The following is a 72,089-nucleotide window of genomic DNA, read 5'->3' on the forward strand; positions in this document are numbered from 1 at the left end:
ATTTAAAAAAGTATCCTGGCCAGGTTGGCATTGCACAGTGGTTGAGCATTGACCAGGAGGTCATGGTTCAATTACCACTCAGGGCAGATGCAGGTTGTGGGCTCAATCCCCAGTGTGGGGGGTACAGGAGGCAGCTGACAATGATTCTTTCTCATCATTGATGTTTCTCTCTCTCTCCATTCATCTCTGAAATCAATAAAAATATATTTTATAAAAGTAAATTAGTATGCTGAAAGGCTTCATAATGCACATCAATTTTATAGAATGGAAGATAAATCCTAAAAAAAATATTCAGAAATGTGCAACTTGAGTAAAATACTTACAAATCCAGTGGTCAAGGGCATGCAGAGAGAATACCCCCTCTATAGAAAGGAAAAATTGCATTGCTGCAGCTTGCATTCACTATTACATAGAAAGAAGCACAGTTTCTGGTAGCCTTACTTGGATTTTGAAGCAACGCATTTCACACCTCAGAATATTGCTCCATTTCATTGGGTAACACTAGGCTGTCATATTTCAGTGAGACCTGGAAACAGAAAAGAGCTTGGCAACAAGTCCAGGTTGTGGCATCAGTACTTCTGCTGCTTGTTCCACATAATCAAGAAGACACTGTGGTTTTGGGGGTGCCAGTGGTGGTAAAAGAAGCAAGGTGGGGCTTAGGACAGGCTCCAGTGCAAGGATGTCAAAGTTGATCCCTGGGATTCTAGAGCAAGGCCAGGGCATCTATAGCAAATAGTTATTTGTCCTTTGAGAGACAGATCCTGGCATGGTACTGGTTCATAATAGTGACAAAATGCTATACCATAGGGAACCAAATGACCAAGCATCCAGAATCGCCAATTATAAGCCAGGGCTGTTGGATTTAACAAGTCAAAAATTCAGACAGATGCAGCAGCTGCCCATCATAAGATGGAAATTATCATTCTGGAGTCAAGTCTGAGCAGAACCAGAGGGTATACATAAGCTGCATAAACAGGTAGCACAGACCTCTGTGTTATGCAACATACTTGCAACAGTACCTTTCCTCAACTTGTACCTATCTATCTATATATATAAAAGCCTAAGTGATTGTTATGACTGGCAGGTAGCTATGATAGACACTGACCACCAGGGGGCAGATGCTTAACACAGGAGCTGCCCCCTGGTGGTCAGTGCACTCCCACAGACAACCTCCCATGGCCAGCCAACCTCCCATGGTCCTTCCTCCCAGTTGGGACCAAGCAAGATGGCCCTAATCAGCCCTGATCACCAGCCAGGCTGAGGAAACCCACCCGTGTGCTAATTTTTGTACTAAGCCTCTAGTGAATATATGAAGAAGGAAAGAAAACCTGGCCTTGTTTATAAATAGGTTGGCTTGGTGGGTTCAAGCCAAAAGTGGATGGCACTTACATTACAGTAGCACATGGGTGACCTTGATGAGTATAGTATCTGACCAGTGTATTCACTTCACAGTAAAGGATGTGTGGGAGTGGGCACCTAACCCTACCATTGACTGGATATATTGCATATTGCACTCTCCAGAAGCAGTGGCCTCAAAGAAAGCTTAAATGAACACTGAATGCATGATGAATTGCTTGGATGCAATACTCAGCAAGATTGGTGCTATCCTTTCAGATGCAATATGTGCATTAAATCAAGAGTCTTCTACATGAAAAAACTCTTGTACCCAGAAACCTAGGGATATGCTCAGGAGTGGTTTCACTTACCATCACTTCGAATGATTAACAGGTGGCTTGTGTTCTTGTAGAATCAGTTCTGGTCACTGCAGAGATTAAATCTTGATCCCCCCAAATGGACATATTCTTGCCAGGAGATTAAGCAATAGTCCCAATGGAGTATAAGTTATGGCTACTGTCAGGACACTTTGAATTACTAAGCCTAAAGGCTAGCTGTTATGAAGAAGAGTCACCATCTTAAAAGGGTAATTTAACCTGATGAACAGGAGGTAGAGTTGCTTTTCACAATATGAGAAGGAAGGAATATCTGTGGAAGTAACATGATCCATGTGGGCATCTCTTCGTCTTCCCTTGCTAAATTTAACTGTGAATAGAGTTTGAGGAAGGTATGCTTACTAGAAGATCTGACCCTTCAGAAATGAAGTTTGGAATCATACTTTCAGGTAAGGCAGCAACACTTGTAAATGTTAGAATGGACCGTGCAGAAGGCTGATCAATTGTGGCCCTAAAGTTAACTTCAGTAATGGAAGATACATGTATTTTTTCACTATCCTTTCTCTTTTAATTTTCTTCTAAGAAGGAGAAGCCCTTGGGAAATTTGGAGGAGTGAATATGGATAGAGAAGTGGATCTGTGTAGTGACAATCATGGGACCTTGCTGCTCAAATCTCACTTAAAAAGAGATCCTAATGTGAGGAATGTAATCACCTGACAGCCTCTATATTCTTCAAAGTTGAGATCCACCAGCATGCAAGCTGGGGACACACTCGCACTAGATTGCTCCAGGCCAATGATTGAGCATTATGTGGTACTAAGGCCAGGTTATTCCTATACAATACAGACTCCTCAAAAGAGCAATGTTTGTTCATGTCTCCTCATTGGCCTGCTTGAGACCTGCTGTGAGCTGTAACATGTCTGAGTCTCTTCTTACCCAGCTTTCCATTCTTCTCTTTTCTTCATTCACAGGGGTCAGAATTGCTTGGGAGTCTCAAGGTTCTCTCCACGACTCCTGCTTCCTTCCTGCTTTACCCTTCACCCATGTTTTCCTTAAAAAATCTTTTATATTTCTCATTATATTTTAGCTTTTGATACCTAGAGGATACCTGGCATTCCAGGGAGAAAACCAGAGTGATATTTAAGGTGGAGGGTAAATTGTATAGCTGCCATTTACCAACTCTTTTGGAAGTACAGTTAACCATTGAACAACACAGGGGTTAGGAGCCCCAAAATCCCATGCAGTTGGAAATCCACATATAACTTTTGACTCTTCCAAATCTTATCTACTAATTGTTGACTGGAAGCCTTACTGATAATGTAAACTGTCAGTTAACACATTTTGTTATATGTATTATATATTGTATTCTTAAAAAAGTAAGCTAGAGAAAAGAAAAAGTTATTAAGAAAATTGTAAGGAAGAGAAAGTACATTTAAAAGTACTATACATATTTATTGAAAAAAACCATGTATAAGTGGACCCATGCAGTTCAAACTCATGCTGTTCAAGTATCAAATGTATTTATCAACCAGTACAACTCTATCCATGCATACTGGATTAATATCAATATCCTTCCAGAGCTTCTTTAAACAAAGACAGGATATACACTGAGTGGCCAGATTATTATTATCTCTGAACACATAATAATCTGGCCATTCAGTGTATATCCTATGTAATAAAAGGCTAATATGCAAATTGTCCCCTCGACCAGGAGTTTGACCAGCAGGCAGGTTGGCCAACCACCCATGTCCCCTCCCCCTGGCCAGGCTGGCCGGACCCCATCCATGCATGAGTGGTCAGATTTTTATGTGTTCAGAGATCATAATAATCTGGCCACTCAGTGTATGTGTGTGTGTGTGTGTGTGTGTGTGTGTATATATATATATATATATATATATATATATATATATATATATATATCTTATATAATAAAAGTATAATATGCAAATTGACCAAACGGTGGAATGACCAGTTGCTATGACATGCACTGACCACCAGGGGGCATATGCTCAATGCAGGAGCTGCACCCTGGTAGTCAGTGCACTCCCACAGGGGGAGCACCACTCAGCCAGAAGCCAGGCTCATGGCTGGCAAGCCCAGCAGTGGTGGAGGGAGACTCTCCCCTCTCCACTGCAGGCAGGCGGTAAGGAGTGAGGGGTCCTGGACTGCGAGAGCCCCAGACTGCGAGAGGGATCGGGCTTAAGCTGGCAGGCGGACATCCCCTGAGGGGTCCCGGACTGCAAGAGGGCACAGGCCGGGCTGAGGGACCCCCCACCCCAGTGCACAAATCTCGTGCACCAGGCCTCTACTGTGTGTGTGTGTGTGTGTGTGTGTGTGTGTGTGTGTGTATATATATATATATATATATATATATATATATATATATAATTGTATATAATAAATTATATATATATATATAATTGTATATAATAAATTATATATATATATATACACACTAATAAAAAGGTAATATGCTAATTAGTCCGGGTCAACTGGCCATCTTCTGGACGTCCAACTTCCTTCTGGGCAAAGCCATGGTGTTGGGGGCCGAGGCAGAGGTTGTTAGGGGTGAGATCAGGCTGGCAGGGGAGAGCAGTTAGGGGTGAGATCAGGCTGGCGGTAGGTTAGGGGTAATCAGGCCAGCAGGGTAGGGCAGTTGGGGATGAGATCAGGATGGCAGGGGAGGGCAGTTGGAAGCGAGATCAGGCTGGCAGATGAGGGCAGTTACGGGCAATAAGGCAGGCAGGCAGAGGCAGTTAGGGGCGATCAGGCAGGCAGGCAGGCAGAGAGGTTAGGGGCAATCAGGCAGGCAGGCAGAGGCAGTTAGGGGCAATCAGGCAGACAGGCAGGTGAGCAGTTAGGAGCCAGTGGTCCCAGATTGCAAGAGGGATGTCCGACTGCCGGTTTAGGCCCAATATGTGATCAAGGGGTCCCAAATTGGAGAGGGTGCAGGCTGGGCTGAGGGAACCACTCCCTGTGTACGAATTTTGTGTACCAGGCCACTAGTATATATATAAAAGTCTAAGTGGTTGTTAAACCAAATGACCGGCATGACAGGAACTACTGGTTGCTATGATGCTCACTGACCACCAGGGGGAAGACACTCAACGCAGGAGCTGCTTCCTGGTGGTCAGTGTGCTCCCACAGCCAACCTCCCCCAGCCGGTCAATCTCCCATGGTCCCTCCCCCAGCCCGCAGGCCCCAATTGGTGCTCACTCACTGCAGTGTTGGCACGGCAGTGAGAGAAGGAGTAGGGCGGGAGGCGGGGAACCGTGATGACGGCATCAGCATCCGGAGTCCATTTCTTCCGTGCCCAGACTGTTGCCTCCTCTCCCGGCCCTGCTGGGGCCTTCAGGCCCCAGGTTGGAATGGGGAACTGGGGATAGGTTGTGGCAGACACACCACCTTTCCCAGGGGTCTGAGGGCCAGCTCCCTCCTGGGGCCAGTGGCCAACCTCCTGCTGTCCCTCTCCCTGTCCATCCAGAATATATATGTTCTTCACCACCTGGATTTTTTTAGTTAAATTTATAAAGGAGATCTTTTCATCTCACCACATAGAGAGCTTCCTTATTATTTTTCACATTCTCATGGCATTCCATTGTGGAGAATTACTATTTTGTTTTCAATCAGTCACTTATTGACAGACAATTGGATTATTTTTAAACCTTTCCTACTTATAATGTTGCAATGAAAAACATTTTATTTGTAAATTAGGACATGTGTAATTGATCAAATGAGCTAGAAAAATCACACCACTTTAAAATTGTTTCAGAAATGTAGGCATTTCTGAGAGTAATTAGAAGTGAAAATTATACCAAAAAGGCAGAAAACAGACTTGGTGAGCTGAAAGGTTTTCATATTTATATCTAACAGTCTGTGTATGTATTATTGCTATAGATTAAATATTTATGGCCCCCAAAATTCATATGTTAAAATCCTAATGCCCAATATGTTGGTATTAAATAGGGCCTTTGGCAGATGCTTTGAGAGGGTGCAGCCTTCATGAATTAGATTAGCGTTACTATAAAAGAATCTCCACTGAGCTCACTAGTACCCTTCTACCATGTGAGGAAACAGTGAGAAGGGCTGTGTATGAACCACGAAGTGGGCTCTCACCAGGCATTAAATCTCCTGGCCCCTTGATCTTAGAATCTCCGGACTCCAGAATTGTGTGAAATAAATTTTTATTTTTACAAGCTATCCAGTTTATAGTACTTAGACAATAATCTATCATTTTTCTATCTATCTATCTATCTATCTATCTATCTATCTATCTATCTATCATCTATCTATCTATCTATCTATCTATCATCTATCTATCTATCTATCTATCTATCTATCTATCTATCTATCATCTATCTATCATCTATTATTTATCTCTTCTTCCAAAGCCCTTTCCTGATCTCAGAAAAGAATATGGCAAGCATAATCATGGAAATATGTAAAATAATTGACAAATGTCTGTTATTATTCTAGGGACACTTTCAGGTTATTATTAAAGAAAGTGATAAACTAAAGGGAAATTGTCTAAAGGTAAATTATTACATTGAAAACTCTGTATGTGTATGTGGGAAGTGAGAATTGTTATATACATAAAACTCTATTTCTTTTAAGGGTATGAAAAATATGCTTACTTCCCTTCATTCTATTTACTCTTTTTTAATTGTTGTTAAAAGGGAGGGGGAAGGATAGGGAGAGTGGAGAGAGAGAGAGAGAGAGAGAGAGAGAGAGATATCAATATGAGACACATTTATTGGTTGTTTCCCATAAGTATCATGATCAGGGCTGGGATGAAACCTGCAACCCTTCCGTGCATAAGAGGATTCTCTAACCACTTAGCAAAACAATCTAGGGCTCTATTTACTCTTTAAATAATAAATAGAAGAGAAATTTAACACAATATAAAAGGAAAATCACTAAGTTTTAACCTAAACTGAGAAACTGCTTCCAAATGAAGCAGCCCTGATCATGATACTTATGGGAAAAAAATGAAGCTTCAGAGCATGGGGTAAAATACTGCAATACTTTAGTTCAGATATTTAATGAATAAAGTACACACCTCTACAAAGACTTCTATAAATTACATGCAAAAAATCAGATCCTGGTACTCACAGAAGACTTGATTTTATTTATTACAGTCCCACAGAAGTATAAATGCCCATTTGAGAGTAGCTGGGGTTTACTGTGGTAAGGCCATTCTGTGAAACCAAGCGCTCAGTTGTTCTTTAAAGCAGCTTGTGAATCCACTTTGCTTCAGGCTAAGAAATAAAGTAAAAGAAAAAAAGAAAAGAAAAAGATTAAGTGTTATTTATCTAATCATTATAGAGAGTTTCTGGTGTGTTAAGCACTAAATTTAAAAAACAAACAAACAGAATGCCATAAGTGGAAGAGAACTTGGATATTAATTTTAGTTATTTCTAATTAAAAATACAGGCCCATGGACTCCACCCCAGACCTACCAAGTTAAATTCCGAGATGGAGTTAGCAATGTGCATTTTCAACAACTTTCCTGGGTGATTCTAAAATCCACTGAAAGATGAGAAGTACTGAATTCTAGTCCCACCACCAGCATTTGTGTAAGAAACCAGGCCCTAGCAATGTTACATTATAAATCTAAAGTTTCACAATTATTTTAACATACTAGAACTTTAAAAATTGATAGTGAACAAAAACACAAAAATACGTTAATAATAGCTGATAGTCACTCTAAATTACACCACACTGATACAAGTATGTTTATATTTGCATGTTTTTGTCTACTTTCTCCACAAGTATGCAGATTTTTGTTTAGTTGCAACATCATAGTATGAAATTTCCCCTCGTATTATCAAGGTTTCATAATTATTGTTTCAATGAATACATACTTTTATGTTTTACTAAACCATTCTCTTAATTTTATACATTTAGTTTAATTTCAAAGATTTTTCTTATAGACTTATTGCACTCATCATTTTTATGCCTAGAGTTTGTTTTTCCTTCTGCTGATTTTCTTCATTATAATACATTTTTAGTAATGAGATTACTGAATCAAATAGTATTGATCAAATTAGGACCCTTCTTACATAGTCCCATATAGGCCCAGAAGAAAGTGAAGCCAATTTATGTCATTCCTCTTCTACAGTCAGCAGTGAATAAATGTACCACTGACCCTGAAGCCTCAGCAACTCTATATAAAATCTATCTATCCATCTTTATACAATATATTTTACATATTTAATACATATAAAATTATATACACAATTTTATATATAGTTACTGCATTATTAGATAAAAATGATCTCATGGTTTTATTTGATTACTAATACTACATAGTAAACATTTTTCATTATTTTGTTTTTATATTTATCTCATCATGCATAAATTCTCTATTCTTATTTCTTGATCATTTATTATAAGGATCTTGATTTTATTATAATAAATGTGTTTTATCACTAACATTCTTGATTCACAGTTCAATGTTCTTTCCGACATCATGACACTTAACATATATTTGGATACATGGAACAAACTGACAGCTATCATAGAGGACTGATTATTACAGAAGACCATTAAAAGAGCACTTTTAAAGAAACAAGACTACTGTATATATGAAATATTCTTTTTAACAAACCTAAAGGTAACCACACATATAAAATCCCCTGAGATACATAATGTAAAAAAAGAGGAAACAGAGAAAAATGATAGAATATCACCAAACAAAAACAGAAAAACATAAAGGAAAAGAACCAATGGAGGCACAGAACTAGCAGAAGAAAAAAAGATAAATGACTATTGGAAATCCTCATATATAGAATAATAACCTTAAATATAAATGGGCTGAATTCACCAATGAAGAGGCACAGAGCAGCAGATTGGATAAAAAAACAAAACCCAGCCATATGCTGTCTTTAGGAGAAACATCTAAACTGCAAAAGAAAAGATAGACTCAAAATAAAAAGGTGGAAAATGATTCTCCAAGTAAATGGCATCCACAGAAATGCAGGTGTAGCCATACTTATATATGACAATATAGATTTCAAGAGAACAAAAGACTAGCAAATCATACACAACAATACATTAAAAAATATATCACAATGCAGTGGATTAATTTCAGGGGCACAGGGATGGTTCAATATAACCAAATCAATCAATGTCATATACTACATTAACAAAACAAAGGGTAAAATAATAAGATCTTATCAATAGATGCAGGGAAAACATTTAATAAGATATAATGTCCATTTATGATTAAAACACTCAATAAAATGGGGATAGGATGAAAGCACCTTCACATAATAATAACTATATATGACAAACCTTCAACTAATATCATACCCAATGGTGAAAACCTGAAATCTTCTTCTCTAAAACCAGGATGCCCACTTTCACCACTCATTCAACATAGAACTGGAAATTCTATCCAGAGCAATCAGGCAAGAGAAATACAAGGCATCCAAATTAAGAATGAAAAAGAAGTACCACTTTTTGCAGTTGACACCATTCTTTATATAGAAAACCATAAAGAGTCCACCACAAAAACTACTAGAAACAATATACAAATACAGTAAAGTTGCAGGATACAAAATCAATTTATGAAAATGCACTGGATTCCTATACTAACAATGAAATTTCAGAAAAAACTAAATGAAAAAAACAGTTCCTTTTGAAATTGAAACAAAAAGAATAAGACACATAGGAATAAACTTAACAAAGAACGCAAAATATGTATATACTGAAAACTACAAAACATTCAAAGATATTGAAAAAGACACAATGAAATAGAAAGATATTTCATGTTTATGGATTGGAAGAATCAACATAATTAAAATGTCTATGTTACCACGAGTAATATGCAGATTTAGTACAGCCCCCATCAAAATCCCAATGCCATTTTAAAAAATAGTGTAGGTGTGGAGGCTGAGCTGGCTGCTGGCGCGACCGGAGGCAGTCATTGTTATTCTGCTTTTATGACTTGGAGATATTGGCTTCGGTTCTCTAGATTCTTCAGCAATCCTGGAGACATATAAATGCAGGAGAGAGAGAGCTGCATAACCAGACATCCAGAGAGGAACAATCATGGGGAGAAAAAGAAACAGGCCACATATGAAAGGAAAGGATGAATCACCAGAAAAGGAAGTAAATGAAATGGAGGCAAGCAATATGTAAAAGAAAGAATTCAGAGTAATGGTCATAAGGTCACTGAAAAGGATGGAAGACAAATTCAACAACATCTGTAAGAACCAAGAGGAAATGAAGAATAACCAAGAAGAAATGAAAAATGACATCGCTGCAATAAAGAACTCAATAGAAAGCATCAACAGTAGACTACAAGAAGTGGAGGACCGCATCAATGAGCTAGAAGACAATGTAGGAAAAAGTACCCAGGCAGAGCAACATCTAGGAAAAAAAAATAAAAACTGGAGGAGAGCCTAAGGGAATTTTGGGACAACACAAAATGAAACAACATCCACATAATAGGGTGTGCTGCACCAGCACAGCCAAGGGTTCGGCGAGCCTGAGGGAGGGCTGGCGAAGGATGAAGAAAAGACAGACAAAGAGAATAAGCTGGGTCTAGGTGGATCTTCTGTGCATGCCTGAGACCACAGAACAGATCCAGACTGCAAGCTGATGCTTTATTTTATAGTCAGAGATAAACAAGGTAATTTACAATGTTCTTGTGAGTTTCACTTGTTTTGGCAGCACTTGCTGCACCTCCCACAGCCGATTAGCTACCCAGGAAAGATCTAGGGAGCAGTCACAAGATCAAGCTTAATTATGCTAAGAGGGCTGTGCCCTCTAAGCTGGGACTTGTTTGTGGCTTTGCCAGCACGTCAGTCCGAGGCTTAACCCTGTAACTGCTTCCTACATCTCGCCCTTCTTTAATTTTAAGCTACTAATAATGGAAGTAAAACTTAAACATCAAGAACAAAGTTCTGACTATTAAAGTATTAACAAAACAATGCCAATGCAAAACCCAATAACAAAACAATGACAATGTAAAACCCAGACATGGTTATTAATAAAACAATGCCAATGCAACACTACAATAATAGAGAAATCAAAGTACAATAACATTTTTCTACTAAATGGGAGTTTCTTTTGCTGATTTACTCAAGCGTCCTCGGACTTGGCTGCGCAAGTGTTTGCAGAAGACTGGCAGCTAACCAATGCTAGCATTGCCAGAAACATGATTGAGGGAGTAGCTTCCACTTCTTGCTTTTCTGCCATCTACTGGGCCTCAGTTGTTAACTTCTTCAGCTGACCCCATGTTGGCACCTCGGTCTTTTGTATAGCCTTCGTCATCTTCCTTTTCCACTTTGCTGTCATTGGGGCAACTCTCAGTCTTTTGAACGATGGGACAAGGAGCTTCTCTGTGTCCATTGTGGTGATGTACATAACGCTCTGGAACCCAAATTGGCTGCACTGCTCCTTCTGGACAGATACAAACACAACCTCTTCCCCACATCATTACAGGATCTGTTCCAAACCATTGTCCAGTTTGTGCATCTTTCCATTGGGCTAACCCCGCGGAGGCTATTGTACAGGAGGCCTGATGCCTTTCGGCTGCTATACGACCCTCTGCATCACAATTAAAAAAATTTAAAGTATAAAGAACATGACTGAGTTTGTTTTGAGGTGACACATAACATCCGTATCCCCCTTTCTGTTTTAGTAATTGCATTTTAAGAGTATGATTTGCTCTTTCTACTATTGCTTGTCCTTGAGGGTTGTAAGGCATACCAGTTTTATGACAAATTTGATATTGCTGACAAAAAAATGTTGAAAAGCAGAACTAGTGTATACGGGTCCATTGTCTGTATTTAGCTCTAAGGGAGGACCTAGTACTGCAAAGGCAGCTAGGCAATGATTAATTACATGCTTGGCACTCTCTCCCATTTCGGGAGTCGCAAAGATAAAGCGGGAGCAGGTATCTACATTAACATGTACCCATCTATGCTTACCAAATTCCGGTATGTGGGTGACATCCATTTGCCAAATTTGATTAGGTTTAAGACCCCTAGGATTAACCCCCAATGATTGTACAGGGCAATGAATTACACACTGAGATCACTGCTTAACAATTTGACGAGCTTGCTACCTAGAAATATGGAATTGTTTGTGTAAGGCAGCAGCATTTTGATGATGCAAAGCATGGGAGGACTGGGCAAGAGAAAATGGGGTAGCCTCTTGCATTACAGCAAGGAGGAGATCAATAGCATCATTGCCTATAGCTAATGGACCAGGGAGACCTGAATGAGATAGGATCTGACCAATAAAGCAGGGAAATTGTCGTTCTCTACTTTTTGAAGGTAGAAAAATAAATGAAAGAGTTCCTCTGAATTAGTGTGCCCTATAGTAGCTGTTTCAATTAGTTTGGCCATACTTACCACATAGGCACTATCACTATATAGGTTAATGGGCTCTGTAGCGAAATCTGTCAAGGCATAGATAAGAGCTTGTATTTCTACCCATTGTGCTGAAATATAAGGGATTTGAAAGACCTTTGCACCTCTGCTGCAGTAGTATCCAGCTTTTCCAGAACTGGATCCATCTGTAAAAATAGTTAATGCCTGAGGTATAGGTTGTGACTTCACTATCTTTGGGAAAGTAAAGGTAGAAACTGAGAGAAATTGTAAAACCTTATTTGCTGGATAATGGTTACCAACCTGTCTGGAGAAATTAGCAAGTGCAACTTGCCAATTTGTAAATTAAAACCTGTAAGGGAAGGGTGTAACCAATTCTAGTAAGCTGTGCTGAACTTAAGGCATCCTCAATTTTATGTAAGGCTGTCTTGGCTTCCTCTGTCACGCAGCATGGGGATGATGGAGATAAATCTCCCCTTAGTATATGAAATAAAGGGCTTAAGTCAGCAGTGGTTAATTTTAAAGCAGGTCAAACCCAGTTAATATCTCCTAATAATTTTTGCAAGTAATTTAATGTAAGTAAAGTGTCAGTCTGAATTTGAATTTTCTGAGGTTTTATTGTTTTTCCCTCAATAATGCTGCCAAGATAAGAAAAAGGAAATGTCCTTTGAACTTTTTCGGGTGCTATGCATAATCCAGCACAATTCAGGGAATCCTGCAAATCTATATAGATATTATTTAGATGCATTTCATTTTTATGAGCTAAGAGAATGTCATCCATATAATGAATAATATAAGCCTCAGGATATTTTTTCCTTATAGGATGTATGGCTGCAGCCACAAAATCCTGACATAAGGTAGGACTATTGGCTATGCCCTGAGGCAATACTTGAGCATATTTCCACCCCCATCATCCCAAACCCACTGGTGCTGTTCCTTTGCTTCCTCCAATCCTTACTCATATTTGGGAGGAAGCGCATTGTCTGGTGGGCTCTCTCCCATAGAAGCTGTAGCCCCAGGGACTGTAGGAGGCGTCAGAGGCGCCGATGGTGGAGTTGGAAGCCTTTGGCAACCTCTCCCCATCTGTCTTGATTCCCCTGCCACATTCCTCCACTCCCCTTCTGGAGTGGGCTCTAGGCAGTCCTGAATTAGGGACCACAGACTGAAAGTAGAGGCAGGCATTTCCTCTGGACTTCAGCTATATAATGATCGCAAAGTTTTTTTCCTACCTTCTCCCATGCCTCTATATTTACCTTTTCTTCCTCAGAAAACCATGGGCAGGTTTTACTCACAAAATCCAAAAAATCGAAAAGCTGTTCATACCTCACAGAACAGCCCCTTGCTTGGAGCATAGCCTTAAGCATGGATACGCATGCATTCTTTCCCTGCGATCCTGAATTTCCCATGTTTTACACCTAGCTAGTACTACACCCCTACCTTACTTACTGCGTGCGCACACCTTGGGGCCTCCTTTCACCTGACAATTGTAGTTCCCTCACCCCAAGTCCACAATGAGTGCCACTTGGACCGAACTCAGCCCCACGTTGGGTGGCACTTGTGCCGCTCCAGCACAGCCAAGGGTTCGGCGAGCCTGAGGGAGGGCCGGCGAAGGATGAAGAAAAGACAGACAAAGAGAATAAGCTGGGTCTAGGTGGATCTTCTGTGCATGCCTGAGACCACAGAACAGATCCAGACTGAAAGCTGATGCTTTATTTTATAGTCAGAGGTAAACAAGGTAATTTACAATATTCTTGTGAGTTTCACTTGTTTTGGCAGCACTTGCTGCACCCCCACAGCCCATTAGCTACCCAGGAAAGATCTAGGGAGCAGTCACAAGATCAAGCTTAATTATGCTAAGAGGGCTGTGCCCTCTAAGCTGGGACTTGTTTGCAGCTTTGCCAGCAGGTCAGTCCGAGGCTTAACCCTATTATTGCTCCCTACAATAGGGGTGCCAGAAGGAGAATAAAGTGAGAAAGGTATAGAAAACCTATTTGAAGAAATAATGACTGGAAACTTCCTTGATATACAGAAGAAAAAACTCACACAAATCCAAGAAGGTCACAGAGTTCCAAACAAAATGAACCCCAAAAGACTGACACCAAGGCACATTATAATTAAATTGGCAAACACCAACGACAAAGTAAGAATCTTAAAGGCTGCCAGAGAGAGACAGAAAGCCACCTACAAAGGATCCCCCATCAGACTAGTGACTGATTTCTCAACAGAAACACGTAAGTCCAGAACGGAATGGAATGAAATATACAAAGTCATGCAAAGGAAGGGGCTGAATCCAAGAATACTGTACCCAGCAAGGCTATCAATCAAAATTGAGGGTGAAATCAGGAGATTCACAGAAAAAAAAAAGAGCTAAGGAGTTTATTACCACCAAACCAGCAATGTAAGAAATGCTAAAGGGTCTGCTGTAAAAAGAAGAAATATGAAGGGAAAAAGGAACACAGGCATAAAGAATAAAAATGGCAACAAACAAGTACCTATCAATAGTAACTTTGAGTGTAAATGGATTAAATGTCCCAGTAAAAAGACATAGGGTAGCAGAATGGATAAGAAAACATGAACCATATATCTGCAGTCTATAGCAAACCCACCTCAGAAAAAAGGATTCACACAAACTGATGATGAAGGGATGGAAAAAGGTTTCTCATGCGAATGGAAATGAAAAAAAAAAAAAAAAAAAAAAAAAAAAAAAAAAACAAAAAAAAACGCTGGGGTAGCAATATTTATATCTGAGAAATTAGACCTCAAAGTGAAGGTAACAACAAGAGATAAGGAAGGAAACTTCATAATACTAAAGGGAGCCATTTAACAAGAAGATATAACTCTAGTAAACATATATGCACCCAATACAGGAGCACCCAAATACATTAAAAAAATAATCTTCTGGAGGATATCAAGGGAGAGATTGACAGAAATACAATCATAGTAGAGGACTTCAATACTCCATTAACACCAATGGACAAATCCTCTAAACAAAAATTCAGCAAATAAATACCAATCCTATGTGACTCACTAGATGAGATGGAATTAATTGACATCTACAGAACATTTCACTCCAAAGCCACAGAATATACATTCTTCTCAAGGGCACATGGGTTTTTTTCAAAGATAGACCACATATTGGGACACAGGCAAAGTCTCTTCAAATTCAAGAAGATAGAAATCATATAAAGCATCTTCTCAGATCACAATGGCATAAAATTAGAAATCAACTACAATAAAAAACAATAAAAAAAATCAAATACCTGGAGGCTAAATAGCATGCAACTAAACAATGACTCGGTTACCAAAGAGATCAAAGTAGAAATAAAAAAACATCATAGCAACAAATGACAATGAAAACACAACAATCCAAAATCTATGGGACACAGTGAAAGCAGTCCTGAGAGGGTAGTCATAGCTCTATAGGCTTATTTCAAAAAACAAGAAACAATGGTAATAAATTATCTAACCCTACAACTCAAAGAGTTAAAAGATAGCAACAAGAAAAGCCCAGCATAAGCAGAAGGAAGGAAATAATAAAGAACAGAGTGGAGATAAACGACATAGAGAGAGAAAAAATACTAAAGATCAACAAAACCAAGAGCTGGTTATTTGAAAGTATAAACAAGATTGATGAACCTTTAGCCAGGGTCACCAAGAAGCAAAGAGAGAGGAAACAAATAAAATCAGAAGTGAAAGAGGTGAAGTAACAACCAATCCCACAGAAATACAAATGATTATGGGAGAATACTATGAACAATTATATTCCAACAAAATGGACAACCTAGATAAAATGGACATATTCCTAGAAAAATACAAGCTCCCAAAACTCAACCAAGAAGAATAAAAAAAAACCTGAATAGGCCAATAACTACTGAAGAAATTGAAGCAGCGATCAAAAATCTTTCAGCAAACAAAAGCCCTGATCTGGACGGCTTCACAGGAGAGTTCTATCAATCATTCAAAGAAGAAGAAAAACCTATCCTCCTCAGACTACTCTAAAAAAATCCAAGAGGTAGGAACACTTTCAAGCTCTTTCCATGAAGCCAGCATCACCCTAATACCAAAACCTGATAAAGACAACACAATGAAAGAGAATTACAGGCCAATATCCTTCATGAACATAGATGCCAAAATCCTCAACAAAATTCTAGCAAATCGAATCCAGCAGTACATCAGAAAGATCATACACCATGACCAAGTAGGATTTATCCTGGGGATGCAAGGATGGTACAATATCCGCAAATCAATAAATGTGATACATCACATAAACAAACTGAGAGACAAAAATCACATAATCATAACAATCACATAAAGCATTTGACAAAAGCCAACACCCTTTCTTGATAAAAACTCTCAGAAAAGTGGGAATAAAGGGATCATACCTCTCCATAATAAAAGCCTTATATGACAAACCTACAGCCAACATCATACTCAATGGGCAAAAACTAAACTCATTTCTTCTAAGAACAGGAACAAGATAGGGATGCCCACTATAACCACTCTTGTTCGATATAGTACTGGAAGTACTAGCCCTATATAGTGATCAGACAAGAAGAAGAAATAAAAGGCATCCAAATTGGAAAAGAAGAAGTAAAACTGTTCTTGTTTGCAGATGACGATACTAAACATAGAAAACCCCAAAGCCTCCATCAAAAAACTACTAGACCTAATAAATGAATTTGGCAATGTAGCAGGATACAAAATTAACACCCAGAAATCTATGGCCTTTTTATACTTCAATAATGAAGTCACAGAAAGAGAAACTAAAAAAACAATCCCATTTACCATTGCACCAAAAAAATTAAGATACTTAGGAATAAATGTAACGAAGGACATAAAAGACCCGTACTCTGAAAACTTCAGGACATTGAAAAAACAGATAGCGGAAGACATAAACAAATGGAAGAACATACCATGTTCATGGATTGGTAGAATCAACATCATTAAAATGTCCATACTACCCAAAGCAATCTACAGATTCAATACAATCCCCATTAAAATACCAACTGCATATCAACTGCATATTTCAAAGATCTGGAACAAACTTTCCAAAAATTCATCTGGAATACAACAAGACCCCGAATAGCCACAGCAATCCTGAGAAAGAACAACAAAGTTGGAGGAATCACAACACTAGATATCAAACTATGTTACCAAGCCACGGTTCTCAAAACTGCCTGCTACTGGCACAAGAACAGACATATAGACCAATGCAACAGAACAGAGAACCCAGAAATCGACCCAAGCCATTATGCTCAATTAATATTTGACAAAGGAGGCAAGTACATACAATGGAATCAAAATAGTCTCTTTAATAAATGGTGTTGGAAAATTGGGACAGATACATGCAAAAAATGAAACTAGATCACCAACTTACACCATACACAAAAACAAACTCAAAATGGCTAAATGACTTGAATGTAAGACGGGAAACCATAAAAATCCTACAAGACTCCATAGGCAGAAAAATAGCAGACATATGCCAAAGAATATCTTTACAGACACAGCTCCTAGGGCAATGGAGACTAAGGAGAAAATAAACAAATGGGACTACATCAAAATGAAAAGCTTCTGCACAGCAAAAGAAACTACCAGCAAAACAACAAGAAAGCCCACTGCATGGGAGAACATATTTACCAATGATATTTCCAATAATAGCTTAATCTCCAAAATTTACAGAGAATTCATACAACTTAACAAAAGGAAGATAAATGATCCAATCAAAAATGGTCAAAGGATGTATATAGACACTTTTCAAAAGAGGACATACAGAAGGCCCACAGACATATGAAAACATGCTCAAAGTAACTAATCATTCAAGAGATGCAAATCAAAACATCAATGAGATACCATCTAACATCTGTCAGAATGGCTATCATCAACAAATCAACAAACAACTAGTGCTTGCAAGGATGTGGAGAAAAAGGATCCCTCCTGCACTGCTAGTGGGAATGCAGACTGGTGCAGCCACTGTGGAAAACAGTGTGGAGTTTCCTCAAAAGTTAAAAATGGAACTCCCATTTGACTCAGTAATCCCACTCCTAGGATTATATCCCAAGAGACCAGAAACACCAATCAGAAATGATATATGCATCCCTATGTTCACAGCAGCACAATTTATAATAGCTAAGATTTGGAAACAGCCTAAGTGCCCATCAGCAGATGAGTGGATTAAAAAACCTGTATTACATCTACACAATGGAATACTGTGCTGCTATAAAAAGAAGGAACTTTTGCCATTTGCAACAACATGGTTAGAACTGGCAAGCATTATGCTAACCAGTGGTCAGCAAACTGTGGCTCACGAGCCGCGGTTTGCCACTCTGTTGACTAATGAGTTTGCCAACCACTGCCTTAGGGAAAAACACTTAAAAAACATTTTAATAATGTACTAATGTCTTTAACCTGAAGTCAAAATTTCTGGGTAAGGGTAATGCCTTATCCAGGGGTGGGCAAACTTTTTGACTCGAGGGCCACAATGGGTTCTTAAAATGGACCAGAGGGCCAGAACAAAAGCATGGATGGAGTGTTTGTGTGAACTAATATAAATTCAAAGTAAAGGAGTGGAGGGGAGAGCAAGAGAACCCTCCGCTCTTTCGGCTCCGCGGGCCAGATAGAACAGCCGAATGGGCTGGATTCGGCCCGCGGGTCGGGTCGTAGTTTGCCCACGGCTGCCTTATACAGTGGTTGGCAAACTCATTAGTCAACAGAGGCAAACCGCAGCTCGCGAGCCGCATGTGGCTTGCGAGCTGCAGTTTGCCGACTACTGTGCTAAGCGAAATAAGCCATTCAGAGAAAGAGAAATATCACATGATCTCACTCATATGTGGGATATAATGATCAACATAATTTGATGAATAAGAATAGATCAATCTAGGGACTAATGGTAGGGGGGTTAGAGAGCAACTAAAGGTCTTGTATGCATGCATATTAGCATAACCAATGGACACAGACAGAAAGGCAGTAGGGGCTTGCCCTGAGTGGGAATGGCTGTGTGGGGGGGTGTCAACTGGGGGAAAAGGAGACATTGTAAAACTTTAAACAATTTTAAAAAACCTTTAAAAATAATAATAAAATAAAAATTAAAAAATAAAATAAAAAATAGTGTAAAAAATCATCAGGTTTATACGGAACTACAAAATACCCGAAATTGCCAAAGGAATCCTGAAGTGGGGAAAAAAAAACTGGAGGTATTACACTATCTGATTTCCAATTATACTACAGAGCAATGATAAACAAAACAGCGTGGTATTAACAGAAAAAGAGACACACAGATCAATGGAACTTAATTGAAAGCCCAGAAATAAATTCACAGGTATATGTACAAATAATTTTTAACAAAGGAGCAAAAATATACAATGGAGTAAGGAAAGCCTCTTTAATAAATGGTACTGAAAAAATTGGCAGGCCATATGCAAAAGAATAAAACTAGACTACAGTTTTTTCCCCATGGAAAAATTAATTCAAAATGGATCTAAGATCTAAATATAAGATCTGAAACAATATATTATATAAAAAATGTAAGTATTAAACGTACGGATATTGTTCTTAGAGAATATTTTATGAATTTGACCCCAAAGGCAAGGGAAGTAAAGGCAAAAGTAAAATGTTTCTGAACAAAAGAAGTTGCTAACAAAACAAAAAGGCAACCAATTAAATGGGAGAAGATATCTGCAAACAACAGCTGAAACAAGGGGTGAATATCCAAAATATATAAAGAACTCATACAAGTCAAAACCAAACAAACATTTATCCCAAGAAGACATAAAAATGGCCAACAGATATATATGAAAGATACTCAACTTCACTAGCTATTAGGGAAATGCAAATCAAACTACTATGATATAAGACTTCACACCTCTTAGAATGGCTATTATAAACAAAACAAGTAATATCAAGCTTTAGAGAGGTTGTGGAGAAAAAGGAACCCTCATTCACTGCTGGTGGGAATGTAAATTGGTATAGCCACTATAAAAAACAGTATGGAGATTTCTTAAAATTTGAGCATAAATTTACCATATGACTCAGCAATCTCTCCTCTGGGTATCCACCCAAAAAATTTGAAAACATTTCTCAATGATATATATGCACCCCTGTGTTCAATGCAGCATTATTCATGGTGGATAAGACATGGAAAGAATAAAAATATACTTTGCTAGACGATTGGATAAAGAATATGTGGTACATATATATGTGGAATACTACTCAAACATAGAAAAAATAAAATATTGCCATTTGTGACAACACGGATGCACCTTGAGAATATTATTCTAAGCAAAATATATCAGGTAGAAAAAGCAAAGAACCATATGATTTCACTCATATGTGGGATGTAAAACTGAAACACATAGACACAGAGCACAGTATGGTGGTTATCAGAGAAAAGGGGGTGGGTAGGGCGTAGTTAAGGGTAAATAAAACCAAATATATGGAGACAAAAAATGACTTGAGTATGGGTTGTGGGCACACAGTGCAATATAGAGATAATGTATTATAGAAATGAGACCTATATGATCTTATTAACCAATGGAACCCCTGATAAATTTATTTAAAATATAATAAAAGAAGAATTAGAGAATAGGAAAGGAGAACTTAAGAGAAAAGAGCACTAGGGAAAAAGTTACAAGTAAATTTTCTAAAGTTACAAAGATAATAAAGAACTAAAAACAAAGACAAAACCATATTAGAAAAAATGAAGGCAAATGTATGATGCACATAAACAAAATTCCCATTCATTATGGAATAAAACCAATAGAAAATATGTAAATCTGAGATGTAACCACAAAATTTTATTATTTATAGATATAAAACTAGTGAATGAGATTAAAACGGCAGCACATTAATATGTACATACTAGAGGCCCGGTGCACAAAATTTGTGCACTGGGGGGGGGAGTGTCCCTCAGCCCAGCCTGCACCCTCTCCAAACTGGGGCCCCTCAGGGGATGTCCGACTGCTGGTTTAGGCCTGATCCCACTTGGGCCTAAACCGGCAGTCGGACATCCCTCTCACAATCCAGGACTGCTGGCTCCTAACCGCTCACCAGCCTGCCTGCCTAATTGACCCTAACCACTTTTGTCTGCTAGCCTGATCACCCCTTACCACAACCCTGCTGGCCTAAATTTATTTACACCTAACTGCCCTCCCCTGCTAGCCTGGTCGCCCCCAACTGTCCTCCCCTGCCAGCCTGATCTTGTCCCGAACTGCCTTCCCCTACTGGCCTGATCTCACCCCTAATTGCCCTCCTCTGCCAGCCTGATCGCCCCCAACTGCCCTCCCCTGCTTGCCTTGATGGCCCCCAACTGCCCTCCCCTGATGGCCTGGTCACCCCCAACTGCCCTCCCCTATCAGCCTGGTTACCCCCAACTGTCCTCCCCTGCTGGCCTAGTCACCCCCAACTGCCCTCCCCTGTGGCCTGATCTCTCCCTCAGAGGCCCTCCTCTGCCAGCCTGATCTCAACCCCAATTGCTCTCCCCTGCTGGCCTGATCATCCCCAACGTCCCTCCCCTGCTGGCCTGATCTCACCCCCAACTGCCCTTCCCTGCAGGCTTGATCTCGCCCCCCAACTGGCCTCTTCTGCTGGCCAATTTGGTTCTGATTGGTCAGTTTCTATGCCAGTCAGTGTCAAAAGCTATGCCTCCTAGGCAGCCATTGGCTCCTTACAGTTGACCCAGATTTGGTTCTGATTGGTCAGTTTCTATGCCAGTCAGTATCTCTGGGCCTAGCAACAGGGCCTGATCAGAGAGGCGGAGCTGATCAGCAGCTCTGGTGGCGGCCTGGAGAGAAATGGAGGCACAGCTGCTGGGCAGTCCTGGAAAGAGAGAGGCAAGTGCTGATCAACAGCTGCCACAGAAACTACGGATCACACCCTGTTTCTCTCTTCTGGCCTCTCTCCGGGCCTGATTTGCAGCCCCCTCAGCAGTCAGTGGTGGGTCACCATGCCTGCAGCCATAGCAGTCAGTGCTGAGTTGCAGCGCTGACTGCCGGACTGACTTCTGGTTGGTCCAGCCTCCAGTCATTGTGGATGTGATCGACCCAGGGTTTTTATATATTAGGATGTCTTTCTCTGTCCAAACCATTACATTATACTGGTACTTGAATATGTCATAATCAAATACAGTGAGAGGTTTTCAAATTAAAGCATCTGTAGCTTTTTAAAAAATAGACCAAATTAGGTAATGATAATATCAGAAAAAAAATAACCTCTTCTGTCATGTCAATATACTGTACATACACTTATAATTTTTTTAAATTCTAGAAATAAGAGTGATGCCTAAGAATCCCTCCATTCTTTCCTAAGAAGTATTTCATGAGACAATCATATTCATTCAATTTCATGATTACTTTTTGCATTCTGGTAGTTAACCACCTCTTCTACCTCATTAGGGGAATTTTATTCCTATTTCATCATAATTATGGGCAGATATATGTCCTACCTCTCTCACGAACCATTAAAAAACACCAAATACTTCCTATTGTGCTGTCCACACTGTTTTCAATTTAGAGCTCATCTAGTTTAATTCTTCCTTTGAAAATGAAGAAACAGTTCTAGAATAAGAAAGGGATATATTTGCCTTGTTTATCACCAAGCAACATATTTTCTTAGGAAAAAGTATAAAGTTAACAAGATCCCACAGCTCCAGAGGTTTTTGTTGTTGTTTAAATTCAATTTGTTTTTTTGGCTGATTTCATGTGGAATAAGTACTTTGATGTGTACTCCAGTATTACACAAGCAACACTGACTTTCTTTGAATAGAAAGAATTGTTTTTGCAGCCTCTTTCTTTGGGTTTTCTGGTTATTTGGTTTTACTTTTTTTTACTCTTAACTGTAGAAATTGACAAAATAAGCTATTTAATCAAATGCCTAGTATTGAGTATAATTTTATGTAACTTCTGGGTTCTCAGTAAATTACAACACCTCCTGGAAAATGAACTATGCTATTAACAGACTGATTTTTAGGAGATGATGACAATTAAAATATTGATTGGTTTATTTACTGACAAACATTTTGTACTGAATTGGTTTATTTTACCATATACTTCTACAGACTGAATAAAATTAAAATCTATATGCATCGATAGTTGAGAAATCTTGATAGTAGTTTCCATGAAAATGCATAATACATACAATACCAGATACTATCCGAAGCACTATACATGCTTCAATTTCCTATAAGAAAGGTTTTATCAATGTCTCATTTTACACTTGAGGAAATTAATGTCTAATTAATTTAGAAAATTCCCCAAAGATACCTGGATATTAAATGGTAGATTAAAAATTTAAATCCAAGCTGTCTGAGTCCAAAATTGTAGATAGAAGCTACTTGATTATACAACATACATGATGCTTTCTATTTTCAAACAAGTTATTTAGTTCTTTTGGAAGATGTTATGGGATCTCTTTATTAAAAGAGTACAGTACAATAAAACCTTGTTTATCACAATACTCAGAGTTGGGGAGTTGATTAGAGTTTATTTTTTACTAAGGACTAGGTTTTCTTAGGCCCTGTTGAAAACTCCACCATGAGGAATATAACTTTCACCACTGTAGAAAGCCAAGAATAAATAAAATAAATTATAGGGAAATGTAAATTAAAGTCTGAATAAAGTACCATTTTACATCCATTAGAATAGCAAAAGGAAGATATTTAACATCTATTTCTGACTGTGATGCATAGAAGTTTGTATTATTTCATGGTCTTTAAATAACACAGTAACACAACTTCACTCTCTCTCCTGTTTTCTGCACCACTTTGTGTGTGTGTGTGTGTGTGTGTGTGTGTGTGTGTTTAAGGTTTTAATATGGTAAAGTAAATCTTTGAGAAAAGTATGGAATAATACAAAGTATGTTTTTAAAAAGTGTTATGTGGGGCAAAGATAAGAGATAGCAATGGATAAATACATAAATGAAGAATGTTTGTTACATGTATAAGTCTATTTTTATTTTGTTTGTTATTTACCAATGTCACCCCAATAAATGTAATCATTTTTTTAAAAGTAAATGAGGAGTGGAGATATAAGCAAAAATAAAAAGTAAAGTACTGATGTAAAACTAATCTAGAATGTATGGTATCCTGTCATATGAAACTATGTGTGTGTTTTCATAAATAAGTTGGCAATAAGAACAATAGTATTAATTACATATCTACTGACATAAGGATGATAAGATATTGTCAAGTGAAAAGACAAGAAATAAAATACTGTTACCATGTAACAATATGCATTTTAATTTTATTCAAAACAAATTATCTATGTGTCTATATGCTTACATATTTTGTATGTAAGATATTATAAAATAAAAATGGACAGCAAGCTGTTAACATTGCTTACCTCCAAAGGATGGAATTTTAGGGAAGTATGGAGTGAAGGAGTGGGTACAAGATCTAAGTAATTTTATTTACATTTTTTGTATTGGTTCAGCTGTTATAAAAATTGTAACATTTGTTATTAAAAATACATATAGAAATTAATTGTATAGACCAAAATAAAATTGAGGAATCATTGTCCTTAAATTACACATTAAAACATATAGACTTAACAAATATATACAGAAAATTCCACACAAAATAAACAAAATACACATTACTTTCAAATGCACATGGAACATTCTCCAAAATAGGCTATATGTTAGGCCATAAAATAAGTGTTAGTAAATTTAAAAATATTAAACTCATATCAAGCATCATTTCCAACCACAATAGTATGAAGCTAGATATCAATTACAAGATAAAATATGGGAAACTTAAAATTGTGTTGAGATTAAACATGCTACTGAAAAACCAATGTGTCAAATAAAGAATCAAAAGGAAAATTAAACTATCACTTGAAACAAATCAAAATAGAAATACAACTTACCAAAACTTATGAGATGCAGTAAAAGCAGTTTTAAGAGAGGAGTTTATAGCAATAAATGTTTGCTGTTATGTTTGATGGAGCAATTGAGTTGATACCCTTCCCCAGGGAACTGGATTTTCAGGTCATTTCACTATGCACATTCCCTTTGCTGAAGACCACATTTCACTTGCGGTGACCACATTCCATTATCTCCCCTCTGGGTATGCATAAAGAAGTCTCTGCACAGAAAAATCCCATCAAAAGTCCTTAAAAAGCCACTGACTGCCCTCACTCGGTGCTGGAGCCATCCAGGCTCAGCTACCCGGTATGTGGATGATGGAATAAATTCGTAATCCCTCATCACTCTGGCCTTATGCGTTCCTCCTTTGGCGACCTAACATTTGCCTCAAGAAACAAAGAAATCTCAAATAAAGAAATTAACTTTATACTATAAGGAATTATAGAAAAGAATATATAAAGCTCAAAGTTTGTAGAAAAGGGAAATAACAAATATCAGAGCATAAATAAATGAAATAGAGACTAAAAGGCAATAGGAAGAATCAATAAAACTACATTGAAAAAATAAAAAAACATAAACCTTTGGCTAGACTCTCAAAAAAAAAAAAGAAGAAATGAAACAAATAAAAATCGAAATAAAAGAGAAAATGTTACAACTGATGCAACAGAAATACAAATATGATAAGACTACTATGAACAATTACACAAAAACAAATTGCACATCCTGGAAGAAGTGGATAAATCTTAGAAACATACAACACAGCAAGACTGAATCATGAAGATATAGAAAATCTGAACAAGCTGATTACTAGTAAATAAATTGAATTAGTAATCAAAAACTACCCAACAATCAAAGTCCAGGAAAACAGGGCTGTAATATAATTTAAAATTAATGGAACAGAATAGAGAGCCCATCATTCTAGCAAAGAAAAATTACTACTAATCCTTCTCATACTCTTCCAAAATATTGAAGAAGAGAGAACACTTCTAAACTCATATCATGAGGCCAACATTATCCTGATACCAAAACCAGAAAAGGACACCACACAAAAAAATTGCAGGCTGATATACCTGATAAACATAGATATAAAAATCCTCAATAAAATATTACCAAACCAAGTGCAACAATACAATAAAAGGATCAAACACCATGGTCAGGTGGCATTTATTCAAGGGATGCAAAGATGTTTCAATATCTGTAAATCAATCCATTAGATACACCACATTAACAAAATGAAGGATAAAAATCATCTCCTTAAATGCAGAAAATGGATTTGACAAAATTCAACATTAATTTATGAAAAAAATAATTCACAATCCTATATAATAAAAGGCTAATATGCAAATTGTCCCCTCGGGAGTTCGACCACTCACTATGATGTGTGCTGACCACCAGGGGGTGGTGTGGAACAAAGGAACTGGCAGCTGGGGAAGGAAGGCCCTGACCAGCAGCTGGAAGGTCCCAATCGGCCCTGATCGCCGGGTGCACTGGGCCTCTAGTAATGGGTAGAAAAGGAATGTACCTTAACATAATAAAGGCCATATGTAACAAACCCATAGTTAAAATAGTACTTAATGGTGATAAGCTTTTTATCTAAGATCAGGGACAAGACAAAATCCTACTCTCACCAATTTTATTTAATATAGAATTGGAAATTCTAGCCAGACCAATTGGGCAAGAAATAGAAACAAAAGACATCTAAATCAGAAAAGAAGTAAAACTGTTACTATTTGCAGATGACATGATATTATATATAGAAAACCCTAAAGACTCCCCCTCACAAAATTGTTAGAACTAATGATCACATTCAATAAAGTTGCAGGATATAAAATAAATATACAAAAATATGTTTAATTTTTATACACTAAGAACAAATTAGCAAAAAGGAAAATTAAGAAAACTATTTACAATTGCATAAAAATAATAATATACACAGGAATAAATTTAACCAAGGAGCTGAAAGACCTGTACACTAAAAGCTATGACATTGATAAATAATTGTAGAAACAAATAAATACAAATATATATTGTGCTCATGAATTGAAAGAATTAATGTTATTAAACAGTCCATACTACCCAGGAAAAACTACACATTCAATGCAATTCATATAAAAATGCCAATGGCATTTTTCATAGAAATATAACTAGCAAACTTAAAATTTATATCGAATCATAATAGACCCCAAATAGCCCAAGTAATCTTAAGAGAACAAAGCTGGAAGCACCACACTCCTTGATTTTAAATTATATTACAAAGCTATAATAATCTAAACAGTATATTAAGAGCATTAAAAACAGACATGCAAATTAATGAAACAGAATAGAGAGCCTAAATATAAACCCATGTATGTATGCTAAATCAATATTTAACAAAGGAGCCAAGAAAAAACAAAGGTGAAGAGTCTTTTCAATAAATGGTGTTGAGAAAACTGAACAACTACATGTTAACAAATGAAACTAGACCATTAGCTTATACTATACAAAAAAAATTAACTCAAAACTGAATCCATAAGGAAGGGAGATGGGCAATTAGATAGTATCTGCTTAACAAGGATTCTAGAGCCATATTGATATGAAACCATAATATTCTTAGAAAAAAACATAAGCAGTAAGCTTTTGTCTGGTAAGCTTCTGAGACATCATTGGTCTTGGTAGTGAGTTTTTAGATTTAACACCAAAAGCAAAGATAACACAATAAAAATAAATAAATAAATGGGACTATATCAAACTAAAAAAGTTTTACAGAAAAAGAAACCATTAACAAAATGAAAAAAAAAAAACAACCTAGTAATTGGAAGGAAATATTTGCAAATCATATATATATATATATATATACATATATATATATATATATATATATAAAATAGAGAACTATGCAAATTAGCCCAGACGCAGTAATGCGATGACTGAACAGCAGGGACCTGAGCAGCCGCAGTCCTCCAGTGCCAGCACACCCTCGGGCCTGGAATAATGACGCATTCACAACAAGTCCACAGTCACTGCACAGGCAGCTGCAGATCAGGGGGGCTGTGGATGCGGGGGGGGGGTTCAGATTGGGTAGAGCTGCATATCATGGGGCTGCGGATTGGTGGGGGCTGCAGATCAGGGGGTACTATGAACCAGGGGGGCTGCGGATCAGGGATCTGCAAATCAGGAGGCTGTGGCACTGGGGACCCCAGCTCTGAGCCCAGAGCCTGGCCTCAGGGCTGCAATTCTGGCTGTGCTGCCAAGTGGGGAGCCCCACAATCTGCCCCCACAGACTCAGGAGAGCCAACGGGTCCATGGGGATGGCCAGGAAGAGGCCTCACCTGGCGCCCTTTACTCCGTGAGGAGGGCCCCATTAATGGGAGTTAGGGACCAGACCATGACCAGCAATCAGTGTTTGAAGAGGGAGCCTTCAGCCCCATGAACTTGCTCTCCCAACAAAGCTCCAGCTCCTCCCTGCACTGAGGCCCTGCCAGAGGGCCATGCTGGGCCCATGTGGCCGCTGCCCACACCCACTGGTGTCTGCAGTCCCATGTGGGACCATGAACCATGTCTGAGACACTCTGAGGTGGAGCCCATGTCACCTCTTTAAAGTTTTCAATTTTGCTGATTGGACCTTTGCCTTCTGAGGAGTAGAAGCCAGGACGGTGGGCACAGTGGAGCCTGCAGATGGGCACCCAGGAGCTCCTCGACTCCGACAGCTTCATTCAGAGAAGGCGACCCCCAACCTTCCCCCCACACACACCCCCAGCACAGCTCACCTCAGCCTGCAGGGAGCAGCACAGTCACCGTGACAGACACAGCCCTAAAGCTGTTCCTGAGCTTCACTCTTCCTCCCTCAGCTCCCAAAGCCCAACGCAGCCTGTGACCAGTCCCACAGAGGGTTGGCTGGTGCCTGCAGCGTCCTCCCCAGGGCCCTCCCCAGTACCAGACAGGACCAGACAGCAGCGGGGGTGAGGTTGTCCTGGGACAGACTTAGCTCCTGCAAGCTGTGTCACAGCGGATCCAGAGCAGTGAGAACTTACCAATAGGGATGTTTGTGCAGACATTTTAAACAACTTCCACTTTTAAAACTGAATTGAAAAGCATAGATTGTTGCTCTAGAGAGCAATGTTTTGGTGGGACCCCAAGGTCACCTTGGAGGCTAGAACCAAAAGTTACATGATAGCAAGTGTTGGCGAGGATGTGGACAAATCCGAGCCCTCACACACTGCTGTCAGAATGGAAATGATTCAGCTGCTCCTCACATGATTAATATCAGTCACATAGGACCCTGCAACCCGCAACTCCGAGGTATACACCCAAGTGAGGCAGCCGGTCACAAAAAGCCCATTGTGTATGGTCCCATTCCCACGAAATGTCTGAAACAGCAGTGTGCAGATGGCTGGGTGGGCCAGGCAGCTAGATGGGGAAGGTGGCATGGGATTTCTTCTAGAAGCAATACAACATTCTAAAAGTGACTGGTGGTACCCTGGCTGGTTTCGCTCAGTGGATAGAGTGTCAGCCTGCAGACTGCAGAGTCCTGAGTTCAATTCTGGTCAAGGGCACATGCTCAGGTTGCGGGCTCGATCCCCAGTAGGGGGTGTGCAGAAGGCAGCCAATCCATGATTCTCTATCATTGATGTTTCTCTCTCCCCCTCTCCCTTCTTCTCTGAAATCAATATATATATATATATATATATATATATATATATATATATATATATATATATACCAATAAAAGGGTAATATGCTAATTAGACTGGGAGACCTTCCGGGAGACCTTCCAGACAAAGCCATGGTGGTGGGGTCGAGGCAGAGGTGGTTAGGGGCAATCAGGCCAGGAGTGGAGGGCAGTTGCGGGCGAGCAGGCCTGCAGTGGGGGGTAGGGGGGCAGTTGGGGGTGAGCAGTGGGAGGCAATAGGGGGTGAGCAGGCTGGTAGGGAGGCAGTTGGGGGCAAGCAGGCTGGCATAGGGGGGCAGTTGGGGGCCATGAGGCCAGAAGTGGGGGCAATTGGGGGTGAGCAGGACAGCAATGGGGGGGCAGTTGGGGGCGAGCAGGTCAGCAGGGGGGGCAGTTGGGGGCAAGAAGGCCAGTGGGGGGAGTTGGGGGCGAACAGGCTGGCAGGCAGAGTGGTTAGGATGATCAGGCAGGCAGGCAGGTGAGTGGTTAGGAGCCAGTGGTCTCAGATTGTGAGAGGGGTCCCAGATTGGAGAGGGTGCAAGTCAGGCTGAGGGGCACCCCCCACCCATGCACGAATTTCATGCACCAGGCCACTAGTATATAAGATAAGGGGTTAATATCTAAAATATATAAATAATTTGTTCCCCCTTTCCAAATGCCTTGTTCATTTTAGTCTGATATTGCTGGAGGATAAATGATTGGAAAAATGGAAGTCAGAAAGTTTACCAATGTTCTATGATCTGCAGCTATTTAGAAAGACCAAATTTTTAGCCAGCCAAATGTAGCCCAGTTGCTGATTTTGGAACTGGAGATACAGGAATGAAAAAAAAAAAATAATAGATAATTTTCACAGCCTGGGTATAGCCTGAATCCTATTGGTGAATATAATTAATAAACAAATGAATATATAATTTTAGATAAAGATACATTCTATGAAGAGAAACAAAATAGCATTCAGGGTCTGAGAGAATGACTGGACAGTTGTTGGGGGAGGGGATTGTATAAGATATGGCAATCAGTGAAAGCCTTTCTAAAGAGATAACATTTAAGCTTAAAAAGCAAATGAGGAAAAGGATTAGTAATGCAAAGATCTGGGGAGGAGTATTCAAAGCAGAGGAAACATCCTATGCAATGACTTTGCAAGAAAGCAATCTTGGCATATATGAGAAACACATAGGATGCAAGTTTAGCTGGGTCATAAAAGAAATGGGGGAAAGTGGTACAGATGGGGGTGGAAAACAGATAGGGCCTAGATTATATAGGCATTGTAAGCTTGGGAAAGAAGTTTCAGTTTCTTTCCAAATGTAGTAGGAAACCTCTATAATGCTTTAAGCAGAAACAAGTAGAGGTAGCGAGTCCATTTAGTAACTTGCAGTATTTCCAGAAAAAATTATGGTGATTGGGACCATAAAGGTAGTAGTTGTGACTGAGATGGAGAAAAGTGGGCTGATTTAGGATAACTTTGGAAGTAAGGGATATTAGTCTTACTAAGGAAGAGAGGAATATAGATTATATCCAGGTTTTAAAAGATCAAATAGGTGAATAGTAGTGTCATTTACTAAGGTGGGGAATATTGCCGAGGAATACATTTGGAGATGGGGTAAGAGTATTATTAGATATGTTAAGTTTGAGATGCTTAGTAGTATCTACAATGAAATATTAAGTAGGTGGTTATGAGAAGGAAAATGGGGGGTGAGGGAGCTTGCAACCTAGTATCTGGTTAAAACTGTAGTCTGAGTTCCCCAATCTGACTGACTTGAGTGGAGCTGCAGAGCCTAACCCCAGGGCCCTGCCACAGCTGACTTGGGTGGAGCTGTGGAGACCCTCACAGGAGGAGATATATAGGTCAGAGCCTCCCCACGAGTTCAGTTCAGGCTTTGAATCCGGAATTCCCCTGGACTAGCAGATCTGCGAAATAAAGTTTAAACTTTCCTCCTTCAGAGTGCTGGCTGATTGTTCTCCCGTACATTCTGCCACAACATTTGGTGCATTGGCCGAGAAACATCAGTTGAGCTGGCTCTGAGGCCACTGCTGATGAGAGCGTACTTCAGGGCACTTGCTTTGGGCTCTGGATCCCAAGGAAGGCGTGCCACTGGTACATTCTCCGGTTACTGAACTCATAGGGCCCGGGGGACTGCAGTGACTCTGCTCCAGGGGACCCAAACGAGGCAGGAAACACCTTTCTGGGACTTCCTGGGAAGGAAGTCAAAATCAGACATCTGAAACTGTAAGTTTTCCCCCAGAGAAACGGGTCCAAGTTCTGGCCTGTCCTATGGGACAGAGAAGTAGCTGGCCCCTACCTAGGTAATTATTTACCTCAGGATAACTCAGATCATCTGGAAGAATGGCTTTTAGATGGTATTCACTGTCTCTGGGACTTCCCGGGAGGGAAGTCAAAACTCGGACTGGCTAAGGGTCCGAGTCTGGCCTGCCTTTGAAAAAGGTAGAAGAGAAGCATTCCTAGGTAGTTTTCTACTGCCTCTGTTCAGGGACTTGTTCTGTGTCTCTGCATAAATGAAACTGATTTGGTGAATACAGGGTATTCTGTGGTGTAAATGTGGCGTGCACCGGTGTAAAAGTGTTTATTTTTATGTTTGTTTGTTTGTTTCTGTTTTGTTTTTATTTATTTTTTAAAAATATATGTTTATTGATTTCAGAGACTAAGGGAGAGAGAGATAGAAACATCAATGATGAGAGAGAATCATTGATTGGCTGCCTCCTGCATGCTCCCTACTGGGGATCGAGCCTGCAACCCGGGCATGTACCCTTGACCGGAATCGAACCACAGGCCAACCCTCTGTCCACTGAGCCAAACCAGCCAGGTCTCTGTTTTGTTTTTTAAAAAACCTTTCTAAACCTCTCCCGCATTTCTGTGATGATTCAAAGTTTTTAGTGGGGAATATTATCTGTCTTTATTGTTTAAATATGTCTCTTTGTTGTTTGTTTAAGTTGTTTAGCTAGTAAAATTTCTGTTTGTGTCTCTTAAAAAATATAACATGTCACCTAAAAATTAAGGCTAAGAGTTCTAACTAACTGGAAAGAAAGTACGGCTTTGGTGTAATGAAGGAAGGTAAAGAGAAATGTTGAGAGAAAGTTGAATGGATGACAGGCCAGTAAGCTGGGACAAGTAGAATAGGGAAACTGAGCAGAGATCCTGTCTTCCCTAAGTCAAGGCATCTTGTAAATCCTGCCTTCCCTAAAGCAAGGAAATTGGAGCCATCTTGTAAATCCTGTCTTCACTAAATCTTGTAAAACATGTATTCCTTAAATCAAGGCATCTTGTGTATCCTGTATTCTCTAAATCAAGGAGCCATCTTGTAAATCCTGTCTTCCCTAAACCAAGGACACTTGAGAGTAAATTATTTGAATTTTGCCTCCCTAAACAGAGGTTAAATAGCTTATATCAATGTAGTCAGGGAGACTGACAGCAGAAATCTGATTAGTGTTATTTGCTGTCCAAACCCAAGAACAAATGAAGCTAGAAAATAAGCCTTATTTTGATTAGTTCTTTTATTCAGGCTTTAAAAAAAAAAAAAAAAAAAAAAAGAGGAGGCAACACAGTCCCTCCCTGCAACATGGGTAATAGCTCCTCCTCAAACTCTACTGTCTTAGGATGTACGTTAAGGAATTTTAAAAAGGGATTTATTGGGGACTATGGGGTAAAACTAGTCTCCTGGGAGTTAAAAAGGATGTGTGAAATAGACTGGCCATCTTTTGGAGTAGGATGGCCACTGGAGGGTACATTGGATGTCCCCATGATCAGGAATGTTCACAGAATTATCACAGGAGAACCAGGTCATCCTGACCAGTTCCCTTATATTGACCAATGGCTAGAAATAGCAGAGCCTAAGCCATTTTGGATTCAGTTTTGTGTATATAAAGAAAAAGGGCAGACCCCTCAGAAGGAAAATAAGCCTCTTATTCTGTAGGAACCCCCTGAGGAAACCCTGCAAGTTCTACCACCTCCATATGTGCCTCAAGCAGTACCCATTGCCCCTTTGCCTAGCCAGGGAAGCTAAGATACATCACCTCCTTCCATCTCCCCCCAACCAGACTCTCCAGAGCCAGTTGGATGCAGTATAGAGGTTTGCGCTCAGCTGATCCGGGACCCAAACCACTCCTGGCTTTCCAGATGCCTCTCTGAGAAATGTGGAGTCCTCATATAATTGGAGAAAATGGGACTCCACAAGAGGGGGGATCAGTCTTTTACTACCAGCCTTTCACTACGACTGATCTCTTAAATTGGAAGCATCATACTCCCACTTATTCTGAAAAACCTCAAGCTATAGTTAACCTTCTGGAGTCAATTTTTCAGACCCATAAGCCCACCTAGGTCGACTGCAAGCAACTCCTTCTCATGCTTTTTAACACTGAGGAGCGCATGAGAATAATAACAGAAGCTCGGAAATGGCTCCAGACCCAGGCCCCGCCAAGGACATTAGACACAGACAGATGGGCCAGGGAGGCTCTCCTAGATGTGGAACCCAGATGGGACCCAAATTCAGAGGACAGGAGGGCCAGATTAGAGAGATATTGGCTGACCTTCCTCCAGGGGCTCCGTGCTGGGGCCAAGAAGCCCACTAATATGGCCAAGACCTCTGAGGTTTTCCAGAGGCCTGATGAAAGTCTGGCAGCTTTTTATGAGAGACTGTGTGAAGCAAATCAAGTTTACACTCCCTTTGACACAGAGGCCTCAGAGAATCAAACAATGGTCAATGCAGCCTTCGTTAGTCGGGCTCAACCAGACATAAGGAGAAAGATACAGAAGCTTGAATGATTTGTAGGAAAGAATGCAACTGAGCTACTAGAAATAGCAAACAAGGTTTTCATTGATTGGGACAATGCAGATAAAAAGGAGGCTGAGGAGAAACTAAAAAGGAAAGTGACTCTGATTGCTCTGGCTGTTATAGATGCTAGCTACCAGAAAAGGAAAGGGAAACAGCAAGGATTCAAGTCAGGAAAAGGAAGGATGGATCTTAAATGGGACCAGTGTGCCTATTGTAAGAATTAGAACACTGGAAGAATGAATGTCTGAGCCACCAGAAGAAGCAGGAAAGGCCATCCAAACCACCCAGCCACTATCGGCCAGAGCCACCTGAAACAGACCTAATCAGACTGGCAGCAGCCAACTTCAACTAGGGCAGACTGGGCTCTTTCCAACTGGGCCCCCATGAGCCCATGGTCAAAATGAAAATCGGGGCCAGACTGTCAACTTTATGGTTTATACAGGGGCAGAGGACTCGGTAGTTACTCAGAAAGTAGCTCCCCTCCCAGAACGGGAGGTCACCATTATCAGGGTTACTGGGGACCACACCCAGAGACCATTCTGCCACCCCTGCTAATGTCAGTTAGGCGGCCACCAGGTGGTTCATGAATTTCTGTACTTGCCAGATTGTCTGGTCCCTCTAATGGGCAGAGACCTTTTAGCCAAAATGGAAGTAAAAATCACATTTGCCCCGGATGGCTCAGCACAACTGAACTTAGGTGAGGAGACCTCTCCAATGATCCTATCTTTAGCAGTGCCTAGGGAGGAAGAATGGAGACTTTATACCGCCCAGTCAAAAGACTCAACATTAGAGCCTGAACTAGAGAAGGAATTCCCACTGGTCTGGGCAGAAGGAAATCCCCTGGGCCTTGCTAAGAACCATGCCCCAGTGCTAATTGACTTGAAGCCTGGGGCACAGCCTGTGAAACTTTGCCAGTATCCAATTCCAAGGAACCTACGCCTGGTATCCAGGGCCACCTAGAATGACTGCTTCAATGGGGACTTCTTAAGCAGTGTCAGTCTCCAAGGAACTCCCCTCTCTTACCTGTCAAGAAGCCTAGGACCAATGATTACCACCTGGTACAAGACTGCAGGCTGTTAATGAGGCCATTATAACCCTGCATTCGGTGCTGCCAAATACATACACCCTCCTGGGACTCATTCCATCAGAAGCAGAATGGTTTACATGTCTAGATCTAAAAGATGCCTTTTTCTGCCTTCAGCTGGCACCCTCCAGTCAGCCCCTGTTTGCCTTTCAGTGGGAAAACCCAACCACAGGGGCTAAGGAACAGTTCACCTGGACCAGACTGCCACAAGAGTTCAAGAACTCCCCAACTCTTTCTAGTGGAGCGCTAGCAGCAGATTTTTTCAAATTTCCAGGACAGGACATGGGGTGCGTTCTACTCCAATATGTAGATGACCCCCTACTGGCTAGCTCCACGCAAACTCAGTGTTGGGAAGGAACACAAACCCTTCTAAGACTCTTAACTGAAACAGGTTATCAGGTGTCCAAAAGGAAGGCTCAAATCTGTCAGAGGGAAGTCAAATACATAGGTTTCCAAATTATCCAAGGGAAATGAAGACTAGGGACAGAAAGAAAACAAGAAGTATGTGCCATACCAGTCCCTAGAACCCGACAACAGATTCGGGAATTCCTAGGACCAGCAGGGTTCTGTCAAATTTGGATCCCAGAATTCTCAGATCTAGCTAAGCCACTCTATGAAGCCTTAAAAGGAGAGGAAAGGCACCTATTAACTGGGGTCCTGAACAGAAAAAAGCCTTCTCAACCATAAAGACGAAGCTCACTGAAGCGTTAGCCCTAGGGCTCCCAGATATGACATAGAACTTTATTTAACCTTTTCATTCAGGAGAACAATGGGGTAGCCCTAGGACTTCTGACTCAGGAGTTGGGACCCTGGCAGAGGCCAGTAGCCTACCTCTCCAAACAGATTGACCCAGTTGCCTCCAGGTGGCCCCCATGCCTCAGGGCCCTTGCAGCCATGACCTTACTAGTCAGAGGCAGATAAGTTCATTCTGGGACAGAATTTAATGTTAAAGTGCCTCATGCTGTTGTCACCCTCATGGAAGCTAAGGGGCAACATTGGCTGACTCATGCTCAAATGACTCAATATCAAGAGCTCCTATGTGAAAATACACAAATAAGATTAGAGGCAGTAAGAATTCTTAATCCTGCCACTTCCCTACCCATCCCAGAGGGAACCCCTGAGCATGATTGTCTAGAAGTCCTAGAGGAGGTTTATTCCAGCCGGCCAGATCTAACAGACAGGCCTCTACAGAATCCAGACTTAGTATTGTTCATGGATGGCAGTAGCTTCCTAGATAAAGTAAAAAGATGAGCTGAGTATACAGTGGTATCAATCTTTGAAATAATAGAGGCACAGACCCTTCCTGAAGGATAATCAGTGCAGAGGGCAGAACTTTGGGCCCCAGTCAGAGCCTTATATCTCAGTAAGGATAAGTGCACAAATATCTACACTGACTTGCACTATGCCTTCGCTACCCTGCATACCATGGGGCCATATACAAGGAAAGGGGGCTCCTGAAGGCCAGAGGAAAAGGAATCAAAAAATCAGAATGAGATCTTGAAGTTACTAGAAGCAGTCTGGGAGCCCAAGGAAGTAGCAGTCATTCATTGTAGAGAACACCAAAAAGGAAAAGACTCAGTGTCGGAAGGGAACCATCACACAGATGCAGTGGCAAGGCTAGCTGCTAAGGAGTGGGAAGTGCCATCGCGGACCATGCAGGTTCCTGAATTACCTGAACCTCTGAAATATACCCCTCATGAAGAATGGGCCCAACAAGAAGGGGGTAAAAGGATGAACGAAGGTTGGTGGATATTCCCATATCATAGGGTCTACATTCCAGAACAGTTAGCTCATAGAGTAGTCCTCCAGCAGCATGAACTTAACCATTTAGGCAATATGGCTCTAGAATCCTTGTTAAGCAGATACTATCTAATTGCCCATCTCCCCTCCTTATGCAGCTCAGTCTCTCAGCGCTGCCTCCTCTGTGCACAGAACAATGCAAGGCAGGGTCCTGTAGGACCAATAGGAATTCAGCGCTGTGGCCAGGCTCCCTTTAAATATCTAGAGGTAGACTTTACACAAACAGGGCCCCAGTAGAGGAAATAAATATCTTTTAGTTTTTGTCTGCACCTTTTCAGGCTGGGTTGAGGCATATCCTACCCGCACAGAGAAGGTGAAAAAAGTCACTAAGGACATAATTCCTTGGTATGGAATTCCATTAACCATAGGGTCATGCCCTAACCAGTTTGGCTCAGTGGCTAGAGCATCGGCCTTCAGATTGAAAGGTCCCAGGTTCAATTCCAGTCAAGGGCATGTACCTTGGTTGCGGGCACATCCCCAGTAGAAGGTGTGCAGGAGGCAGCTGATTTATGTTTCTCTCTCATCGATGTTTCTAACTCTCTATCCCTCTCCCTTTCTCTCTGTAAAAAATCAATAAAATATATTTTTAAAAACTCATAGGGTCAGATAATGTCCCATCCTTTATAGCTAAGGTAGTATAGCAGATAGCTAAGGCCTTAGGAATTAAGTGGAACTTACATACAGCCTACAGGCCCCAGAGTTCAGGGAAAGTAGAACGCATGAACTGGACTCTCAAGCAGGCTATGGATAAGCTATGCCAGTAGACGAACTTACCCTGGACAGATATCTTACCACTTGTGCGCCTACAGGTATGCTGTGTCCTGAGAGCCAGGGTAGAGTTCTTTCCATTTCAAATTCCATATGACAGACCCCCTCCCTTAATTCGGCCAAATGGAGATTTGAGGAAATAGGGAATTTAGAAATTCAGAAACAGCTACAAGGACTTGGGAAAACTACCCTTGAAGTCCACAGATGGGTTACTGATCTATTGCCCATCTCTCTAGGAACAGCTGTGCACCATCACAAGCCTGGGGACCAGGTTTGGGTAAAAGATTGTAAAAAGGAACCCCTAAGCCAATCTGGAAGTGACCTTATCCAGTCATACTAACCACCCCCGCAGCTCTCAAAGTTGCAGGACTGAACACCTGGATCTGAAAGGGCGGGGAGAGACCGACTCCATGTTCCCTTTGTTCCATGTCCTCCACCTCGTGGAGTCAGGTTCCCACCCTAGAACCTCTCCAAGAGCCCAACCCACACTTTTGAATTAGCCAATAGAAATGCAAGAGGAAAGTAAGCCGCGCCCTGCCCCCATGTGCAACCTGACCCCAACCAATCAGCGGAGGCCACACTACCTCACCCCTCCTACCTCTCCCAGGCCCCCTATAAATCAGCGCGTTTGGGGTCTGGGGCTCTCTCTCTCTCCACCTCGACGCTGCGCCGGTGTGTGTGTGTGGGACTGAGCTCGAGCTAGCTCGATTAAAGGCTCTTTGCTTTTGCATCGGACTCGGCTCCCTGGTGGTCTTTGGGGATCACGAAATCTGGGCATAACATTTGGGGGCTCGTCTGCGATCCCCAAGAACCTCAAGGGACCCCTGATCTGGAGAGTCTGACTGGCCACAGTAGGTGTCTGTCTGTTCCTTGTCTCTTTTGTGTGAGCTCATTTCTGGATCTCTGGCAGTGCCCGAAGCGGTCTAGGTGGACGCACTGGAGGACCACGGGCGGGAGGAATCGGGAGACGTCCCGATCCTCCTTCAGGAGGGACGTGTATTCCCCTCAAACCTCTGGGACAAGGTGGGTCGCTCCCACCGATCGGCGTGAGGCCGTCGTCCGCACTTTCGGTTTTGTCAGTTTTGTTCCAACGGACTCACGTTGGAAAGCTTGTCTCAAGGGCCCTTTGTTTGTCTGTGTCTGTGTTTTTCTGTTTTGTTTTGTGGACTCTCTTGACGGACATCATGGGACAGACTCAAACCACTCCTTTAAGCATTATGGTTGATCATTTCAAAGAGGTTAAGGGAAGAGCTAGCAACCTCAGTGTAGAGGTCCGGAAGGGCCGGTGGTAAACTTTTTGTTCTAGGGAGTGGCCGACTTTTAGTGTCAGGTGGCCACCGGAGGGGACATTCGACCTCCCCACCATCTACCGGGTGAGGGACATAGTCTCTCAGCCCAAGAAGAGACATCCTGATCAACTCCCTTACATTATTACTTGGCAGGACCTCGTGGAAGAGCCACCCTCCTGGCTTAAGCCCTTTGTGTCCCAGCGCCCCCCTGGAGCCGAAACCAATACTTGCTTTGCAGGAAACGGAGAAGGTGAAGGAGAAGAAGGCCCTCACCCCGCCATCAGCTCCCCTCTACCCTGTCTTTCAGGGGGGAACTGAAGAGGAACTAATCTTTCCTCCCTCATATCAGCCTCCTAGGAGTCCACAGGGGGGCGATCCTCCCACGCGAGGGGAAGCGGACGCCACGGGGAGCGGAGTTCCCGGTGGGAAGCCCGCCTCTTACTAGACAAAAGGCTCAGAGGGAACTGTCTGTCACAGCCCCCGACTCCACTATTAAAACCCTACCTTTACAAGCCGCGGGGCCCCCAGATGTGGATGGCAATCAACCCCATCACTATTGGCCTTTTGCCACTAGTGACCTTTACAACTGGAAGGCTCAGAATCCTAAGTTCTCTGAGAAGCCAGCAGGCCTTATTGATCTGTTAGATTCTGTCCTTTTCACCCACCAGCCCACGTGGGACGACTGCCAACAGCTTTTACAGGTCCTGTTCACAACTGAGGAGAGGGAAAGAATCCTCAATGAGTCCCGGAAAGTGGTTCCAGGCATGGACGGGAACCCAACCACCAACCCGGTCCAGATAGATGTTTCTTTTCCCTTAACTAGGCCTGAATGGGATTTCAACATGGCAGAAGATAAGGAGAGGCTCCGGGTCTACCGCCAGACTCTAATGGGGGGTCTCCAAATGGCTGCTAGAAAGCCAACTAATTTGGCCAAGGTAGGGAATGTTCAGCAGGAAAGGGATGAGTCTCCAGCTGTCTTTTTAGAACAGATCATGGAGGCATACCACACCTACACCCCCATGAATCCAGAAGCTCCTAAAAACAAGGCAGCTGTGATCATAAGCTTTGTAAACCAATTGGCTGGGGATATTAAAAAGAAACTGAAAAAGTAGATAGGTTGGGGAGAAGAGTTTAAAGGACCTACTGGAGGTAGCCGAGAAGGTGTATAATAACAGGGAGCCCCCGGAAGAAAGACAGGCTCACGCTGCGGCGGCTGCGAGCAGCAAACAAACCTGAGACCTAGCTAAGATCCTGCTCGCCACCACCGCGGACTCTTCCGAGGAACAGAACTGCCGTCTCCAACTCACCGGCAACCAGGAGGACGGTAAAGGGACCGCCCGGGGCGGGAGGCGGAAGCTGCAGAAAGATCAGTGTGCTTACTGTAGGGAGATAGGGCACTGGAAACAAGAGTGTCTGAAAAGGGCCAGCAAAAAGGGAGGCGAAGCGAATCGAGTGAAGGTCCTGGAGCTAGATGAACTGAGTGATTAGGGGAGTCGGGGTTCGGACCCCCTCCCCAACCCCAGGGTAACTCTTAGAGTGGAGGGGACCTCCATTGACTTCCTTGTCGACACCGGAGCGCAACACTCGGTCCTCTGTACGCCTCAAGGAAAATTAACAAATAAGTCTTGGGTACAAGGAGCAACTGGTATGAGCCAGTATTCATGGACTACCCGAAGAACGGTGGATTTAGGGATGGGCTGGGTATCCCACTCTTTTATGGTAATTCTGGAATGCCCCTACCCACTGTTAGGACGAGACTTGCTCACTAAGATCGGAGCTCAGATAACTTTCAGACAAGGGGGGCATCAGGTTACTGAAGGCAAGGGCCACCCCATTCAGGTCCTGACCATAAGGCTGGAGGATGAGTACTGGCTTCACCAAAAAGCCTCTCCAATAGAGGGCTACAGCGGACAACTGACGTGGACTCGGTTGCCTCGGGTTCAAGAACTCGCCAACCATCTTCGACGAGGCCCTGCACGAGGACCTGGGAATCCTAGAGCAAGTGAATGGGCTCCGGAAGGACCTGACCGACCAGCCCCTTCCAGATGCAGACGTCACCTGGTTCATGGATGGAAGCAGCTTCGTACGGGACGGGAGCAGGTATGTGAGTGCAGCTGTAGACACTGAAACGGACACTGTATGGGCAGAGGCTCTGCCTCCGGGACGTCAGCCCAGAGAGCAGAGCTTGTGGCCCTCACCAAGGCCCTGACACTGGGAGCTGGAAAGCGGCTCAACATCTACACAGACAGCCGGTATGTGTTCGCCACCACTCATGTTCATGGGGCAATCTACCAAGAGAGAGGGCTACTAACAGCAGAGGGGCGGACTATAAAGAATAAACAGGAGATACTCGACTTACTCTCAGCCTTATGGCTCCCTGCCAAATTGGCCATCATACACTGCCAAGGACACCAGAAGGCTGACGACCCAGTGGCAAGAGGAAACCGCAGGGGTGACCAGGCGGCCAAGGCAGTAGCCCTTTCTCCGATCCTCACCATGGCCCTACAGCTCCCAGACCCAGGAGACCCAGTTCTGCCAGTTCAGCCAGAATATTCCCTGGAGGAGTTACAGCACATTAGGAAGCTTCCCCAAGCAAAGGAGGAGAAGGGGTGATGGTATATGCTGGAAGACATCTTGCCCAGGTACGGTTTTCCCGCTGAGATAGGGTCAGATAATGGACCAGCTTTTGTCTCGCAGGTAACGCAGGCAGTGGCCAAGGCCATTGGGGCAAATTGGAAATTGCATTGCGCTTATAGGCCCCGAAGCTCAGGGCAAGTAGAGAGGATGAATAGAATTCTAAAAGAGACCCTTACCAAATTGACCATGGAGACTGGCGGGGACTGGGTGGCTCTCCTTCCATATGCCCTTTACCGGGTTAGGAACTCCCCCTACACCTTGGGTTTTACTCCTTATGAGATCATGTTTGGCCGGCCACCCCCTATTATCCCTAACCTTAAAGCCGAATTTCTTACAGAATTTGAAAGTCAAGAACTGTTTCTTTCCTTGAGAGGGCTCCAGAGGGCGCACGAGGACATTTGGCCGTGCCTCCGCGCTATCTAGGAGACTGGCCCAGCCCCGACTCCTCATCAGCATAAGCCCGGGGACTGGGTCTACGTCAAGAGACACCGCCGGAAGACCCTTGAGCCATGTTGGAAGGGTCCCTATGTCATGGTGCTGACGACCCCCACCGTTCTCAAGGTAGACGGCGTCGCGACCTGGGTCCATCACACTCATGTCTGGTCAGTGGACCCATCTGTGATCCGGGAAGACTTGGGGACTCCGATTTTATCAGTGCAGGGAATTTGGGATGGTGTACCCTCGTGACCCAGGAATGTTGTTCAGTAGAAATACAAACCGACCCATGATTGGGCCTGTAAGTTTCAAGACAAGGGGGGAATGAAAGGGCTGGGAGAGACCGAGTCCATGTTCCCTTTGTTCCATGTCCTCCACCTCGTGGAGTCAGGTTCCTGCCCTAGAACCTCTCCAAGAGCCCAACCCACACTTTTGAATTAGCCAATAGAAATGCAAGAGGAAGTAAGCCGCACCCTGCCCCCATGTGCAACCTGACCCCGACCAATCAGCGGAGGCCACACTACCTCACCCCTCCTACCTCTCCCAGGCCCCCTATAAATCAGCGCGTTTGGGGTCTGGGGCTCTCTCTCTCTCCACCTCGACGCTGCGCCGGTGTGTGTGTGTGGGACTGAGCTCGAGCTAGCTCGATTAAAGGCTCTTTGCTTTTGCATCGGACTCGGCTCCCTGATGGTCTTTGGGGATCACGAAATCTGGGCATAACAGATCTACCACTCCTGGGTAAAAGCAGCCCACCAGCTGGACAATCAGCATCCAGACTGGAAGGTGACCTCTGACCTAAACCACCCCCTGTGGATCATCTTCAAAAAGACAGTGGATCCGGCTGCCCAACCTGAATCTCCTTATTCCCTTCTATCTGGATAATTATTGTTTTTGTTTTATTCTAATAGTTTTATTCTGTCTTCATACAAGTGTCGCCAGAACCCCAGACTGGTACCGGGAGGGGAACTTCTCTGCCCTTGCTACTCCTACGACCCCCTTTGGGAAGATGGTGAAGACTCGGGATACCGAACCTCCTTTTTTGTTGCCCCCTTCAGCAGGAAGTAGCTAGAGTGTTGATCTTATCCACAATTGCTGAGTCTTTATAATCCCCAAGGCTAAGAATAGCCTGTGGAACAAGACGGGGGAATGAAAAGGAAAATGGCGGGGGTGGGGGAGGGTTTGCAACCTAGTTCAGTATCTGGTTAAAACTGTAGTCTTACTTCCCCACTCTGACTGACTTGGGTGGAGCTGCAGAGCATAACCCCAGGACTCTGCCACAGCTGACTTGGGTGGAGTTGCTGAGAATGCCCCCAAGACCCCACCAAGACTGACATGGGCAGAGCTTTGGGGACCCTCGGGGGCCCGCTACAGGAGGAAATATATAGGTCAGAGCCTCCCCACGAGTTCAGTTCAGGCTTTGGATCCGGAATTCCCCTGGACTAGCAGATCTGCGAAATAAAGGTTAAACTTTCGTCCCTCAGAGTGCTGGCTGATCGTTCTCCCATGCATTCTGCCACAACAGTTAGATATAAGAATTTAAAACTCAATGGGAAGATCAGAGCTACATGTAATAATTTTGTACTCATCAGTAGACAGATGGTATATGGAATCATTGCATTTAACGAACTCACCAAGGGAAGATTGTAGATAGAAAAAATCAGGACCAAGTTTTTGGTCATTCCCTCATTAAATGTTAGGTAGAGGAGGATACAATAAAGATAGTGAAAAGCTATAAATAAGTAGGAAGAAAAACAGGAGAGCATGGAGTCATAGAAGTCAAGTAAAGTAAGTGCTTTATAAAAAGGGAGAGACTAGCTTAAATGCTATCAGATTATAGAATAAGATGTGGTGAAGGCCTGGGATAGGGCAGGGGCTGGGTGGAGGTGGGTAAGGGAGAAATGGGGGGCATCTCTAATACTGTCAATAATTTTTTTAAAAAAAGGTGAGGAGAGAAGAGAGACCAGTTGATGTGGTCCCAAGAAAATATTTGGTAATCTTGAAAAGTGGTAAGGATGGAAAAGTTTGACTGGATGGTAGCTAAGCATATGTAAGTTTTTAAAGACATTTGGTGGTGAATGGATACAAGCCCAGAATGTATCCTGAAGTTGTTTTCCATAAATAAAACGTATCTTTGGCACCAACTTGTTTCCTTACTTTTACTCATTTTTTATAAAACTGCTTGTGGAAAATAATACAGCTATTTGAGGTTACTGTTTTCATTTACCTTAAAATTATCCAACAATATATATTCATCCTTGTAGCCCCAATATATATTCATTTTTGACTACCCACCCATTGACTCAACCTCTAAGACTGAACTCTAAACAAGGACATTATTATTTCAGCTTCCAGTCTCAAAGCTGACTTTTTGAATCCAGTAGCATAAAATGGACTTAAAATTCCAGACTTTCTGAGAGAGAAAATAAAATTTATAAATTCCAAAATAATGTATGAAAAGCAAATGGAGATTCCAACAAGTTTAGAAGAGGAAATTGAAGCCCTTTGAGAAAGAAGAAGAATAGGAGGACAGTGAAGAAGTAGAGAAAGGGGAGGAGGAAATTAAAATTAGAAGCTCAAGGTCAAGACCCAGCCATATCTACAGATTCTCTCATTTTAGCAGATTTAGCCATATCATATTGAAAATAGACAAAAACAAACAAACAAACAAAAAAAACACAACAACACTGTGTAAGAAAGCAGAGAAACACAGGCTGATACACAGTAACCATGAATATGAGCTACACCTCAACCAATGACCAGAGAAAACTATAAAGAGAGGACAACATGGGGGACAGAAGCAGCTCTAACCAAAGTGAGATGTCTACTTAAGCTTCCCCTTACAGCCAGATTTTGGGTGAAGGAGGATGAAAGAGGTCATACCCTGGTGGGCCAAAATGGAAAATTTAAATTTATGGAATATTTATCCCATGAGACTGAGCTAATCTGAAAGAAACATTTATAAACCAGAGGAGATCGAGTTACTTCTTTTTTTATATATATATATATATTTTATTGATTTTTTACAGAGAGGAAGGGAGAGGGATAGAGAGTTAGAAACATCGATGAGAGAGAAACATCGATCAGCTGCCTCCTGCACACCCCCAACTGGGGATGTGCCCACAAGGTACATGCCCTTGACCAGAATCGAACCTGGGACCCTTCAGTCCGCAGGCCGACGCTCTGTCCACTGAGCCAAACCGGTTAGGGCTCGAGTTACTTCTTGCAAGTTAACTTTTTTTCTGATCATCAGTAAGAATAATGTCTCATAAAGAAGTTTAGTTCAGATATGGATTATATAAGTAATATTTTGCCTATCTGAATTCTGGAATGTTTTAGTTCCAACAAGCTCTGTCGGAGCTGGTTATGTTTTTCCTATATTTAGCAATTTCCTAGAAAATATCTTCATATCTTACTCAAATCTGCCTCTGTACAAGTTTTAGTCAACTTTCATTTTTTTTCTTAAGTATAGAACAGTTAACCACTTTTGCAATGTGACTCCCCTTACAAGTAATTTTAAGTGTTTTTCAAATCACAAGGAAGTTCTCTATGATCCAGTCTATATATTATTCTTAACTTTTTGACATTTGTTTTGAAACTATTTTTAGTGTTTTTGAAGTATTCTTTATCTTTCTTACCTGAGAGTCCCAAACTTGTCAATATTCCAGTAAAAGAGGACTATTCTTTAGAGAAAATAGGAATTCAAATCATTAAAATACCTTTCATTTATAATATATGTCTCTAAAATAAAATGAGTAAACATACCAAAGGAGCATATCTTGGTTTTGGTTGTGGAGGATCCAACTTGCACCGACAGAGATGGTTGATCTTAGGTGATAGCTGTAAAGGCTCACAAGGAGATGGTAGTGAACTTTCTCTTGATGGAGGAACTCTACCTGTAACTGTGAGTTTTCCTCTTTCTTTAAATGTGGTCCTTCTGAACGATGTTTTAAAATCTTTTTTTCTTTCCAGTGCTTCCTTCTTTGAATCTGTAGATACTGCATCTGATTCATAAACTCCTTTCTTTTTAGACCCAGCTTTATACATTGACTCTTCAGATTCAGCATCTGAACTTTTGCTTATTCCAGGCTTTTTTGTGTCTTTCTTGAAAGACACATCAGATTCAACATCAGTAGAGTCTATGTTTTTCATTGCATCCTTTCTCTTGGAATCTTTCTTTGAAATTCTATTAGCTTTCTTTGGATCTTTCTTATCCCTTTTTGACTCCCAATCAGATTCAGTTTCACTAGACTCTTCAGACTTCATTGCAGACTTCTTTTTGTCACTTTTCTTTAACCCTTTCTTATTATTTTTTTCATCTTTTTCACCCTTTTTTGTAATCCCTTCAGATTCAGGATCATCATCAGTTGACAATGCTTCCTTCTTGATATCCTTTTTCTTGTCATCTTTCTTAGAAGCTTTCTTAATTTTCTTTGAATCTTTCTTACTTTTTTTTGACTCCAATTCAGACCCAGATTCCGCATCAGTAGACTCTGTGTCCTTTGCATTCTTCTTCTTCTTGCTGCCTTTCCTTCTACCTTTTTTATCCTTCTTTGCATCTTTTGAATCTGAAGATTCAGCATCAGAACTTTTCTTTGATTCTTTCTTTGAAGGCTTCTTTGAATTATTCTGTGAGTAATTCTTTAACCACATATCAAATTCCATAGATTCAGCACCAGACTCCTCTAAATATAGCATTAAATTCATATCGGAATTATTTTTTGAGCAAGCCTCAGATTTGGCATTAGAATTGTTCTTTGAGCTCTTAGAATCCTTTTTTGTACATATGGGTTCAATATCTGTATCCTTGGAATTTATGAAAGCTCTACTATTTTTGGGATGCATCATTAAGACTGTCTGAGAATCTTTGGATTTTGGATTTGTCCCAGATTTGTACTTTGACTTCTTAAATAGTTCACTTGCATGTGATGATTTTGATGGAGTTTTATCTTCTTTGTTTGCTATTTTAGATTTTTTATCATTTCCTGTTTCCTTGGATTCTATAGTTGTCTCATGTGGGCAAGTATTTTTCTTGGAATTTTTCTTAAATGTTATTTTTTCATTGTCATCTTTCAATTTTTCAGGATGGGCTTTAAGAGTATAGGGATATCTAAATGGAGCCTGTTGCCTGAGAGTGAAGTAATTAGATGGCCTTTGGAAATTTTTTCTTAAAAAATGCCATATCCATGTATGAGCTGGCTTATGGACTTCCTCCAATTTTCTTTTATCATATCTCTAAAAAGATTGGTTAGAATAACAACAAGAATTTTTGACAATGCAATATACAGATAATGTATCCTAGAATTGTATACTTGAAACCTATATGCTTTTATTAACCAATGTCACCCCAATAAATTTTATTTAAAATTTTTCATGAAATTGAAAACAATTATATATTAAAAATTGAAAATAAGTTTGGTTTCGTATTAACCATCCAATTAAAACTTATTTTTTCCAATGTCCTATATGTGTTTATATGAGACTAGAGGCCCAGTGCATGAAAATTCATGCACTGGAGGGGGGTCCCTCAGCCTGGCCTGCCCCCTCTTACAGTCCGGGAGCCCTCAGGGGTGGGAGGTGACCCGGTGATCAGGAGAAGGTGATGCCTCATGACACCTCTGCTGCTGCCACTGCCGGCAGCGCAAGCCTCAGCCAGCCCTGGTTATCTGAGCCTCGGGTGGCCCTGGGTGGCTGGGCAACTGCCATCTGAGGCTTACCTGCACCTTGGGCTGGCCCTGGGTGGCAGGGAAGCTACCATCTGAGGCTTGCCTGTGCCTCAGGCCAGCCCTGGGCAGCTGGGGCTGAGGGGATTGGGGGACTCTGGAGGCAGGCACACGGAGTGGCTGGGCCCACCCTGTCACCCTGGCAGGGCTGAGGGGACTGGGTGCCACAATCTTGTGGCTGTGGGTGCCTCCATATTTGAAGGCAGGGCAGTCAATTAGCATATTCCCTCCTTATTGGCTTTGGGTGCTGCCATCTTTGAGGGGAGGGCAGTCAATTAGCATATTCCCTTCTTATTGGCTGTGGGTGCTTCCATCTTTTGAGATGGTGTGGGGGTCAATTAGCATATTCCCTCTTTAATAGCTAGGATAACTCTACTTTGCAAATAAAATTACTTTAGGAGAAATGTTATTCACATATTGATTTATATTGGAATTGAAGCAGACCAACAATGATCCATGATATTTCAGGGTGTGTATTTACAATTGATAGTGAGTTAATTTTGGACCCCCAATATGGGAGAGACCTCTTGGAATATTTTGTGTACCTTTCACCCTCAAGTTAGTTAATAAATAAACTTATGCCCATCAAGATTGCCATGCCAATTCTTGTGATAGCTGTAGTCTTCAAACTAAGCCTCATTTCTACTCCTGCTTTAAAGGTCTCTGATCAACTTAAAAGCCTATGAACCCTGCTGTGAAGTGTTGTCAAAAGCAAAGACATAGAATAAAACAAATCTTTGATTCACATTAATTTGTGTAGCAGTAGTGTAGTTTTTTTTCCACTCCCACCCAACATTTGTCATAGTGGATTCATAGATTAATTTTACATTTACTTCTTATATTCTTTCAACTATTCAGTAGAGTCATCACCAGTCAATGAACTGGTCATAAGGAATTAAAGTAAGATGATAAAGAAAAAACATGCACTTAAATCACTACAGATGTAATGAATAGCTCTTGAATAAATGTATTGAATGTAATGATGCTTTTGGATATGTTTTTAAAACATAATTTGATAACAGCATGGATTGACCTCTGAGAACTAGTCTTTCTTTTGGCTGCTGCTAACTTCACTTTATAAAAGTAGTAAAAAAAACTTGATCCTCCCAGTATCTAGTATCCTTAGAGCCAGATTAAGGAAAAAGGAGAGGCTCTGAAACCTCATCAAGAGCAACTCCTGTTCTGAGTTTCAAATTTTTTGTTTTTGCATCTGGTAAAAATTTTCTGAGATATCCCACCATTTGCAGTATTTGATTATCTAGCTTGCCTGTCCTTTTAGCTATATAATGCTGTTGAAATGGAGAGCCACATATAAATAAAAGTTTTATCTGAAAGAGATGAGAGAAACCTGATTTATGGAAAATTATACATTTAAAAATATCTGCTACCAATAGTTAGTAAAATTCAAATTACATATGTTTATATTTAAATAATATATTATCTTAGAGTTAGTTTTAAAATACCCTTTTCAGTACTTACAGGAACTGTGATTTGTAATTCTGAAGGTCTTGATCTCTTTTTTCTACCTGGCTGAGGTGGTTTGGGAAATGTCAAAGTGAAACATTCTTGATTCCATAATTTTCTGCTTGATTCTCTGACTAACATAAGAGAAGACAATAAATAATTTACAATTAGCAGGAATACTTTCATAAACACTGAGATACCCATGAGTAAGGAATATATTGTTTAGATTAAACTAAGTTATAACTCAAAATATCCCTTTTCTTTCTGGAGTCTGTAGTTTCTTTGAATATCAATTAGGGACTTCAATGAGATTTTCCATAAAAGATTATGTCCCCATCTGCAATAACTATGTTTAAAAATAGCATTTGTAATCTAAAAATAATTAAATCTATTGGGATGACAATGGTTAATAAGATTATATAGGTTTCAAGTGTACAATTTTACGATATATCATTTGTACATTGCATTGGGTGTCCACCACATTATTTAATCCTCAAATCTTCCATCATGTGTATAATTTAATTTTCTAGATTAAACCAATTTTTACAGATAGATGTTTAAATAATAATAGTCAAAATAGTACAACAATAGGAATGGAAAAGAGAGGAAGATTCACTTTTTATTTTCAAACATCTTCATAATCTCCTCTATCTTGGTTTACTTCTTTTGTGTACTTTTGGTTAGGTTGCAGACAATATGACTACTTTCATAGTCTCCATAATAGCTAACACAGGCTGAACATAAAGTAAATAGTAAAAATCTCAATTGATTATATCTAATTGTTTATTTCAGCACTCCTCTGACCTCAGTGTTATTCCAAGACACAAGAATTAGGGCCACAGACCAAAATAATCCATTCAGTTCTGTGAACTCTATTTTAAAAAGAGGAGACTTGATATTGTGTGTGAACACACAATGTAATATAGAGAAGATGTATTATAGAATTGTATACTTGAAACATAATTTTATTAACTATTGTTACCCAAATAAATTTAATCAAATTCATTAAAGGAACATATACACACTTTAGGGTATCCCGAATAGAGTGATCAAGGGGATCACATTATGTGATAGCTCTGAGAAAAGAGAACTGGTGAGGTAACTAAGGACAGTCCTAAAGATGGGGACACTGTGCTCTCTATTTTTAAATATTTAAGGAGATGTTATATAGAAGAATAGTAGTAAAGCATTTATTGAATAGTTGTAACTGCTAACATAAAATAGTGCTTATTATGTATCAGACAGTGTTTTAAGCACTTTATACAGATCACCTCATTTAATCCTCAAACAACAATTTGAATTAGATAATATAATTTATTAGAGGCCCGGTGTATAAAATTCGTGCCGGGGGGGGGGGGGTCCTCTCAGCCCAGCCTGCACCCTCTCCAATCCAGGACCCCTTGGGGGATGTCCCAGGAATAAGGCCTAAACTGGCAGTCAGACATCCCTCTCACAATCCTGGACTTCTGGCTCCTAACCACGCACCAGCCTGCCTGCCTGATCACCCCTCATTGCCCCCCCTGCTGGCCTTGTTGCCCCTAACTGCCCCCCTGCTGGCCTGATCACCCCTAATTGCCTCTGCCTGCTGGCCTGATCGCCTCCAACTACCACCCCCCCAACCCCACTGGCCCGGTTGCCCACAACTGCCCTCACTTATGGCCTGGTCATACCACGCAGCCTGCTGTCCAGTAGTTTGGTCACCTCTCACTAACCCCCCTGCTGGCCTGGTTGCCCCATGCAGCCTGCTGTTTGGTTGTTTGGTTGTCCCTCACTGCACCCCCCCCCCCCCAGCCGGCCTGGTCGGCCCACACAGCCTGCTGTTTGGTCGACTGGTTGTTTTGGTTGTCACCTCACTTCCCCCCGCTGCAGGCCTAGTCACCCCCAATGTCCCTCCTGCCAGCCTGGTCACCCCACGCAGCCTGCTGCTCAGTCATTTGGTTGCCCCTCACTAATACCCCTGCCAGTCTGATCACCCCACATAGCCTATTCAGTCATTCGTTCAGTTGTGACAGTCGCTTAGGCTTTTATATAGATAGATAATTGCCTCTATTTTACAGATGTAGAAAAATAAAGTACTAAGAGACTTTAAATTATTTGATCAAAATCATAAAGTACAAGCTTTAAAATTCAAACAGATATTTTGGGTCCAGTGTCTATTCTCTTAATCACAAAGTTAGAGACTTATTTCTGGAATTTCTTGAAGGAAGATCTAGAACCAATGGGTAAACATTGTAGCAATGAAGATAGATTTAAACTCAATATACTAGGAAGAACTTTCTGAAAGTTGTATTTGTATAACAAATGGATCATCCACTTCATTTTTCTAACTGTATTTTCCTTTTCTAATTTTCATTTTGTTATAGTTAATTTTAAACACAAAGGAGCCTTATGAAACTAAGGTTGTTTTTATAATGAGGAAGAGCATATTAAATATTATCTTTTAAAATAATGCGTACAAACTCACATCAAGGCCAGAAATATTTTACAAATGCACACATACCAACATAAAAACACACATTCACATATATGATTTTCCTAAATTTTAACAAAAATTCAATATATTTTATGCTTTATCATATTGAATTGAAGATACTAGTAATTTACCAATAAATTTATTTTCAAATATAATCTAAAAGATATTGAACTCCAAAGACTAAAATTTCTTACTTGGCATGGAATTATCATATGCTTTGATGTTTACTGCTTGTCTGTTAGAAGAAAAAAGAAAATGCTTTAATTGAATTTGTACTATGGATAATAATAATAGTGCTAATTACTATTAATTAGTAATTATTAATAACTCTCAATAATAAAACAGAAATTTTATGAATTATCTGATTTCCATTTTCTAAAAATGTATACTTAACGTTCATATCACATCTTTCCTCTAAATCAAGTTATATATGAATAAAAGCATATTTTTACCAGAAACTTCAACAAAAATAGTGGAACAAAAGATAAAATAAGAGAGAGAAACCAAGATGGCGGCATAGGTAAACACCTAAACTGCTGCCTCACACAACAATTTCAAAACTACAACTAAAAGACAGAACAGACACCATCCAGAACCACAGGAAAGCTGGCTGAGTGAAAATTCTAAAACTAGAAGGAAAGAGAAAAGCTCACAGAGAATTGGAGGTACAGCAAAGGGTCTTTGTGCACACAGAGAGGAAGGGCGGCTGAGAGCCTGGCTGACTTTCTCTAGCGGAAGGGGGAAGGAAGCCCCCGACCGCACTGAACCCCAGTTCTGACTGCACTGAACCCCAGTTCCGGGCGAGCCCCTGGGGACCCACGCACTTACGGGGGGAGTCTGGACTCTCAGGCGGAGACTCGAGCTGGGAAAGGCAGAAGTCTGAAGGCGCGCGGGCCAGTGCGCACAAAGGCTGCGGAGGTTGCCACAGGCTTTCCCTAGTGGAAGGGAGTCAGAGGCTCCTGACTACACTGAGCCCCAGTTCTGACTGCAGTGAACCCCGGTTCCAGGCGAGCCCCTGGGGACCCACACTCTTGTGGGGGGAGTCTGGACTCTCAGGCGGAGACTCGAGCTGGGAAAGGCAGAGGTCTGAAGGCGCGCACATGCGCGCAAGGGCAAGGCTGACGGGAAGCCAAGACTGAGACTCCACCCCATCCAAGCTGAGCACAGAGGCTATTGCAATTTGGCAAGTCTAATCCTATAAGGCTGTCTCCAGCACCGAACTTCTCCCAGCATAGACACAGCTGATCCTTACAGCCAACTGGCCTGGAGGTCAATTCTTCCCAGTGATACCAACAACAATAAAGACTTAATTACAACAAGGCTGTACACACAGTCCACAAAGGGGTGCACCAAGAGTGTCCACCTCAGGTTAACTGGGGAGGCAGACCCACTGGGCCATATTGGAAACCTAGCACACAAATCTACCTTACCAACTCAGGGAAGCAGTGAAAATGCGGCGTCAAAGAATCAGATCACAAACGAAAGAAATGGAGGAAAACAAATGACTGGATATAGAATTCAAAACCACGGTTATAAGGCTTTTTAAGACTATCCTAGAAAAGGCCGATAAATATAACGAGACCCTCGAAGATATGAAAAAGGACCAACTAGAAATTAAACATACACTGACTGAAATAAAAAATATTATACAGAGACCCAAAAACAGACAAGAGGAACACAAAAATCAAGTCAAAGAATTGAAATACAAAGAAGCAAAAAACACTCAACCGAAAAAGCAAAAAGCAAAAAAAAATTCCAAAAAGTTGAAGATAATGTAAGAAGACTCTGGGACAACTTCAAGCGTACCAACATCAGAATTATGGGGGTGCCAGAAGAAGAGAGAGAGCAAGATACTGAAAACCTATTTGAAGAAATAATGACCGAAAACTTCCCCCACCTGGTGAAAGAAATAGACTTACAAGTCCAGGAAGCCCACAGAACCCCAAACAAAAGGAATCCAAAGAGGACCACACCAAGACACATCGTAATTAAAATGCCAAGAGCAAAAGACAAAGAGAGAATATTAAAAGCAGCAAGAGAAAAACAGTTAGTTACCTACAAGGGAGCACCCATACGACTGTCAGCTGACTTCTCAACAGAAACTATGCAGGCCAGACGGGAGTGGCAAGAAATTTTCAATGTGATGAATAGCAAGAACCTACAACCAAGATTACTCTACCCAGCAAAGCTATCATTCAGAATTGAAGGGCAGATAAAGAGCTTCACAGATAAGAAAAAGCTGAAGGAGTTCATCACCACCAAACCAGTATTATATGAAATGCTGAAAGGTATTCTTAAAGAAGAGGAAGAAGAAAAAAGTAAAGAGAAAAATTATGAACAACAAATACATATCTATCAACAAGCAAACCTAAAAATCAAGTGAATTAAAAACCTGAGGAACAGAATAATCTGCTGAATATAATAGAATCAGGGGCATAGAAAGAGAGTGGACTGATAATTCTCAGGGGGAAAGGGGTATGGGGGGTTCATGAAGAGACTGGACAAAAATCATACACCTATGAATGAGGACAGTGGGGGGGAGGTAAAGGCAGAAGGTGGGGTAAGAAATGGGTGGAGGGGAGCTATGGGGGGAAAAAGGAGAAATAATTGTAATAATCTGAATAAAGATTTATTTTAAAAAAAAGATAAAATAAAAACATTAATTTGACGTATTCTAAAACATATAAAATACTAGAGGTCCGGTGCATGAAATTCATGCACGGGGGGGGGGGGTGTCCCTCAGCCCAGGATGCACCCTCTCCAATCAGGGACCCCTCAAGGGATCGGTCCTAAATGGGCAGTCGGACATCCCTTTCACAATCCAGGAATGCTGGCTCCCAACTGCTCACCTGCCTGCCTGCCTGATTGCCCCTAACTGCTTCTGCCTGCCAGCCTGATCACCCCCTAACCACTCTCCTGCCAGCCTGATCGACGCCTAACTACTCCTCTGCCAGCGCAATTGCCACTAACTGCCCTCCCCTGCAGGCCTTGTCCCTCCCAACTGCCCTCCCCTGCAGGCCTGGATGCCTCCAACAACCCTCCCCTGCTGGCCTGGTCACCCCCAACTGCACTCCCCTGCAGGCCTGGTCACCCCTAACTGCCCTCCCCTGCTGGCCTTTTTGCCCCCAACTGCCCTCCCCTGCTGGCCTGGTCGCCCCTAACTGCCCTCCCTTGCTGGCCTGTTTGCCCCCAACTGCCCTCCCCTGCAGTCCTGGTCCCTCCTAACTGCCCCCCCTTGCCAGCCTAGTTGTCCCCAACTGTCCTCCCCGCAGGCCTGGTCCCTCCCAACTGCCCTCCCCTGCTGGCCTTATCGCCCACAACTGCCCTCCCCTACTGGCCATCTTGTGTCCACATGGTGGCGGCCATCTTGGACCACTTGGGGGCAGCCATCTTGTGTGTTGGAGTGACAGTCAATTTGCATATTAGGCTTTTATTATATAGGCTTTTATTTAATTATATAGAACAGTAAATCCAAACAGTATTAACTCTAATTTTTCAATGAAAAAGTTTAAAATGGTAATAACCCACATATTTTCTACATTCACTAAATAAGTTAAAAAAATCTTCATTTTGATGTTTTCTCAGTACTTACATAAAATCAAACCACTAATGATGTGTGATAGTGGCATATACTATAACAGTGTATCTGTATTTTGAATTGTTCTTACACACAGGAGAAGATGATCCATGATATGTCCTATCTGGAAAGTGCCAATTTGATCTGGTAATAATTATATTGTCTACTGAGGATATACATTACAAAATTTATTTTTTAAATAATACTTTCTTATTAGTTAGCAAGGATAGTGAGTTGTGAACACTCTATAATCTGATATTATACTTATATACATGTTTGCTCCAGAGCTTTTTAATTTACTTTTCTAAACTATCAAATTAGTAAACAAAAAATAAGTAAAATTATTCCAACATATTTATGTTTGAGTTATACATATTTTCATTTCCTAAGTAAAGCTATAGTCTGCAGCCCAAATACTAGTCTATACTCATTATTAAATAACTACTGACTTACTTAGGAAAGATTTTGGAGATACTGAGTAATTAACATATGTAGCCCAGTTGTTCTCAACTGAAGGTTAATGTCAGAATTAACTTGGAATTTTTTTAAAAATGTAAACATTCTTGAGAACTCCTAGATTCATGAAGCAGAATCTCTGGGTGTGCTTAATCAAGTATGCATTTACATTTTTTCTCTGGTAATTTGGATATTCAGTTCTGGTTACAAATCACAGCTCTGAATGGTCTCGGGGGAAGATATTATGGCCTGTGATCCTGGGAATTTAAGTTTGGAAGTCTGGCATGCTAATTGATCAATGCTTTCATATTCTTAGAAAAAGACACATTACACCTACATTGATTTTTCACTTCCTTTCTACAGTGTAGTGTTTTCAACACTTTCTTTTTAGTACAACTTATGTATAATTTATATTCTACTATAATAATATAGTTTATATAAATCATACATTAAGATAGACAAATTTTAAAGATTAAATAAATCATATAAATTGAAATCATAGTATTTTATTCACACACTTCGATGGATTAATTTCACATGTACCTCAATTTGGAGAACACTAGAAAAAGCAATCAAGAAAGAGTGAGAAAAGGGATGATTTTGCCATATATTACGGCATGATTGCTTTACATAAATGTGGGCTTTGCATTAGGTTATTAGAAGATCAAATATGATTAAACGTCCAAATAGTTTTCTTTCTTTAAAACATATTAGGTTTTTAAATTTTATAAATTATTCTGTGGATATTTTTGGTACATGACCCCAAGCTATATCTTGACATAAGGGAGAAAATGAGTGATAGATGCCAGAAGACAATGGAATAATATTTTTAAAGTTAAAAAAGAAAAAAATGTCAATTTAGGACTTTTTCCACAGCAAACATCTATACTAATAAAAGGGTAATATGCTATTTAGACCAGGTTGACAGGACATCTTCCGGACATCCGACTTCCTTCTGGACAAAGCCACGGTGGTGGGGGCCAAGGCAGAGGTGGTTAGGGGTGATCAGGCTGTCAGGGGAGCAAGCAGTTAGGGGTGAGATCAGGCCAGCAGAGGAGCAAGCAGTTAGGGGCGAGATCAGGTCAGCACGGGGGAGCAAGCAGATAGGGGCATAATCAGGCTGGTGCGGGAGAGCAAGCAGTTAAAGGGTGACCAGGCCATCAGGAGAGGGCAGTTGGGAGAGACCAGGCCAGCAAGGAAGGGCAGTTGGGGGGCAACCACTCTGGCAGAGGAGGGCAGTTGGGGGCGACCAGGCCGGCAGGGGAGGACACTTGGAGGTGATCAGGCTGGCAGGGGAGTGATTAGGCTGGCAGGCAAGGTGGTTATGGGCAATCAGGCAATCAGGCTGAGGTGATTAGGGGTGATCAGGCAGGCAGGCTGGTGAGCAGTTAGGAGCCAGCAGTCCTGGATTGTGAGAGGGATGTCTGACTGCTGGTTTAGGCCTGATCCCAGGATTGGGCTTAAACCATCAGTTGGACATCCCCTGAGGGGACCCAAATTGGAGACGGTGCAGGCCAGGCTGAGGGACACCCCCTCATGCATGAATTTCATGAACTGGGCCTCTAGTCTATATATATGAAAGCATAAGCAGCGAGCTGAGCAGTAAGGAATGAGCAGGCGGGCAGTAAGGAGCAAGGAGGTGGGTGGTAAGGAGCGAGCAGATGGGCAGTTAGGAGCAAGCAGGCAGGTGGTTAGGAGTGAGGGGTCTCAGATTGTGAGAGGGATGTCTGACTACTGCATGTCCAACTGCAGGGATCAGGCCTAACCTGGTAGCTGGACATTCCCTGAGGGGTCCTGCATTGCGAGAGGGATGTCTGACTGCCTGATGTCTGATTGCAGGGATTGGGCATAAACTGGCAGTCGAACATCCCTCTCACAATCCAGGACCCCTCACGGGATGTATGACTGCCAGATTAGTCCTGATCCTGGATTGTGAGAGGATGCATGTATAGCTGAGGGACCCCTGCCCCAGTGCATGAATTTCATGCACTGGGCCTCTAATCTATACATATAAAAGACTAATATGCAAAGTGTCCCCTTGGCAGTTTGACTGGGAGACTGGGAGTTCGATCATTCATTATGACATGTGCTAACCGCCAGGGCGCAGCACCCATGGAACAAAGGAAGGCCCCAACTGGTAGCTGGCAGCCAAGGGAAGGAAGGCCCCGAAAGGCCCTGATTGCTGGCCAGGCTTAGGGTCCCTACATGTGCATGAATTTCATGCAGTGGGCCTCTTATCAATAATAACCATAAATGTAAATGGAAAAAAATGCTCCAATTAAAAGATATAGTGGAAGCAGAATAGATAAGAAAACATGACCCATGTATATGTTTTCTACAAGAGACCCACCTCAGAACAAAAGATTCACACAAGCTGCAAGTAAAGGACTTGAAACAATATTCCAAGCAAAATGAAATGAAATAAAAGCTTGGATAGCAATACCTATATCTGACATAATACATTTCAAAACAAAGATCATAAAAAATACAAAGAAGGTCACTATATAATACTAAAGGTATCGATCCAACAAGAAGTCATAATCCTGATAAACATATATGCACCCAATATACGAGAACCTACATATATATGTGTGTGTGTGTGTGTGTGTGTGTGTGTGTGTATGTGTGTATATATATATATATGTGTATATATATGGATATATATATAAGCATATCTATAATAACAAAAGCTTAATATGCTAATTAGACCGGACAGCTGAACGACTTTCCACACATCCTTCCAGATGACCTTCTGGATGAAGCTGGGGCTGCGAGGGCCGAGGGCAGCCTCTACAGCTGCGAGGGCCAAGGGCAGCTGCCACGGCTGCAAGGACTGAGCCCCTTGTACAAATTTTGTGCTTTGGGGCTCTAGTATATATATGTATATACACACACACATATATATATATACATATACATATATACAGCAAAATATACATTATTCACAAGTTCATATGGAACATTCCCAAAATATACAACTTGTTAGGAAACAAAATAAGTCTTAGCTTATTCAATATTGAAATCATATAAAGCAGTTTCTCAGATCACAATGTCATGGAACTAGAAATGAACTAAAATAAAATGCCTAAAAACAGTTCAAACACATGAAGGGAAATGACATGTAATTTAAAAATGAATGGATTAACACTGAGATCAAAGAAGCAATAAAAAATCACCTGAATGCAAATGAAAATGGACACACAAAAATCCAAAATTTATGGGACACAGCAAAAGCAGTCTTGAGAATAATGTTAATACTATTATAGCGCTACCTAAAGAAGCAAGAAGAATCTCAAATAAACATGATCTAGAAAAAGAACAACAAAAACAAAAAAGCCCACAGTAAATAGAAAGAAGGAAATAATAAAGATGAGAGTGGAAATAACTGTCATGGAGACTATACAAAAGAGCAATGAAACAAAGAGCGGTTTCTTTGAAAGGATAAATTGATTAAAAAAAACTTTATCCAGACTCATTAAGCAACAAAGAGAGAGGACCCAAACAAATAAAATCAGAAATGAATGCAGTGAAGTAACAACTAACACCAGAAAAAAAAAGAAATAATTATAAGAAAATACTATGAACAACCATATGCCAACAAATTGAACAGCCTGGGCAAAATGGAAAAATTCCTACAAACATACAAACTGAATCAGGAAGAATCAGAAAACTGAATAGACCAATAACAAATGAAATGGAAGCAGCAGTAAAAACAAAAACAAAAAAACCCTCACAAGCAAAAGAATCAGATGGAAAATTTTACCAAATATTCAAGGAACTAACACCTATCCTTCTCAAAATATTCCAAAAATTTCTAGAGGAAGGCCAACTTCCATGCTCTTTTTACCAGGTGCATTATCCTAATTCCAAAATCAGATAAAGACATTACAAAGAAACAAAATTATAGGCCAATATCCCTATTAAATATAGATGCTAAGAGCTTCAAAAATATTACAAATATGATCCAGCAACGCCATTAAAAAGATCAAACACAATGAACAAGTGTGATTTATTCCAGTGGTGCAAGTTTGGTACAATATTCACAAATCAATAAATGTGCTACATCACATAAGCTAAATGAAAGATAAAAATCACATGATGCTATCAATTGATTCAGAAAAGGCATTTGAAAAATCTAGCACCCATTTATGATAACTCTCAGCAAAGTGGGAATTGAGTGATGATACCTCAATATATTACAAAAATATATGAAAAACCTACAGCCAATATCATACTCAATGGGCAAAAACTAAAATTCTTTCCCTAAAGACTAGGAACAAGACAGGGATGTCTGCTTTCACCACTCTTATTCAACATAGTAGCTGAAGTCCTAGCCACAATGATCAGATTAGAAGAAAAAATAAAAGGAATCCATATTAATAGGAGGAAGTAAAATGTCATTATTCACAGATGACTTAGTATTGTAGTTAGAAAACCCTAATGACTCCACACACACACGCACACACACACACACACACACACACACACACACACACACACACACACACGACAACAACAACAAACAAACAGCTAAATCTGATAAATGAATTCAGAAAAGTATCAGGATACAAAATTAATATGCAGAAATTTGAGGCATTTTTATACACCAATAATGAACTATCAGAAAGAGCAACAAAGAAAACAATCCCATTTATTATTGCAACCAACAAAAAATAAGTTACCCAGGAATAAACTTAACCAAGGAGGTAAAAGAAATGTACTCAGAAAACTATATAACATTGAAAAAAAGTATCTGAGGAAGATACAAATAAGTGGAAGCATATACCATGTGCATAGATTGGATGACTTGACATTAAAATGTCCATACTACCCAAAGCCATCTGTAGACTCAACATGATTCCTATTAAAACACCAATGGCATATTTCACAGATCTAGAACAAATATTCCAAAAATTTAAATGGAACCAAAATAGACCACAATTAGCCTCATCAATCTTGAGAAAGAAGAACAAAGTTAGAGAGATCATAATACCAGATACAAAACTATATTAGAAAGCTACTGTAATTAAAACATCATGATACTGGCACTAGAAAAGGCAAGTAGATCAATGAAACAGAACAGAGGGCCCAGAAATCAACCAACAGCCATCTGGTCAGTTAATATTTGACAAAGGGTGCAAACAAAGTACAATGGAGTGAAAAAGAGTCTCTTTAATAAATGGTTTTGGGAAAATTAGATAGGTGCATGCCAAATAATAAAACTAGAGAACCAAATTACACTATACACAAGAATAAACTCAAAATCATTACATGATTTAAATGTAAGTCACAATACCATAAAAGTCCTAGAAAAAAACATAGACAATAAAATCTCTCACATTTGTGTAGTAATATTTTTACTGATATTTCTCCTAGGGCAAGGAAATTAAAGGAAAATATAAACAAATGGAACTACGTCGAACTGAAAAACTTCTGCAAATCTAATGAATTCATCAACAAAATGAAAATGGAACTCACTGTATGGGAGAATGTATTCATCAATGATACATCTGATATGGGGTTATTTTCTAAAACATATAAACAACTTATACAACTCAGCACCAGGAAGACAAATAATCTGATTAAAAATGGGTAAAAAGAATTGACTTCAAGATGGTGACTGGAAAGAAGGCAGAGAGGGAGAATGTGTGAGAGAGAGAGGGAGTGATAGAGGAGTGTGTGGACTTGGTGTGTGTGTGTGTGTGTGTGTGTGTGTGTGTGTGTGTGTGAGAGAGAGAGAGAGAGAGAGAGAGAGAGAGAGAGAGAGAGAGAGAGCTAGGGACAGTTGGATCCCGAAGTTCTTCTGGGGAGCTGCCAGACTGGGCAGTCTTACACTGCGAAACCCCGCTGCCACTGCAAACACTCCAGGGTGGCCAACGTGGGCACAGAAACCACATCATCTTGAAGAACATAACTGCTTGTGACTATTATCCTAGCCTCACCACCACCAGAAATCTGGTCTCAGATGCAAACCTGGACCCTACAACCACTCAGGACAAAGACCTGCGACCACAGCTGCAGACCCACAGACACCAAGATTCCATATATCCCAGCCACAGATTTCTGTGAGTCATAGAGCCCATCCCCCTCCCCTATGGCCTGCTGCAGCAACATAGGAACTGGTAGACCTCTTTACACAAGCAGGCCTCCTGCGGACACAGGGTGACTGTGTGACTTAACTTTGACTCTGGGTGTGTGCACACAGGAGTCTGTTTCCCGCAGCACAGGAGTGGGCCTCCCGCCAACACAGGGCGGGTGCACTACTTGACTTTGACTCTGGGTGCGTGCACACGGGAGTCTGTTTCCCGCAGCTCAGGAGTGGGCCTCCCGCCGACACAGGGTGGCTGTGCAACCAAGCCCCCAAAGCAGGCTGGGGACCCTGATTCTCTGCGCAAGAGGCAGCCCTGAGCACCATTGACTTGACTCTCGGCAGGCACATGCAGGTACTCTGTTTCTCATTGCACATGCATGGGATCCCTGATTCTCAGTGCATGCACACTAAGCACCAGTGATTCCAGTTCTTGGTGCATGCACACACAGGGACCCTGATTCTCAGTGTGAGGCCACACCAAGCAACAGAGACTCCAATACTCTATTCTCAGCATGTGAACATGGGGACTCTGTCACCTGGCACATGCTAGGGGACTCTGATATCAGTGCACACCTGTGGGGACTTTTTTTCAGCACAGTGCATGCAGGGTCCCTGATTACAGGTGAACGCAGGAGGCCACACTGAGCATTGGTGACTCTGATTCTCGACGCATGTGGCTCCCACTGACCCATAGCAACCACACGTCTCAGTATCAGAGCTCCTCAATGACACTTGTGTGGCACAATGCTCCCAATGCACATGGCTCAGGCCCCAAAAACTTGACATTTGAACCTTCTGGTGATAGTTAGAATGGGGAGACAATGAAACAATCCCCAGAGGAAAGAAAAAGAAGAATCACTAAGAAAGGAAATAAGTGGAACAGAAGCATGCAATATGACAGAAAAAGAATTCAGAGCAATGGTCATAGAGTTCATAAACTGGATGGACTAGAAAATCAACAACCTATGCAAAAATCAGAAAGAAATCAAAAGTGATATAGCTATAATCAAAAATGTTATTGAAGGTTTCAACAGTAGACTAGAAGAAGAGGAGGACTGAATTAGTGAGTTAGAAGATAAGGTAGATAAACAAGCCCAATCAGAACACCAACTGGAGAAAAAAATTAAAAAGCAGGAGGAGAGCCTAAGGGAGCTTTGGGACAACATGAAAGAAAGTAACATACAAAGTATAGAGGTGCCAGAAGGACAGGAAGATCAGCAATAATTAGAGAATTTATTTGAAGAAATAATGACAGAAAACTTCCCTGATATGGGGAAGAAAAAAGTCACACAAGTACAGAGTGTCCCAAGCAAGATGAATCAGAAAAGACCCACACCAAGATACATCATAATTACAATGGCAAATGTTGATGACAAAGAAAGAATCTTAAAGGCTGCAAGAGAGAGACAGAGAGTTACCTACAAATGATCCTCCATCAGATTATCAAATGATTTCTCAACAAAAGCACATGAAGCTAGAAGGGAATGGAAGGAATATTACAAAATGATGCAAAGCAAAAGACTGAATCCAAAAATACTCAATCCAGCAAGACTAACAATTAAAATTGAAGGGGAAATCAGGAGCTTCACAGACAAACCAAAAAATGCTAAGGGGGTTTATCACTACAAAGCCAGCAATGCCAGAAATACTAAAGGGAATGCTGTAAAAAGAAGAAATAGAAAGGGAGGAAGGAACACAGTCATAAAGTACAGAAATGGCTACAAAAAAGTACCTATCAATAACAACATTAGATGTAAATGGATTAAATACTCCAATCAAAAGAAAATGAGTGACTGAAAGGATAAGAAACTGTGACCCAAATATATACTGTCTACAAGAGACCCACCTCAGAAAAAGGGACTCACACAGACTGAAAGTGAAGGGTTGGAAAAATATCAGGCAAATGGAAATGAAAAATGCTGGGGTAGCAATACTTACATCTGAAAAAATAGACCTCAAAGTGAAGACCATAACAAGAGACAAGGAAGGCAACTTCATAATTCTAAAGGGATTAATACAACAAGAGGATGTAACTCTGGGAAACATATGTGCACCCAATGCAGGAGCACCCAAATACTTAAAAAAAAAAAAAAAAACACTTCTTAAAAAAAAAAACTTCTGGAAGATATCAGGGGAGAGATTGACAGCAATACAATCCTAGTAGGAGACTTTAATACACCATTAACATCACTGGATAATCCTCTAGACAAAAAATTACCAAAGCAACAGGAATCCTAAAAGACTCACTAGATCAGATGGACTTAATTGACATCTTTAGAACATTCCACCCCACAGTTACAGAATATATATTCTTCTCAAGCACACATTAGACATTTTCAAAGATAAACCACATATTGGGTCACAGGAAAAATCTCTCCAAATTCAAGAAGATCGAAATCATATCAAGCATCTTCTCAGGTCACAATGGCATAAAATTAGAAATCAACTACAATAAAAACAACCACAGAAATTCAAATACTTGGAGGCTGAATAGCGTACTATAAAGCAATGAGTTGGTTATCAAAGAGATGAAAGAAAAAATATAAAACATCCTGGAAACAAACAACAATGAAAACAAAACAATCCAAAATCTTTGGGACACAGTGAAAGCAGTACTGAGATGAAAGTTCATAGCATTAAAGGCCTACCTAAAAAACACACACAGACACACACACACACACACACACACACACACACAAGAAAATAAGGTAACAAACCATCTAACTTGACAACTTGAAGAATTAGAAAGAGAACAACAAGAAAAGCTCAGAGTGGGCAGAAAGAAAGAAATAATAAAAATCAGAGTGGAAATAAATGACATAGACCAAAAAAAAAAAAAAAATACAAAAGATCAATGAAACCAAGAGCTGGTTCTTTGAAAGGATAAACAAGATTGATGACCCTCTAGCCAGGCTCACCAAGAAGCAAAGAGAGAGGACCCAAATAAAATCAGAAATGAAAAAAGTGAAACAACAACAGACCCCACAAAAATACAAAGAATCATTAAAAAATATTATGAACTGCTCTATTCCAACAAACTGGTCAACATATAAGAAATGGACATATTCCCAGAAAAATATGACCTTCCAATACTCAAACAGGGGAAATAAAAAATTTGAATAGGCTGATAACTATGGAGGAAATTGAAGCAGTAATAATAATAATAATAATAATAATAATAATAAACTCAACAACAAAAAAAAAGCCCTGGACCAGATGGATTCACAGGGAGTTTTATCAAACATTCAAAGAAGAAATAAAACATATACTCCTCAGATTATTCAAAAAAATTCAAGAGGAAAGAACACTTATAAGCTTTCTACGAAGCCAGTATTACCCTAAACCCAAAAACCAAATAAAAACAATACAAAGAAAGACAATTACAGGCCAATATCCCTCATAAACATCAACACCAAAATTCTCAACAAAATTCTAGCAAATCAAATCCAGCATTACATTAGAAAGATCATACACCATTATCAAGTGGGATTTAATCTGGGGATGCAAGTATGGTACAATATGCACAAATCAATAAACATGATACACCACATAAACAAACTGAGAGATAAAAACCATATAATCATATCCATTGATTCAGAAAAAGCATTTGACAAAATCCAACATCCTTTCTTGATAAAAACTCTCAGCAATGTGGGAAGAGAAGGATCATACCTCAACATAATAAAAGCCATATATGACAAACCCACAGCCAACATCATACTCAATGGGTAAAAACTAAAACCATTTCCCCTAAGAACAGGAACAAGACAGGGATGCCCACTCTCACCACTCCTGTTCGACATAGTACTGGAAGTATTAGTCATTGCAATTAGACAAGAAGAAGAAATAAAAGGCATCCAAATTGGAAAAGAAGAAGTAAAACTGTCCTTTTTTGCAGATGACATGATACTGTACATAGAAAACTCTAAAGACTCCATAAAAAATTATTAGACTTAATAAAAGAATTTGGCAATGTAGCAGGATACAAAATTAACACCCAAAAGTCTATGGCTTTTCAATACACCAATAATGAACTCACAGAAAGAGATACTAAAAAGCAATCCCATTTACTATCGCACCAAAAAAATTAAGACACTTAGGAATAAATTTAACCAAGGAAATAAAGGACCTGTATTCAGAAAATTTCAGGACGCTGAAAAAATAGATAGAGGAAGACATGAACAAATAGAAGAATATAACATGTCCATGGATTGGAGAATCAACATCACTAAAATGTCCATACTACCCAATGCAATCTATAAATTAAATGCAATCCCCATTAAAATACCAACAGCATACTTCAAAGACCAAACTCTAAAAATCATATGGAATAAAAAAAAGACAAGTAACTGCAGCTATCTTGAGAAAGAAGAACAATGTTGGAGGACTCACAATACCAGGTATCAAGCTATACTACAAAGCCACTGTTCTCAAATCTGCCTGGTACTGGCAGAAGAACAGACATATAGACCAATGGAACAGAATAGAGAACCCAGAAATTGACCCAAGTCATTATGCTCACTTAATATTTGACAAAGGAGGGAAGAGTATACAATGGAGACAAGACACTCTCTTCAATAAATGGTGGTGTAAAATTTGGTCAGATACATGTAAAAAAATGAAACTGGATCACCAACATACACCATACACAAAAATAAACTCAAAATGGATAAAGGACTTAAACATAAGATGGGAAACCATAAAAATCTTAGAATAAGCCATAGGCACAAAAATAGCAGACATTTTTTGTAGCAATATCTTAACCAATACAGCTCCTAGGACAATGGAAACTAAGGAGAAAATAAACAAATGGGACTACATCAAAATAAAAAGATTCTGCACAGCAAAAGAAACAATCACCAAAACAACAAGAAAGCCCACTGCATGGGAGAATATATTTGCCAATGTTATTTTAGATAAGGGTTTAATCCAGCCTTGGGCAAACTACGGCCCGCGGGCCGGATCCGGCTGTTCTATCCGGTTCTCTTGCTCTCCCCTCCGCTCCTTTACTTTGAATTTATATTAGTTCACACAAACACTCCATCCATGCTTTTGTTCCGGCCCTCCGGTCCAGTTTAAGAACCCATTGTGGCCCTCGAGTAAAAAAGTTTGCCCACCCCTGGCTCTGAAATTTACAGAGAACTCACACAACTTAACAAAAGGAAGATAAACAATCCAATCAAAAAATGGGCAAATGATCTAAATAGACACTTTCAAAAGAAGACATACAGAAAGCCGAGAGACATATGTAAACATGCTCAAAGTCACTAATCATCTGAGAGATGCAAATCAAAAGAACAATGAGGTATCATCTCACACCTGCCAGAATGGCTATCATCAACAAATCAACAAATGACAAATGCTGGCGAGGATGTGGAGAAAAATGAACCCTCGTGCACTGCTGGTGGGAATGCAGACTGGTGCAACCATTGTGGAAAACTGTATGGAGTTTCCTCAAAAAATTAAAAATTGAACTGCCATTTGACCCAGTAATACCACTTCTAGGATTATATCCCAAGAAAACAGAAACACCAATCAGAAAAGATATGTGCACCCCTATGTTCATAGCAGCACAATTTATAATAGCTAAGATTTGGAAACATCCTAAATGCCCATCAGCAGATGAGTGGATTAGAAAACTGTGATTCATCTACACAATGGAATATTACACTGCTGTATAAAAAGAAGGAATTTTTACCATTTGCAACAGCATAGATGGAACTGGAGAGCATTATGCTAAGTGAAATAAGGCAGTTAGTAAAAGAAAAATACCACATGATCTCACTCATTTGTGGAATATAAAGAACATTATAAACTGATGAAAAAATAGATACAGAGGCAAAGAAGCATTGGAGTGGAGTGTTGGGGTGGGTGGTGAAGAGATCAACTGAAAGACTTGTATGCATGCATATAAGCATAACCATTTGGGGTGGGGGGAGGATGAGGGCATGTGCTGTGTGGTAGGGGAGGCCCTGGGGAGGTCAATGGGGGAAAAAAGGAGACATATGTACTACTATTTGTAAAACTTTAAACAATAAAATAAAATTTAAAGAAAGGTAAAAAAAAAAAAAAAAACCTGAATACACACTGCTCTAAAGAAGACATACAGATGGTCAGTAAACATATGAAAAATGCTACCATCATTAATCATTTGAGAAATGCAAATAAAAGCTACAATAATGTGTCACTTCACACCTGCTAGAATGGCTAGCACCAATAATCAAGTGTTGGTGAGAATGTGGAGAAAGGGGGACTCAAATGCACTCTTGGTGGGAATGAAAAATGGTGCATCCACTGGGAAAACAGTATGGAGTTACCGCAACAAAATTTTAAAAATGGACCTACATTTTGACATAGCAATCCAACCTCAGAAAATATATCCTATGAATCCTGAAACACCAATTCAAAAGAATAAATGCACCCCTATGTTCATTGCAGTGTTATTTACAATAGCAAATATTTGGAAGCAGCCATGTCCACCAGTAGGTAAATGGACAAAAAAAGCTGTGGTACATTTACACAATGAAATATTACTCAGCTGTAGAAATGAAGGAACTCTTACCTTTTGCAACAGCCTGGATGGACATGGAGAATGTTATGTTAAATGAAATAAGCTAGTCATAGAAAGACAAATACTGTATGATCTAATTTATATACGGAGTCTAATGAACAAGATATACTGGCAAACAAAATAGAACCAGAGGCATGGATACATGAACCATACTGACAAATGTCAGAAGGGTCATGGTGGGGGGGACTGAATGAAAGAGGGTAAAGGGATTAGCCAAAGAACATATATGTATAACTCATAGACACAGAGAAAAAATAGTAATGGCCAGAGAGATGGGGGGCGGTACTGGGTGGAGGTGGACAAAAGTGGGGGGAATGGGAAAATCTATAATAGTGTAAATAATAATAATAATAATAATAATAATAATGCAACAATTTTTACAAAATGAGCAGAAGTTCTGAACAGACATTCCTTTCAAGAAGACATAAACACAGCCAACAGACATATAAAAATATGATCAATTTCACTAGCTATTAGGAAAATGTAAAACAAAACGACAATAAAATATCAAGTCACACCTGCTAGAATGGGTATTTTCAATAAGACAGATAATATCAAGTGTTGGATGGGTTGTGGAGAAAAAGGAATCCTTATTTACCGGTGGTTTGATTATAAAGTGGTACAGCCACTATGGAAAATAGTATTGATGTTCTTCAAAAACTGAAAAATGGAGTTACCACATTATCCAGAAATCCTTCTTCTGGGTATCTACCTCCCAAAATGAAAAACCTTCATTTGCAAAGATACTAGTATATGCACCCCTATGTTTGTTGCAGCATTATTTATGGCACCCAGGACATGGAAACAACCAAAGTGTCCTTTCATAGAGGATTGGATAAAGAATATGTGGTACATATATACAATGGAATACTACTCAGGCATAAGAAAAGATGAAATACTTCCATTTGTGACAACATGTATTGACCTAAAGAATACTATGCTCAGTGAAATAAGTCAGAAAAAGATAAGAACCATAAGATTTCATTCATATGTGATATATAAAATTGAAACTCATAGGCACAGGCAATAGTATGGTAATTACCAGAGGGAGACATGGCAGGGACTAGTAAAGGGTAAAGAGGGCAAAATATAAGCTGGTGGAAGATAATTTGACCTTGGGAGGTAGGCACACAATGTAATGTATAGATCAGGTATCATAGAGATGAACAATTAAATGTCATATAATCTTATTAACCAATGTCACCCCAATAAATTTAATTTAAAAATAAAATACACTTTTGTCAAATTCATAAAAAATATACAACATATAAATAAAATGAGATGTGAAATTTACATCTATGTATAAAGTTATTACATTAAATATAAATGTACTAAGATGAATAAGAATTAGAGGTTTTCTGTTTAACATAGTGCTTCTAGTTAACATTATTGTGTTGTACAATTAAATTTAAAAAAATGTTTTTATTGAGAGAGAATAATCAATACACTACATCCTGCATACCTCCTACTGGGGATCAAGCCTGAAACCAAGGCATGGGCCCTGACCAGGAATTGAATCATGATCACCTGGTTTATGGGTCAATTCTCAACCACTGAGTAACACTGGCAGGCTAAAATTTTGTTAAGAGTGTAAATCTTATATTAAGTGTTATTACCACCAAAAATATATAAATATTGATTAAGTATACCATTTAAGTCACAATGGATTATTAGAGCTAGACGTAAAATATATAAAGACACACAAAGTTGAAAAAAACAAACAGTAGTACTTTGCACACACTAATAGCTCATGGAACTATACTAATTTCAAAATAACTTATCTTTAAAATAAATAAAGATACATAGGAATATTACATGATATTAGGAAAATACTAGAAAATCCAATAAGAAGATTTTAGAATTCTAAATTAGGATGCACCCACTGATTATTTATTTAGCTATAAAACACATAAAGCAAAAATTTATAAAACCCAAAGTAGTAATATAAACTCACTATAATAGTTGGAGTCTTTAGCATACTTGCTTTAGCAGATAATAGAGCAAGAAAGCAAAAATATAGCATCAGAATTTTTAAAAATTAATATGATTAACAAAACTTGGCATAATAGAGCAGAGACAAAATGGCAACAGAATAGATGAATGTGCCCCAAGCCTTGTCCTGGAGCAGATAGAATGAGCAACTAAATTGAATAACATCCACCCTGAATTGACAAAGTAAACAGCTGATGAAACAATTCGCAGCCGGGAAGGGCAGAGGACACCTGGAGAACGATAATACCTGGGACTCTACAGCCACCCAGGACCTGCAACCTTAGCTGTGGTCCCACAGTCACCGAGACTTCAGCCACCCTGGGTGCAGGCTCCTGTGAGTTCCGAAGCATGCTCTCCTCTGACCCTCCCAATACTTTAGCCCAGGGCACTGCAACTATGCAAGCAGCAGCCACGTGAGCCCCCGCTCCTGTCCGAGGAACAGCCCGCCCCAGGCCTAGGAGCAGCAGCCACGCAAGCAGCCCGCCCCTATCCAAGGAGAAGCAGATCCGCAAGCAGTGCACACCAATTCAAGGAGCGGCAGCCACACAAGCAACCCACCACCATCTGAGGAGTAGCAGCTGGGCGAGCAGCCTGCTGCCATATGAGGAGCAACAGTCCTGAAAGAAACATGCCCATGTTAGAGTAGCAGCAGCCTAATGAGCAGCCCATGCCTGTCCGAGGAACGACAGCTCTGTGAGCAGCCTGCCAGCATCTGAGGAGCAGCAGCCACATGAGCAGAATGCACTCATATGAGGAGCAGCAGCCCTGCGAGCAACCCGCCACTGTCAGAGGACCAGCAGACTCATGAGCAGCCCGCCCCCATCCGAGGAACAGCAGCTCATGAGCAGCCCGCCCCAGGCCAAGCAGCAGCAGCCTAATGCGGCCTTCCCCTGTCTGAGGAGCAGCAGCCTCACAAGAAGCCTGCCCCTGTCTCAGGAGCAGCAACTCTGCAAGCAACCTGCTCCCATCTGAGGAGGAGCAGCTGTGTGAGCAGCCTGTCCCTATCAGAGGAGCAGCAGCTGCACAAGAAGCACACCCCCATCCAACTAGCAACAGCCATGCAAACATCCCACCCCCATCTGAGGAACAGCAGATCCATGAGTGGCAAGTACCCATTCGAGAAGCAGAAGCCACGCACGCAGCCTGCCACCATATGAGGAGCAGCAGCCTTACGAGAAGCCCGCCCTTATATGAGGAGCAATAGCCCTGTGAGAAACCTGCCCGTGACAGAGGAGCAACACCCCACGAGCAGCCTACCACCAGCTGAGGAGCAGAAGCCCTACAAGCAACCCACCCCGGTCCAAGGAGAAGCAGCTGCACAAGCAGCCTACCCCCATCTGTGGAGCAGCAGCCAAACGAGCAGCCTGCCCCTGTCCGAGGAGCAGCAGCTGTGCGCAGCCCACACCCATCCAAGGAGCTTCAGCCTCATGAG

At 40.8% G+C, this 72,089-nt stretch overlaps 1 protein-coding gene across 1 annotated transcript; it reads right to left on the reverse strand.

The window, feature by feature from the left end:
- Window positions 1–6,895: 6,895 nt before the first annotated feature.
- Window positions 6,896–56,622, reverse strand: CYLC1 (cylicin 1; the record flags this gene model as incomplete). The annotated part of the gene is made up of 5 exons (XM_080652355.1): window positions 6,896–6,928; window positions 46,076–47,545; window positions 49,513–49,631; window positions 52,165–52,205; window positions 56,618–56,622. The coding sequence occupies 5 exons, from the start codon at window positions 56,620–56,622 to the stop codon at window positions 6,896–6,898; spliced, it is 1,668 nt and encodes a 555-aa protein (XP_080508481.1).
- Between the last annotated feature and the right edge of the window lie 15,467 nt (window positions 56,623–72,089).

The sequence above is a fragment of the Plecotus auritus genome (assembly GCF_963455305.1).
Source record: "Plecotus auritus genome assembly, chromosome: X".
NCBI lineage: Eukaryota > Metazoa > Chordata > Mammalia > Chiroptera > Vespertilionidae > Plecotus > Plecotus auritus.